The sequence below is a fragment of the Lemur catta genome, chromosome X, assembly GCF_020740605.2.
Source record: "Lemur catta isolate mLemCat1 chromosome X, mLemCat1.pri, whole genome shotgun sequence".
NCBI classification, from domain to species: Eukaryota; Metazoa; Chordata; class Mammalia; order Primates; family Lemuridae; genus Lemur; species Lemur catta.
This window is the reverse complement of record NC_059155.1, coordinates 5994317-6055264: the sequence shown is the minus strand read 5'-3', so window position 1 is coordinate 6055264 and position 60948 is coordinate 5994317. Positions and strand designations below refer to the sequence as shown.

The window sequence follows — 60948 nt, the reverse complement described above, 5'->3', positions numbered from 1 at the left end:
AGGGCAGGGGAGAAGCCAAGTCCACAGACAGCTCTAGTGCAAGGCTGAGCATAGTGAGTGCCATAAAACAGACAAGGGAGATGGGGAGGAACAAGAAAAGAGCGCCAACAACCGAATACACTTGGGGCGGGACTTAGCTACTGTTCTCAGAGATACGCAGATCACATTGAGGGCCAAGTTTAAAGAGAAGTTTCTATTTTTGAAAGTAAACACCCAAACAGATGCAATGAGAACTACAGAAAGTACGTATACTAGTAAGAGAGAAGTTACCACTACCCCACCTGGCGGTGTGCTTGGGATGGTGAAACCCTTCCGAAACAGAGCACAGGGTGGGCGGGCTGTGATTGAACTCACTTTATAGGCCCGACGTGGGTTGAGTAAAGGAACAACACCCAGACAGAAAAGCACTGGTGAAACTCACTGAGACTAGAAGGCATAGATTTCACCCATCTTAGCGAACAGAATACGGTACCACATTTACAGGTGTTCACGACGGCCAGGGAGACAACGAGGAAAGGCGGCATCGGGATTCTTCTCTGGAAGCGGCCAAACGGTAAAATGCGAGGTGGGCACACGTGTGGACTGATGAGGGCAGTGGCCAGGAGCCCACGGCGTTCACCTCCTCTCAGTTCCATGTGGCGCCCTCCATCTTCCAACACCAACGAAGCTGCTGTTCCCTCGTTTGCGCTGCACAGGCCTGAAAGGCCCAGTTTGTCTCTTGCCAGCTCCGATGACTGGCTGATGCCCTTGGGTCTGGTGTTCCATTCTGGTTTCATTAATGTGGCCTAGAAGAGGGGTGGCAAGTCACATAGTACACAACAGGGCCACAGCCCGGGTGGTGGGCAGGGCAGGTGCTGTGCCACTTCTAGCACAAAATCAAGCACATGGACTGCGATACTATGCGAGGAAGATGCCACTGCGACTGGGCAGGGGATTATTCTGGAAATGCAAGAGTGGGGATGACACAACTAATCGACACAGTTATTAATAATCATAATAAGCAGCAAAAATGGTAAACAATTACTTTCTTTTGAAAATTTCAGCAAGTATTCAAAACTCTAATAAAATCAACGGAGGCTTTGTTAATTCGGTAAGACAAGAACCCATCTCAGGTGGGAGCCAGGGTCGCGACAGGAATATGTGTGATTAGAAGGAAAAACGCAATGAGGTAGATACACAAATGCACACATGAGTACACACGACAGGAAGCTGGGTCACATTTTGCACCTGCCGTACCAGTATACCTAGAGAATCCAAGGAAATCCACCCCAAGTTACCAGAGGCAACAAATGAACATGGCAAAACTACAGTACACACGTTAAAGCCACAGACTGTGTTTGAAAAGAGCAGATTCCACTGCAAACACCACGAGCAGCTGTTCGTCGACCATGACAAAAAAGACGCGATCTTTAGTGTTAACTCTAAAAGAGGATCCGTTTGAAAGAAAATCATAAAACCAGAAATGGGGAAAGGTCAGGGAGGGCAGGAAGGGATGCCAAGACATCGCATCCTAGATGGAAGCAGTGATGAATGTGCCACGTTCCGAGTTAATGCTGTACCTAGACTTCAACGGGATCCTTCGTAAAACCCGAGAAACGATGAGTGAACGGGCAAGAAATGGCAGAGATCTTCTAGGTAAAGGTGTTGACGTGCCCCTGGTAGATGCCAACATTCACTGCCAAATGACAGCTGTACAAAACACATCAGAACAGTTTGAAAAGAGAAGACTGATCAGAGAAGAAAGTAGTGACTTCAGACAGATTCACGACTACCGCAAGAACTGAGGCCCAAGGAGCAAAACGAATAGCTATGTAACAAGTGCTGTTGGATTCTCTCCAGCCTGGAGGTCAGGATGGAGATGTTGCACAGGGCCACTGTGGTGGCCTGGGGGCCATTTGTGAGGACCTCCTGGCCGAGGTCACAAGGGTCATTATCAGACCTTGCTTCCAAGGAAAGGAGCCTGAGAAGCCCTTCTGGGTTGTGGCTGGCGCTGAGCCTGGTGGGCCCATGAGGAGGGCACACTTCCTCTCTAGGCCCCTACAGACTCCCTGCACAGGTGCTGGGAAGTCACAACACAGCCCTGGTGTGGCCAGCTTCTATCTGTAGCCTCTGTAGGCCACTGAAGGGACCAGGTTCCTTGCCAGCGCTTGCAGCTGTTCCTCCTGGGGAAGGATGCTGGAAATGACAGCCCAGCCCCGGGATGACCAGCTCCTATTCTATGCTACACATACTTTCAGAAGGGCATTGCTGCCCTCCAAACCTTTGCTTTAGTGCCCCTCCTGGGCACGGCTGCTGCAAATCGAAGCCCAGGCCTAGTACAGCCAGCTTCTATCAGCATGACACATAGGCCACCAGAGGGGCGTGGCTCCTCTCTGAGCCTCTGCTCTGTTGCCCCTCTTAGGTTTGGCTGCAGGAAGTGACTCCAGAACACGTTGGTGAATTGCCCCCTAGTTGCCCAAAGCAGAAGCCACCAAATGGATCTCTTTCTAGTTGTAGAGTCACTGGCTGGGAGGAGGATGTGGTCCACGTGACGTAAGTCAGGCGTGTCTTCTGTGTCCAAGATGTCTCTTGGGTGCATTTGCTGCTCAGTCACTGAATCCACACTGGGCACTGCCAAGGCTCCCAGGAGCTTGAAGGATGGCCAGGCTGCTGCCAGATCAAGTTTGGACCACCCCACTGAGCTAGATGAGGCCAAGCCCTGCTCCTGGCCGCTGAGGCTATACTGATGGACAGTCAGAGTGCTCTGGCCAATCTGTGATGGACACATCTCCGGCGTACCTGAGCGGCCAGGTTGGATAGTCAAGTGCTGCCCACAGATTACACGGAGTCTGCATCTTGGATGAGGGAAGAGCCTGCTTCTCCGGCCCATTCCCATCTGGCCTGCCCATCTGGTGCATCCACCCTCCGATGGGCAGGGGTCTCAACTTTTCATTTGTAATTAAAATTCTAGAAGAAAATGTCATATCTAACTATGGAAGCAATGAAAATTAAGACTTAGTGGACAAAAATGAATGCTTGGATATGTAAAAATTAAAAACTTGTACAACAAAAATGTAATAAAACTGCTACAAAGAGCAAAGCAATAAAATTGGAAAAGAGAACATCACAATCAATATAGAAAGAACTGCTATATAACGTCAATATATCCAAAGGTAACTTGATAACTAGTCAAAGGAGATGAACTTGCAATCTGCATGCAACAAAACAGAGACAGTATTAAAGTCATCACATGAGAGAAAGAGGATGAGACTAGCAGTCAGGAGGCCTGGTACTAATGAGCCATAGAATGACAGCAATGGTTGTGACAATGACAGCAGATGGCCTTTGCTGAGTGTGTGTACCTCCATGCTCTGCAGGCAGGATGCAGTCTTCGTGATTGCCTTAGGAGGTAGGTACTGTGACCGCCCCATTTTATAGAGCTGGAAACGGAGGGTTGGAGAAGTGCCATCTAGGCCTGATTTGAGAGGCTCTTGTTTCCAAAAAGGATCAGTCGCCTTAAACTCCAGTCCTTGAGACTTATCTCTTATCAGGGGGGTGGTCTCAACCACTTTATCTAGAACAAAATGGTGCTGCTTGAGGACAAGACCCATTAGCCCAAGGCAACCCCAATTGATGCTAGTTTTGGATATGTACAGGGGTCACCAGATTGAACTGGTTTAAGAAAAAGGACACAAGACATTAAGCCAAGATTCAGTAATTATTACTAGGAGTATGACCTCACAATAACATTTCTTAAAAAGCCTTTGAAAGGTCATTTGAAAAAGAACTACCTCAAGTGATTATGTTGTAGAGTTATAGGGCAAGTTAAAAATTGTCCTAATGTTATGCAAATATGTCCTTATGGCTCAGGAGGAAATCTGTAATGAGAGCCTCATGCAGGGATTGTCACAGCGCTACTGTGCACAGCTTGGATGGAAGTCACTGGATGTGCTTTGATACTGTCTGATGACTCAATGGTCTCCCATGCTGGTGAAGACGGTGAGGTCAAAAATGCACGTGAGGAGTTAGAATAAAATGATTTCATGAAACAGTGTGGCAAAAAGGAGTATCTTCTAAATTAATATATTATTCTATATAATATGTGATTTATAATATGTATGTATGACTAAATTAATAAATTAAATATTACAAGACATTTGAATGTTCTATTTGCATCCCTAAAAATTTATAAATTCAAGTCGGCCAAAATACTTTGGGGCAATCTTCTCTTGGGGAAAGCTGGGATCACATTATATTGACGCCATCGTTGTTTCCTTGGGGGTGGGGGAGCTTGGGTAGATGACCTTCCAGCCCCTCCGCACCTCCACATCCGGCTTTCTCTTCTCTCCATCCGGGATTCAAGGCGGGCGGATTTCAATACCCTGACGGTACTTTCTGCCAGTTAAACTAGCCAAACTAAGTTAAAATGGAAAAAGCTACTCTCGATGGCCTCAATGGGAAACATGTACACTTAGAAATTGCTGGTGGCAGTATAAATTGGTCTCAATCTTTCAGACGACAAAATATATAAGCGCTACAAAACTGTTCATCTCCTTTGACTGTGCCATGCCCTCCGGGACCCCCCGGCTGGCCGCGGGCTGGGCTCCCCTACTCGTGGTGGCTCGGCTGGTGCTTCTGCAGCGCCGAGCGCCTCTTGAAGACTCGGTTGCACTCGCCGCACTCGCAGCGCCTGGCCCCGCTGTGGATGCGCCGGTGGCGGCTCAGGCCCGAGCTCCTGCGGAATGCCTTGCCGCACTTGTCGCACGCGTAGGGCTTCAGTCCGCTGTGGATGCGCCGGTGCTTGATGAGGTCGGAGGGCCCACGGAAGGCCTTGCCACACTCGCCGCATGCGTAGGGCCGCTCGCCGCTGTGGATGCGCGCGTGCTCCAGCAGGCTGGAGCTCTGGCGGAATGCCTTGCCGCACTGGCCGCACGCGTACGGCTTCTCGCCTGTGTGGATGCGCCGGTGCTTGGTGAGCTCCGAGCTCCGCCGGAACAGCTTGCCGCAGTGCGGACACCCGTACGGCTTGGCCCCGCTGTGGATGCGCAGGTGCTCGGCCAGCCCGTTGACCCCTCGGAAGGACTTGCCGCAGTCGTCGCAGTCGAAGGGCAGGTGGCCGGTGTGCATCCGCTGGTGCTTGAGCAGTTCCTGGCGATCCAGGAAATCCCTGCCGCACACCTTGCAGGCAAAAGGCTTTTCTGCAGTGTGAAGCTTCTGATGGCGGAAGAGGTGGGTGTTGACTTTGAAGGACCGGCCGCAGTCGTCGCAGACAAAGGGCTTCTCACGGCTGTGCACCCTCAGGTGCTGACTAAGGCCCGCGTTCTTCTTAAACCGCTTCCCGCACTCCTTGCACTCGAAGGGCTTCGCCTCCCTCTCCATTTGCTCCCTCTTCTCCCCTGCATCTTCCAGGGCCCAACTGGGGCCAGGCCGGGGCTCTGCGGCCACGTGGCTTTTCCTGTGCTCATTCAACTCCGACACGCCCCTGAAGACCCTCCCGCAATCGCTGCATTCCCAGCCCTTTTTCTCGCTGTGGACCCTCTGGTGCTGAACGAGGAGGACTTTAAGCCGAAAGGCGTCCCCACACTCTTTACATGCAAAATGATGTTCTATAGGCACATTCTGTGGGCTCCCTCCCTTCCCCTCAGAATCCCCATTCTGTTTGACCTCAGGGCTGGGGTCACCGGCCCTTGGGGAGCTTGTGGATGCCATCTCCTGTGGCTGGGTGTCTTCTCCCATCATCTGCTGCTGGGTCAACCAGGTGCTTTCTGAAATGACAAACACAAGACACCGCAGTCTGCACAGGAGGAAGGAAGGAAGGTTAATCTCCTCTGTCCAGAATGCTCTTCCTCCTGACATAGCAGCTGAGCACCGGGCCTGAGCTGAAAGCGACCGGAAGGACCGCAGAGGGGCCTGATTTCTGGACATGCCCCACCAAAGTGGTCCTGAGGAGGCCTCCCCACCTGGCATGGGCCTCCCAACCCTAACCCGAATCCCCTCAAAGCTCAGCTGGCTCTCTCGACTCTAACCTCAACCTCAAGAGCTCAGCTGCATCCCCCAACCCTAACCAAAACCCCATAGTGGCTCCATTATGCCTCTACCCCCATCCCGCCCCCCCCCTTTCCTCACATTTCTTTGGGTTTATTCCTCACTCACCAGAGCACTTAGCTGGGGCCGTGTGGATGGATGGGTCTGATACGAACAGCACTTGTCCTTGCGCCAGGTGAGAGACAAAGGCGGGATTCAAAACAGGAGCTCCTGCCCATGGAAAAGGCATGGGTGACAGGGACAGCCAGAGATGATGTGAGAATGGTACAGGAACAGGGAAACCCCTTTCAGTCCTCAAAGACGAGGCTAGCTGTGACCTTCGACAGGCATTCCTTCAGTCCAAACGCACTTCCCCAGGGCTACTCCCTCCAGGACCAGAGGAAGCCAGGCTCTGGGCCCACCCGGGGAGCTGGCCCCTGCCCCACCTCCTCCTTGTGTGCCCCTCGGTGCCCACACATCAGATTTCTTGCTCTTCTCAGACCCACAGACTTCCATGATTCCCAAGAGTTCCTCCTAAAAAAATCCTCCTCACCCCACACATGTAGACCCTGAGGGGTGAATAGGAGGAGCATGAGCCTGTCAGCCTCTCTCAAAAGAAACTAAGTCCAATGGCCATGCAATTTGTATAATTCGTGGGTTAAAAAGAGTATTCTACATTGGAGTGGCAAGTTTCTTACAATGTCTTTCCCAATAAAAGACCAAAGGAGGTTCTTTCTGTGCCACTCTGAGATGTCGGTTGTGGCAGACCCTTTGTATTTTCCCACACCCCAGGGACAAGGTGAGCTTGTATGGTGCTAGTCGTGTCCCCTCCCCCCCAACTCCCAGTAGATGGCGAATCTGGGGAAGGGCTGAGGCATCCTTACCCACGGAGGTCACGTTTCCATAATATGCCAGCGCCCTCTGCTCAGGGTCCAGCCTCAGCCACTCCCTTTTGGTGAGGTAGCACGCCACATCATCAAATGTCACCAAATCCTGAAAGAATTCCCAGGGATAATCAGTCTTTCCACCCATTCTAGAATGAGACAGGGGCAAGTGCCAGTGATGCCAGGGACGAGAGGTAAGGACCCGGAGCAGGTGTGTGTTGCTAACAAGGATATCTGACCACAAGCCCCAAGAAGTCCTGAGAAGAGAACCTGACCAGGTGCCAGGAGACCTGGGCTACGGCCCTGGCCTCCTACAGTCTTCTGAAGGGACCTCAGTTCAGTCACTTTCCTGGAATGGAAACTCAGCTTCCCCACCTGGACAATGGGAATGCCAAGCCCAGTGGGCTTCCATTCCTTGGCAGCCTCCAGAAGAGAAGCAGAGGGAGGGCACGAAGGCGGTAGCTGGGGTCACACTCTGCTGTGAGTCATGCTGGGGCAGGAGGCAGAGGCCAAGGCCAGAATCAGGGAGCAGTGGCGGAATCCCAAGCAGGTTAGAGGAAGCGCAGCTCACCTGGGCCTCCGGCGTCTCAAGAGGGACTGCCAGGACCTGGTTTCCTGGGGCTCCGTCCTGGGGAAGGGCAAGACCCTGGGGAGCAGGTGAAGCTAAGGAAAGTGAAAAAAGCCATGAGTGACAACAGTCCTGTCTCTAGGTCCCCGGAGATGAGACTGGCAACCTCCTTTTCCCTGGTTTTGGGTCTTGTGGAGGCTTTCTCTCACGTGCGGGCCGAGCACTGGCACACCTGAGAAAGCGCACCTTGCGCAGGGGAAGGGCCAGCAAAGAAGTCACGCAGCAGGCCAGAGGGAGCCATGACAAGGCCACTGGGTGCCAGCCCAGGCACAGCGGGAGCGGACAGACAGAGAGGCAAAGGCAGGGAGACTGGCTCTCAGAGACAGGCCGCCACAGGCCTCCTGACAGCAAGCCTCGAACAGTCCATGCTCACACCAGAAGGATTATCAGAAGAAATAACTAGCAATACATCCTTTCTGACTTCGTAGAGGCAACAACAAACTGGATCAGGCCACTGGAGGGAGGAGAGGCAGTGAGGAGCAGGAGCCAGGGCTTCCTGACCAGCGGCGAGGCCCTCAAAAGCCACACCCCACTGCAATAATTCCCCCGGTGGAAGCGAGACAACTGCAGGTAAGAACATTTCTCTAACGTACTTGACAAAATGAAAAGCTGAACAAAACAGCTGGAAAAATAAGCCTCAAAAGTAAGACCTTCAAAAGCTAAATAAAAGATCTGAATGATTTGTACAAGTTACCTCTCTCTTCCAAATTGCAAAACGTGTAAAATATCATAAAATTCTACCACGGACATCTGCACCATAGGCTCCCACTTGAGTGACTTCAAAGAGACAGTCACAGCTCCTGTTCTGGTGTCAATTCAATTCAACTCATAATTAAATGAAAAGGAAGCCTACTCGCTCAAGGAGAAAGACTTTTTCATAAAATTAAAGATGTTATGTTAAGAAGGACCGATGGGAATGTCCACTTGTGGCTGTGATGGAGTAACCAGGACCAGTTACACGTCCTGTCATAAACAAGTAGAAGACTGGAGACAATAGAAGTGAAACAATGAGCTTTCAGACCTCGGGTAGCAGGAAGCACAGGATCACGATCCCGGAAGAAGGGAAGCAACTGAGGTGAGCCCGATCACCACCCCAGCTCTCTGCCCAGAGGCAATTTCCAGATCATCAGCGTAGGGAGGGGGGCCGACAGCGCTTAGAGACCTCGTCAAGCTGAGGAGACACAGACCAGCATTGAGAGTGGCTGAGGCAGCTGGAAGTTGCAGAGCGGAGTTCCAGAAAGGAGTGAGTTATGCAGAAAAATGAGATTCAAAAGTCTACATAAGGATCCCCTTGAGTGTTTCCTGACTGCCAAGCCACGCATGCACTGAGTGAAACTCCAAAAGCCCGGGAAAAGAATGACCAGGAAGCTGTAAGCAGAACAATTCCGGGGACACACAAAGGTAGGGAGATGTCGAAGGTCTGACCAACCAGCATGGAGTGTCCTCTGTGGGCATCTGTGACATTCAGTAGAGAATCCAGAGGGGTCACGCCTTAGTAGTAAGGCTGACCTATCCATATAGCCAAAGCTACAGAAGACCTGCCTTTAAAAGGCTTAAAACTAGGCTTCAAAAGGATCAAACTGATCCACAAATAACTACTTCACCAAATCCAGACACTCAACAACATAATCTTCATGTCCAATATCCAACCAAAATTACTGAGATGCCAAGAGGCGCAAAGAGGTGACCCATGGCAAGGGTGACAGAACTCACAAGCAGGGATAACAGCCAGTTTAACTAGGTACAAGTATTGAAAGAAAAACAGCAATATAATGAGAGAAATACAAGATACAAAAAGAACCAAATGCAACTTTTGGAGGTGAAAACTATAATATTTAAGATGAAAATTTCACTGGATATTAATAGCATATTAGGCACAGCAAAAAAAAAAATTGGAGAACTTGAAGACATAGCAATAGAAACTATCTCAAATGAAGCTCAGAGAGGACAAAAGTTTTTAAAAACAAACAGTGTGTCAGTGGCCTGGGGATAATATGAAGTGGTCAAACACCCACGTAACTAGAATCTGAGAAGGTGAAGAAAATGGGGAGGGGATACAAAACACAGTTTAAGAAATAATGGCTTGAAAATTTTCCAAATTTGATGAAAACTGTAAATTCACAGATCCAAGAAGCCCAGCCAACCCCTAGCAAGATTTAAAAAGACACACCATAATCAAATTTCTGAAAACCAGTGATAAAGAGAAAATCCTAAAGTAGCAAGAGGAAAGAAACTGCTTTTTGTTCCTCTGGCTACTTTACAAAGATGAGAATGAAGAAAGAACAAAGGAACAAAGAGTAATTGTCTTCTTATCAGAAAATGGAAAAGCCAGAAAACAACCGAATGATATTTTTAAGGTGCTAAAAGAAAAAGAAAAAAAACCTGTTAAGCTAGAATTCTATATTCAAGGAAAATATTTTTCAAAAATGAAGGGAAAATAAAAGTGTTTTCAGACAAAAGCTTGGAGAATTCATCAGCAGCAGGTCTGTACTCTAAGAAATAATCGAAGGAAGTTTTTCAGGTGGAAGGCAAATGATACCAGTTGAAAACCTGGATCTACACAAAGGGAAGAAGAGCACCAGGAATATGAAAATGGAGGGAAAGAGAAAACACTGTACCCTCCGTCGTTACACTTGATCTTAGCCAAAAGGCCAAGAAGTGATTCCCCTCATTTTTATATCTTTAAAAAATAACTGGCCATTTAAAGCAAAAGTAACAACAAGGTATTGTGTTGGTTTATAACACACGTGGAGTAAAACATGACTGTGTGTCGTGGCAAGCCCTGTAAGACTCTACTCTAAGATGCATGCTACTAGGCCAACAGTAGAGATAAAATACATAGTAAAAATAATCCAAAAGAAGAAAGGTGAAGAAAAAGAGGAAAAAGAGCAGATGGGCAAACAGAAACAAACAGCAAGATGGCCGGACTAAACCATCAGAGGGCAGAGGGTGAAAAAACAGGCTCAACTATATGCTATCAAGAAACTTTAAATATAAAACCTTTAAATATTAATATAGAGACACAGATAGGTTGAAAGGAAAGGATGGAAAACACTATATTAATATTATAACCAACAGGAAGAGTCTAAATAATCCCAGTGTCATGAGCAAAAGGAGGGAGAGGATGAATGCAAAAGGTGGTTCAGCGCTCCGAAGACCCCACTGCAGATTCCGGACACTCAGAGCAGGAGGAAAGCCCACAGGTGGCCAACAGAAGATGACGTGCAGTGGCTTACAAAAATGTGACCCTTCAGAGAAGACACAGGCAGGCATAACTCTTGATTGAAAACCCAAAGAGGGGAAGGGAAGGGGACAAGATGGCTAAGCATATATTTGCATTTTAGGAGAAAAGAGGAAAACACTGAGAGTGACTTGTAGCTAGAATGAGCACACCTATACTTCAATGTGTGTGTGTGACCACATGGGGTCAAGGCCTAGAAAGGTCTGCTTCCTGTTTCTGTAATGTGGGAATTTTTAATAACCAACCTGAATTTCACTGGTATCAGAAAAGAGCAACAATTTTAAAAGATTTTGGTACACTTTGTTTTTCCTTCCTCTAATCCCAATACAGATTAGATTTTGGTAGACTTTGGATAACGAAGATGCACGAGGACGAGGGCGGAGGTCAAGGAGACGGGCTGGGTCAGAAGAACAGCACTTTCACGATTCCCACACAGGCAAAGGGCCGGCAGGACTCCACGAAGGGTGACGACCACCAAGTCCAAAGGCAGGACCGTGGGGCTGTAACTTCCTTGGCTCCTCCCCTGAGCCGTCAGCACCTTGGGCGTGCGTGGGCAGAAGGCTTCATCTAGCCCCAAAGCCCAAGGATGCCCATTGCCACCTTCAACGTGCTGCAGGCACACGTGCTTCCCCGGTGGGAGTTAATCCCAGGTGCTCAGCAGCCAAGCCTCTCTGTGTCCCACTGTCACCTGGGCAGGGCCCTGCTGGCCTATTGGATTCTTCCTGGAATCCTGATGTCTGGTTTGACTTTGGCTTCCAAAACAAAATGAACTGGTCATGAATTACTATTATAATTCATTTTTAAAAAAAAATTCATTTCCAATTGACACTGATGCTTGGTGGCCAAATGGAATGGGGAGGGGGGACATTGTGTATATGCACCTTCTGAGAAAGATGACCTGTTATAGATCACAGCCCTCAGGCCAGAGACCTAAGGCTTTAACCCCTCTACAAGGCCCCGGCCCAGCCCCTCAATCCCATTCCCTGCCCCCATCTCAGTTACATTCAGTCCTAGATAGGCCAAGGCTGTGACCCTCAAGGCCTCCAAACCTGCCCTGAATACCATCCCGATGGCTTGTCATAGGCAGCTCCTAAGAACTCAGGCCTCAACTCCAATGTCACCTCCTCAGAATGTCTTCACTCTCCAGCCCCATCACAGTCTACTCAAAACGCTCTCACTAACTAAAAGCTATCCTACGACTGGTGTTTCTACCTGACTCTCCCCAGGAGAAATGTCAGCTCCAACAAGCCAGGGGCTTTCTCCCTCTTGGTCATCCCCAAACCCCAGTGTCTGCAGCAGCTCTTGGCACGGAGAGGGCACATGGGAAGTTGTGGGGCGACTGAATGAATGTGCGCGGAGAGGGGTGTGTTAGAGGGAGTGCGCTTCCGCTTATGGAGCACTTGCCACACGTATCTGGAGCCAAGCGTCCCCCTTCACGGAACTCCATTATCACAGGCTACGGTTATCACTGCCTGCGTTTGACAGAGAAGGAAGCCGTGGCTGCAAGAGGCTAACTTGCTTAATGTCCAGCTCCCAAGATTTGAGACTTTTCCAACCACACCAGAGAAGAGAGAAATAACATGCAACTCTGTATCAGAAGGCAGACTGGCAGTGTCGGCTAAGCCTAGTGGTATATATGGGCGCTTGAGGGGCTGCCTTTAAATCACGCTATTAACATGCCCTCACTGCGTAATAGAGACACAGCATTCTCTCCCTCTCCCTCTCTCTCTCTCTCTCACACACAGTTCTTCTAAGCCACCCACGTTTAATTGAACAAATCCTCCTGAAGTATTCCATTTAATTGAGCAAATCCTACCAAAGTGTTTTTACTTAATTGGCATCATTAACTGTTGAAATCCCAGAGCTACAGCCCCCAAATGAGTTGTTAATTATCCTTTCCCAGGTAGTAAGAGGAGTGGCCCTTCCTGTACCTGATGGGGATAAGACCACCAGGGCTTAGGGACCCCATTTCTAGGCCATGGGAGGAGAGGAGGTGAAAGAATGCTGCCTGGGCAGGAGCCGGAGACAAGGGCAAAAGTTAACTGCCTAGTTGGGGGACATTCCAGCCATCTGGGAGCGCACCAAAGCAGACTCCCACCTTAAAGCCTGGGGGGCCTCATCATAAAAAGCCACCCATGGCTGTAGAGGAAGACTGCAAAATGTTAGCCCAGGAGAAGGGACGTCAGGCTCCAATTCTTAGAACACCAGGTTGAGTTCCTTCCCTCCCTCTCTCGGTAGAACCCCTCAGTTGATGGGAAGCTAACCCCCCAGTAAGAAGTACTGATCTCTTTGTTCCTCCACTGAATGGGCCACAGCTGCTGAGTTCGGTGATACTATCTAAGGCGTAGTTGTGCTTAGTAACAAGCTATGTATTCTTGCTTCTATAGATAAAAGGGATCTTGTGACTTTTAGGAGAGAATGATCAAAGGACGTCAGCCCAGCAGATAAGGGGAGTTTGCTATTCTAAGCCTGAGGCAATGTTCCCATCTCTCTCCTGAGTTCATGACTCAGTAAATGAGGAACTAGTAAAGTAGAAGTACATGGTCTCTTTTATTCCCGTTTAGATTATATGCTTTACTGGTAACCCACAAGCTTTTCACGTGAAATCACTGTAATCTATAACATGAAAAAGAGAATAAAAACGGGTGCTAGACTTCAGTCAGTAGCACCTGACTCACGGGAATGCTGGTGGTCCTCTGACCTCCCCACACCCTTTCACCTTACTGTTTGTGTCCGGGCCTTTGTCTCTCCCATCTCTTGCAGTGCACACTGCCCAGGGACCCGGTTATATTGGGGGTGTCATGAACCCCCAATATGTACCAGTTCACCTGGGGGACTTAGTGTGAGAGCGCCTCAGCTCTCAGTGGCTGAGTGATCACCATCCACAGTGATCAGATTAGAAGGTGATCATAAAAACGGAGGAAAAAAGCGGGCCGTGCTTTCACAAAAGGAAGCTAAATTCTGAGTAATTAACCAAGTGTATCAGGTGAAGAGCTTCAGGACCAGCACAGGAAGATCACTAAGGAAGATAATACACATGAATCCCTCCTGCAGTTAAAACTAAAATTATCATCAAGCCTAGAGGCCATCGGATTATTTAGGATCTATGTTGCACAACCGGTCCATTTTAAAATGGTGGAACTAATCAGGAAAAGAAGTTGGATGCTGTGACAGAAGGGACAAATGCAGGTGTCCACTGCCTTCCTAAAGTGGATCTTGGGGAATCGAGGTTGGAGCAATTTCAAACAGAACATGAAAATCATTGTGATGCACCTGATGGACACACAGGGTAATGGTGACCTTGAATGTAAGGCACAGCAGAAAAGCATGCCCCAAATCTCACAGGGTGCACATTCCACCTGCATACAACTGGGAAATAGAAGCTTGGAGAAATACTATGGGAAAACAAATCTTCAACTCTTAATGTAAACAGTACTATCTTCCTTCCTGAAATGAGATCTGAAGATAGTCTAAAGACTATAAACTCCCAGAGAGCAAAGGCTCTGTCAAGGTCAAATGCGGATTCCACACTGAACCTAGCCAAGCACCATGTACACCGCAGCTGTTTAACAAACATCTGATGCTAGAATACATGGAAAATAATGATGTCAATGTTAATCGAGTGCCTGGCAATTTGAAAAATTATGCGTTCTAAAACATGAGAGCTCACATGAATGAACAAATCTTCCTGTTATGTGCTTCAGATCACAATGTAAATTTTAACTGACTTATTTCAATCAAATTTATCGCATGGAATCAGAAACACTAAGAGGCCCAAAATAATCATTTCACTTTGATGTGAAAGAACAGAAATTAAGAGTTTAATTCAACAGAGACAAAAACCAACCCATGTCACAAAAAGTGGTGAATAATTGAGGGTCTTCAAGTTAACCTTTGAGGTTAGGACCCTTCTTCCCCACAAGGATCTGGTTACTAGTAAAGGTAGCCTCTGAGCCTAAAATATCGACATTCAACTGATTCTATCGCACAAATAGCCAAGCAATCTCCTCTGACAGGTGGCATCCCTCCCTGGGCCTTGGGGTTCGGAAGAGGCAGCAAAGCCACCCAAATAAGACCTATATGGCAGGTTACCGAAGCTTCCAAGGGCTGCAAAGTAACACCTGGACTCCCTCAAGCATCTAAATAAGAACCTGTAGAAGAATGTCCTCAAGCCCCAAAGTGTGGTTTACCCAGAAGACAACAGGAGACTTGTGGTGTTCACTTCGGTTCTGGGGCAGAGCTAATATGCTCTAAAGGTTTCCACTCCTAAGGGATCTCCTTCAGATGAGTGCCTCAGCTCTCTCTCCCATCCAAATGATCACCTGCACTCCCAATTCTCCCTTACTTGAGCTGCTTGGATTGAGAGAATTGTCTCTGGGCAGACAGTTCAGCAACATTGACATAAAGGAAAATATAAGTCCTTCTGGAACCAAAATGATACTCCTCAATGTCCTGTATCCCCACCCATGGGGTCTCTGGTGGGGCCATCAGACATGGTGGGTAAACACTCAGACTTACCCAAAAGAGACACACAGGGATGGCTCATCATGTCTCAGAACGATTCTCAGAGACTAGCTCAGCAGGTAAGGTCCCACCTGTTGGATTGAAATAATTCAGGTGAACCAAAGCAGACTCATGTGCACCTTCCAGGAACCTGTCCTCCTGTGTGGTGAGTGCTCAGCTGAAGATCCTGATGCACCCTAGCCAGGTGGGAAGTGACCCCCAGCCAGCCGCTGGGCCATGCTGACCTGGCCTCTGTGCTCCCCTTCCTGTCCAGCCAGGAGATGTAAGCAAAGGCCCCACTTGGCCCAACCCTGCACCGTGCAAACAGGCTGCTACTCGAAGTAGCAGAATCCTGAAGGGCCAAAAGAGTGGATGTCTCACCAGGAAAGTCTGTTTCTCTCGGGATATTTGTGTCTGTGTGTGTCTTTTTCTGTGTGCGTGGGTGGGAAGGCATCTGTTTCCTCTCTCACTTTGCTTGGGCACCTGTCTCTCTGTTTAGGTTTCCATCTTCTTTCCCTTCTATAAAAAGCCAGAAGGTAGACCAGAAGGGGATTTTGTACTTTGTTGTACTTAATTGAGGAAAGGTTTATGTTCCCATTTCCCCAAGAAAATGTATGGCATCTTACTAAAAATCAAAATAAATTGTAAGTATAGCTCTCTTCAGGTTACACTGCCTGGATAGAAAAGCTTCTGAACTGGGGGTTGGGTGGGATGCTGTGCAAATCCTGAGGAGGCTGGTTAGGCAAGGGCTGGATCCTTGGGTTCGAAACCTGGTTTGGAGTCCACTGAGAACTCAAGTGGCAGAGCAGCAGGTCTTGGTGGGGCCAAAGAACCTGCATTTTTTGTAAGCACTCCAAGAGATTATGTATGACGAGGGGCTGCACTTCCTTAACACTGGGTCTGTCTAGAATCTGGAGGTTCCCTCATCTCTAGCTCTCATCAGACAGGATTCCTGCCCAGGAGCCTCCCAAAATGGGAGCCCACTCTCTCCGAGTCTGTGCTGATGGTCAGAAGAGAATTCACACTTTCCAAGAGCTTTTCCAAGGGGTCTCTCACAAACAGAAGGCTGAAAATCACTGCTCAATTTGATTCTAAATAAAGATTCAATAACATTTTGGGGGAATGTTCTGAACTGTGCCAGACACTGTGCAAACTGCTGCTTCTTAAAGGCCTATGGGGGGAGGGTAAGGACAGAGGAAGGGGTGAGGCAGCATTAGTACCTAGGGGAGGTGCTGTTCCAGCAATCCCATCTGAAATCCTCTTGTAAAGGAAAAATGTTGGGATTGAGGTTGAAGAGGAAATGTTTCACTGACCAAGGAGACTGGAGGGGGCTGCCAGCCCAGCTAGGCCAAGGCTGGCTGGAGGGCATCAGTTGGAAGAGGGTGGGTCCTCCGGGAAGAGGGCCAGGAATGGGGGGGGGTGTTTGAAAGGGACCACGGGCTTTGGGCAGCAGGCGAGTGGGGGGTGTGTGTGGAAAAAGGCATGTAATTAATCACCCAAATATAGACTGGAGGAGCCAGCAAAGGAGTTTAATGGGGGGAGGCACTGGAGTGGGAGAAGGTGGCCCCCAGGAGGGCAAGAGAAAAAGCCCTGTTTAGACAGAGGGCCCTGAACTGCCCTTCACGCAGCCAGGGCTGCCCCCTTCCCCTCCCTCACCACAGGTCTCAGACTCTAGGCTACCTACCTGCCCCCAACCTCCCCGCCAGGCTGAGGCTTGACCCCCTCAACCCGAAAGCAAAGGAGGAACACCCCCAGCAGGAATCAACCCCAGCCCATCCACCCAGGGCCCCAGACATCGGCTCGATCCTGCCCCCTAGACTGGAGAAAAGTCTTTTAACCATCCTTCACCCCGTAACGCCCCCACCCCCTTGGCTTCCTTTGCGCTTGGGGCGGGGGTCCTCTCTCTCCGCTCCAGACCGGGTCCTAACCCCTAGCGTCCCCCAAAGAGCAGAGCAGGCCTCTGCATGTCCGTGATTCCCGCCCCTGACCGCCGCCCCCCGCCCGCCACGGGAAGGCCTTCGGGCCTCGTCGTACCAGTCATCTGGGACCCGTTTCCCTCTCTGGCTAGCTTCAAGGCCAAGCAGCTCGCCACAGGCCCAGGGACGCCCACCCCCCCATCGCACACTCTCCCGCGGTCCGCACACTCACCCCGGCCTCGCACACACTCCAGCGTCCCCCTGAACATCCTCCCGCGGCCCCACACGCTCACTTCGGCCCGCACATCCTTGTGCCGCCCTCGTGATCACTTCGGCCCGCACTCTCTCCCGCACTCCCCCCGCCCCCCGCAATCCTCCCGCGGCCCGCACGCTCACCCGCACCGGGAGGCGGCTGACACGGCGGACACGCGGCCTCGGCAGAGCGGCGTTGGTGCGGCCCAGGCAGGCCCGGCGTGGCAGGAAGCGCCACGGAGCCGCCAGCGCCCGGCAGAGCCCAGCAGCCCCGGGGCGCGTTTCCGGAGTCGCGAGAGCCGCCGGGGGTACTGGGGGAGCGAGGCCCCGCCCCGGGCCCGGCCCCGATTGGCCTGGGGAGGGGGCGGGGCAGAAAGGGGCGGGGATAGGGGCGGAGCGGAGCGGGGAGGTGTGTCTGGCCACACCGCTGGGGAGCGGCGCGAACCGGCTTGGTGCTGCTTGGGTGGAGGAGGGAGGAGTGCAATGAACGTGCGAAGAAAAGAGTGAACGAGCCAACAAATCGACCAACAGACTAAGGAGGGAACGAAGGGATGGAAAAGTCCCGTCCCCCTTGGGCGCCTTCAGGATGGTGGTGGGAGTGGAGGGTTGAGAACAGAGGGTGAAGACAGAAAAGCAAGCGCCTCACTGGAGGGGTCAAACTCCTCGTAGTTTCATCAATCTATTTTATATCTTTACACCAATATCATACTGTTTTCATTAGTGTAGTTTTGTACAAGTTGAGTATTCTTTATCCAGAATGGTAGGGACCAGAAGTATTTCGAATTTTGAATTTTTTTTTCAGATTTTAGAATATTTGTATTATGCTTACTGGGTGAGCATCCCAAATCCAAAAATTTGAAATGCAAAATGCTCCAGGGAGCATTTTCTTTGAGCATCATGGCAGCACTCAAAAAGTTTCAGATTTTGGATCATTTCAGATTTTGTATTTTTGTATTTGAAATGCTCAACCTGTAATAATCTTTGAAATCAGGTAGTGTAAATTCTCCAACTTTGTTCTTCTTTTCAGTGTTGTTTTCACTATTTTAGGTTTTTTGAATTTCCATGTGAATTTTAGAATAATTTTGTTAGTTTCTAGAAAAAAAATCCTGCTGAGATTTTAATTGGGATTGAATGGAATCTGTAGATCAATTGTGGAGAACTGACATCTTGCCAATACTGAGTCTTTTGACCCATGAAAAAGGTCGCTCTCTCTCTCTCTCTCTCTCTCTCTCTCTCTCTCTCCGTTTACTTTGGTTTTTAATTTATTTTTGGCAATAATTTTTAGTTTTCAATGTATAGGTCTTTTACATCTTTTGCCAATTTTATTCCTAGATATTGAATATTTTCTTTTTTTCTTTTCTTTCTTTCTTTTTCTTTTTCCCCTTCCTTCCTTCCTTCCTTCCTTCCTTCCTTCCTTCCTTCCTTCCTTCCTTCCTTCCTTCCTTCCTTCCTTCCTTTCTTTCTCCTTTTTGAGACAGAGTCTCTTTCTGTTGTCCTGCATAGAGTGCAGTAGTGTCATTGTAGCTCACTGGAACCTCAAATTCCCGGGCTAATATCACATATTTTGGATTCTGTTGTAATCAGTATTGCTTTTCAAAATTTTAATTTCTAATTGTTCATTGCTAGTATATAGAAATACAATTGATTTTTGTATATTGATCTCATATCCTGAAACCTGCTAAACTCACATATTAGTTCTAGTAGCTTTTCTGTAGATTCTATCACTGAGTTTTCTACATAGATAATCATGCTGTGAAAACAGACAGTTTACTTTGAGCTTACTATTTCTTTTCCTCAGCTAATTTTTCTGACTATCACCTCCAGTGCAATGTTGAGTAGAAGGTATAAGAGTGGACATCTCTGTCTGTTCTTGATTTCAGGGAAAAAGCACTCAGTGTTCACCATTAAGCATGATGTTAGCTGTGGGTTTTTCATAGATGTCTTTTATCAGGTTGAGGAAGTTCCATTCTATTCCTAGTTTTCTGGGAGTTTCTTTTTTTTAATCATGAATGGATGTTGGATATTTGTCAAATGCTTTTCCTCCATCTATTGAATAGATTATACAGTTTTCCTTTTTTAGTTTGTTAATACCCTAGATTACATTGATTGATTTTCAAATATTTACACCAAACTTGCATTCTCGTGATAGATTCTATCCAGTTATGAGCTGTTGTCCTTTTATATGTTTTTGAAGCCACTTTGCTAAAATTTTGTTTAGAATTTTTTTCATGTATGTTCATGAAGCATATTGGTCTATAGTTTTCTTCTCATGTAATGTTTCTGTATGCTCTTTGGTATCAAGGTAATGCTGGCCTCATTGAATGAGTTGGGAGTATTCCTTTCTCCTTACTTTTATGGAAGAGTTTGTGCAATACTGGCATAATTTCTTCCCTAGATGGTTGGTAGAATTCACCAGTGAAGCCATCTGAGCCTAGAGTTTCCTTTGTGGAAAGGTTTTTAACTACAATCTCAATTACTCTAATACATATAAGGCCTGTCAGATTACAGGGGTACTCCATTTTATTGTATTTTATTGTGCTTCATGGATACTGCATTGTTTACAAGTTCAAGGTTTGTGGCAACCCTGTATTGGCACCATTTTTCCAACAGCATGTGCTCACTTCATGTCTCTGAGTCACATTTTGGTAATTCTCACAATATTGCAAACTTTTTCATCATGATTATATCTGTTATGGTGATCTGTGATCAGTGACCTTTGATGTTACTATTGTAATTGCAATAACAATAGAAATAGCATGGAAACTAGAATCAGAAGTGGAGCCTGAAGATGTGACCGACTTGCTGCAATCTCATAATAAAACTTGAATAGATGGGGAATTGCTTCTTATCGATGAGCAAAGACAGTGGTTTCTTCAAATGGAATCTACTCCTAGTGAAGATGCTATGAACATTGTTGAAATGACAACAAAGGATTTAGAATATTATGTAAGTTAGTGCAGTGGCAGGGTTTGAGAGGATCGACTCCAATTTTGAAAGAAGTTCTACTGCGAGTAAAATGCCTTCAAATAGCACTGCATGCTACAGAGAAACCTTTCGTGAAAGGCAGAGTCAATTGATATGGCCAACTTCATTATTGTCTTATTTTAAGAAGTTGCCACAGCCACCTCAACCTTCAGCAACCACCACTCTGGTCAGTCAGCACCATCAACATTGAGGCAAGACCCCGCACTAGTAAAATGATTACGACCTGCCGAAGGCTCAGATAATTGTTAGCATTTTTTAGCAATAAAGGATTTTAAATTAAGATATGCATATTGTTGTTTTAAACATAATGCTATTATACACTTAATAGATTACAGTATGGTGTAAACATAGCTTTTATATGCACTGGGAAATCAAAAAATATGACTCATTTCATTGTGAGATTAGCTTTGGAAGGGAAAGGAGCTCACATTATCTCCGAAGTATGCCCAAATCTATTTCTTTTTGAATGAACTTTGTTAATTTGTGTCTCAAAAGAATTTGTCCATTTCATGTAGGTTGTCAAATTAATTAACATTAAATTGTATACAATATTCCCTTGTTATCTGTGGTGATATCATCACCCTCATCCTGATACTGGTAATTTGTGTGTTTTATTTGTTTCTTCATCTGTCTCTCTTTTTCTCCCCTGTAGATTTCTTCCTTTTGCCCACGCAATAATATATAAATTAGACAATGACAATAGTTTTTTGGTTTTATTTTTTTTCAAATGCTAGAGTATATTTGGTGTCATCCTTACTCACTGCAACCTCAAACCCTTGGGCTCAAGTGATCCTCCTGCCTCAGCCTCCCGAATAGCTGGGACTACAGGTGCACCACCACCAGCTAATTCTTTTAAGTTTTTGTAGAGATGGGGTCTCACTGTGTTGCTCAGGCTGGTCTTGACTCCTGGCCTCAAGTGATCCTCCCACCTTGGCTCCCCAAAGTGCTAGTATTGCAGCCGTAAGCCACTGCACCTGGTCCAATAGTTTGATATTAACCATCCTTTCCTGTGTTTGGGGCACTGTCTCATCCTATGAGGTAGGATTTGATTCCCACTATAGATCCTGAAGATGGTAAAGATGCACTCTCCCAGCTTTCCTTGCAGCTAGGGTGCAGGCACGTGACCTGGGCTCCAGCAGTCAGATGCACTCCCTGCCAACTGAGTCTGAGGATGGGGTGGGAAGAAGCAGGGCCCCACAGATCCCACTCGGGCTGGGCTGCTGACAGCAGGGGTAGTGCCACCAGTTTCCCGAGGAGCGTTGGTAGGCATGGCTCTCGTGGCAGCACCCTGAGTCCTGCAGTGTCTGTGCCCAGTCATCGGTGGGAGCCTCCAGCCCAGCACTGTGGTGGGATTTGGAACCCTGCTCCTCTCTGCAAAGCCTCCAAGCCTGGTTCTCCAGCCCTCCCCAAATGCTTGTGGGATACCCACCAATCTTTGGGCTGCCCCCAGCCAGTCTGTTTCTGTTGTGTGCAACTACAGCCATGATGGACTGGGACTCTGCAGATGTTGTATGATTGCGCACTGCTTCAAGGGCTCCCCAGCCCAGGCTCATGGATGCCACTGGCCCTTGGTTTGCTTTTTAGAACTGGGGCTGCTCTGCACAGAGTCCTTTGCTGGCTCTTCTTATTCCACTCTTCCTGTATGGTTCGTGTCTGTTCATAGTTATGAATGTTTAGACACTTCATATGACTTGTGGGATAGATGACAGTCTCTCAAGCCCCACCAGATGATGCCTCACTGGGTGACTTTTGCTGCCATCTACGAAGATAACGCTTCTCAGAAGAGTAGGGAAACCTTGATCTTTGGATAGAAATGAAGAACACAGTCTTTATAATACTTATGAGAGTTTAAAGTAAAAATTATGATAGTGCATTATAGGGTTTATAACAGATATAATATATACAACAATCACAGCATAAAAAGATGGGGTGGAGAGGGAATGAACCAATATGGTGAAAAAAGATTCTTAAATTTATGTGAAGTGGTACAATGTAAGCCATAAGTAGACACTGAAAAGTAAAGAATATATATTGTAATCTCTAGAGCAATCACAAAAAATCAATTTAGAATGGTATTTCTAAAAAGGCAATAGATAAATAAAATGGAATTCTAAAAAATATTTGATGAACCCAGGCAAGAAAGGGTGAACATAAGAGCGAAAATGTATGAGACAGACAGTAAAAAAACAGACCTAAATCCAACCACATAAAAATTACATTTAATGTAAATGTCCTAAACTCCAATGAAAAAGCAGAGACTGTCAGAATGGATTAAAAAACCAAGGCTTTTGCTGCCTAGAAGAGACATAAGTTAAATTTAAAGACTCAGATGGCTTGATAGTAAGAGATGTGCTTATGTTTACTCATGCAAATTGTAAACATAAGAAAGTCAGGATGGCTATATTAAAAGCAGACAAAGTAGAGTTAAAGACAAAGAGTATCACCTAAAATAAAAGGTGATAATGATATAAAGGTCAATTAATTAGGAACACATAGAATTCGTAAATGTGTTTGCACCCAGTAACCGTTTCAAAATATATTTAAAAATTTAAAAAATTAAGAGAGAAATAGAAAATTTCACAATCATAGTTGGAGATTTTCACAATCCTGCCTCAGTAATTGATACTATTGAAGAAATCAGTAAACATATATAGCACCTTTTGGACATTATCAACTACAATGTAAAGCAAACAGTAGAGCAAATTGGAGCAATCTGACAAAATGAACTTCTCCTCCGCCAATTTACTTCCCCAACCCTACTTCCTTGTTGGTAGGCCATTTTGTGGGTGGAGAGCCAATAGGGAGGCTCCACGCCTTGCCGCACCAAGCCCCTGCCATTCAAGTAAGGTTGGTCATTGGCACCGCCTCCTGTGCTCGCATCACGTGCTTCCTCCACCCAATCATGTCCCCGCACCGAGGCGCCAAGAACTTTCTCCCTCACCTGGGGATTCTGGGAGAACAACGGTTCCCGGAGCCCGCGTGCCTGAGCACGGAGGAACTGGGAGCCCCTCAGAGCTCCAGGCATGCAGGTCTGACGGAGTCCTTCAGACCCTTCCAGGTGGGACTCCAGAGCAGCCCACGGAGTTGGAGAAGGTGAGCAAGCCGGGGCTTGGCTGGGACTTAGGCCCCACAGTTACCAGGAGGAAGTCCCGCACAGGGGCCTGTTAGCTGCCTGGGTGGGAGCGGAGCCGGCGTGGGGGGAGCGGGCAGAGGTGGGGGGAGGGAGTGGGGAGGGCCTCCCTGTGTGGTTGTGGGGAAGCGGATGGGGGTCCCGGCTCTCTGCGTGGGCATCACTGTAGTGGACGGCTCTAGGCTGCGGAAGCCTGTGAGGAAGGCGCCACTGTGAGGGGAGGCCGGAGAGGAGGGCAGAGGCTACTGTTCCCTACCGTGGGGCGGCCGGAGGGGTGAGGGAACGGGGGCTGGTGGGGGGTGCTCCGGTGTGGGGAGACGGGAGGACGGGCCCACTGGCTAAGCGTGGGCGGCATGAGAGGAGGGCTACAGAGGAGCATCACAGGGTGTGGGGGCCAGAGAGCAGGGCAACCGGCTGCCTCTGGGTGGGGACGGAGGGGAGGGTCCTGGCTGGGGGGCCTGAGAGGAAAGGGCTACCTGCAGCACAGGGGGGAGGGAGCCGGGGGTGGGGGAAGGGTGGCGGAGGTTGGGATTCGGTGGGGGGAGGGAGAGGGAGCGGGTGGGGGAGGGAGCCGGTGGTGGGGGGAAGGGTGGCGGAGGTTGGGATCGGGTGGGGGGAGGGAGAGGGAGAGGGTGGGGGACCGGTGGGGGAAGAGGAGGGAGCCGGGGGTCGGGGGAAGGGGTGGCGGAGGTTGGGATGCGGTGGGGGGAGGGAGAGGGAGAGGGTGGGGGACCGGTGGGGGAAGGGGAGGGAGCCGGGGGTCGGGGGAAGGGGTGGCGGAGGTTGGGATGCGGTGGGGGGAGGGAGAGGGAGAGGGTGGGGGACCGGTGGGGGAAGGGGAGGGAGCCGGGGGTCGGGGGAAGGGGTGGCGGAGGTTGGGATCGGGTGGGGGGAGGGAGAGGGAGAGGGTGGGGGACCGGTGGGGGAAAGGGGAGGAAGCCGGGGGTCGGGGGAAGGGGTGGCGGAGGTTGGGATGCGGTGGGGGGAGGGAGAGGGAGACGGTGGGGGAGCGGTGGGGGGAAGGGCAGGGAGCCGGGGGTGGGGGAAGGGGTGGCGGAGGTTGGGATCGGGTGGGGGACGGCGAGGGAGTCAGTGGGGGTACCGGCGGAGGTAGAGGGGGAGGGAGCAGGTTGGGGGGCAGGGAGCGCCCCCTGTGGGGGACTAGAAGAGACGGAGAGGGAAGGGAGGGCTCCTGGGCAGGCCCGCGTGAGCTGAGCGAGGCCGCACGCGTGTGGGGGGGTGATGGGAGGAGTGCGGTAGGACCGCCATGGGGGATGAGCTGGAGGGGAAGGCAGCCTGGCCACCTGCAGGAAGGGTGGCTGCCCGGTGTGGGCAGCCGGGAGGGGAGGGTTAGCTTCTACGCAGGCGGGCGCGCGGCAGTGCGGGCGCGTGGCCTCTGGGGCTGTGGGCTGCGGCTCCCGGCCGTGGGGAACGTGGGAGCAGAGGTGGGGGGAGGGAGCGGGTTGTGGGGCGCCCGGCTGCGGTGTGGAAGGGGCGGGCTCCGGGGGGCACGCATGAGGGGTGGGGGCAGGGGCGGAGGGCTCCCTGCTGTGGAGGCACCCTGCTTCCTGGGGCTAGAGGGGAGTGCCGCCAGCTGTGTGTTGGGGCGCCCGGTAGGGGAGGACGCCTTGCGGCCAGAAGGGGCTGGGCTGGAACGGATGGCTGCCAACCAGGGTGTAGGGGGCTCCGAAGGGGAGGCCCCCGGCTGCCTAGGGTGGAGGTGATGACGGGGGCCCCCTAGCGGTGGTTGTCCACCAAGGCGAGTCAGGGGGTGGGGGCGTTCGGTGAGCTGCTCTGGCCCTCTGCAGTTGGAACTGGAGATGCTTCAGGTTTCCTCTGTGGGTGGTGGCCACAGGCTTGCAGTGGTTTGGAGGGGGCAGGGCCGTGGCCTCTTCACAAAATACAGATCCATTACGAGGGAAAAGTAGACATTCACCTAGATAGGCCATGTTGGGCCATTAAAAAGTGTTAGTAAATTTAAAAGGACTGTGCTTTTTACGCTGAGTTCTCTAACCGTGGTGCATTCATATTTGAAGTCAATGATGATAAATATTTCTAAGTATTTTGAAATGTGTGGGTCAAAGAAGAAATCACAAAGGAACTTAGAAGATGTTTCAAAACGAATTTAAAAAAATACAACTTACCCAAACCACTGGGAGGCCACTAAAGAAGCAATCAGAGGAAAATTTCTTATTTTAAATGTTTATATTAGACAAAAGGAAAGGCAGAAAATCAGGGACCTAGTGGTCCATTTGAAGAAGCTGGACAAAGAAGAGCAAAAGTAAACTAACTGAGGCAAATGAAGAATAATAGAGATAAGAGGGGAAAGAAATGGTAAAATCAAACTATAGAGACAACTAATAAACCCAAATGTTGGCTCTTCTTAAACAGTAACAAAATTGATCAACCCTAGCAAGCCTAGTTAAAACAAAAGAGAATGAACACTAATCAATATCAGGAATGAGAGACAGGACGTTTCTACAGATCATGCAGGCATTACAAAGATGAGGGAATAATTGTGAACAAGTTTATGCCCAAAGTTTTGAAAATGTAGATAAACTTGCAAATACCTTTGGGGGGCAGAAAGCAACTTACTAGAACTGACACCACATAAAACAGAAAATATAACTGCCCTATATCTTGTAAATGAGTTTAATTTGTTATTTTAAAAGTTCCCTAAAATCAAAGAAACAAAATAAAACAAGTGGGGAGACGCTGCAGGCTCCTCCTCCCTTAGGTAGGGGAAGCTGAGCAGTAGGAGTGGGTGCGTGGGACAGACATGCTTCTCTCTCCTGCACACTCAGGCCTCCACAGAGATTGCGACAGACAGTCAGCAACCATCAGCACACACCTCTGTACCATGAACTCCCCCGAGTCCCTGGCCATGGCGCTGGCGATTCTGCAGGACTGGTGCCGCTGGCTGGGCGTGAACGCGCAGCGCTCCGTGCTCATCCTGGGCATCCCTGACAACTGCCGGGAGGACGAATTCCAGGAGGCCGTGCAGGCTGCGCTGTGGCCCCTGGGCAGGTACCGAGTGCTCGGCAAGTTCTTCAGAAAGGATTTGGGGACCAGGGCAGCCCTGGTCGAGTTTGCAGGTTATCTAAACCGAAGGGTGATCCCGCAACAGATAGCTGGCAAGGGGGGACCCTGGACTGTGATCTTCCTGCCCCAGGCCCATGATGCTGACTTACAGGACAGACCCGATTTCCCTGCAAGGCCCCGGGGTCAAGCAGTGGCCAGATGGGCAGGTGAGGCAGGAAACGTAGGCATGGTAGGAGCTGCAGCTGTGGCAGATATTTCAAGTGAGGCAGGAGCAGCAGGTGAGGCAGGAGCTGCAGGAGAGGCAGGAGCTGCAGGTGAGGCAGGAGAGGCAGGAGCTGCAGGTGAGGCAGGAGCTGCAGGTGAAGCAGGACCTGCAGGTGAGGCAGGAGAGGCAGGGGCTGCAGGTGAGGCAAGAGCTTCAGGAGAGGCAGGTGAGGCAGGAGCTGCAGGTGAGGTAGGAGCTTCAGGAGAGGCAGGTGAAGCAGGACTTGCAGGAGAGGCAGGAGCTGCAGATGAGGCACGAGCTGCAGGAAAGGCAGGTGAGGCAGGAGCTGCAGCAGCTTCAGGAGAGGCAGGAGCTGCAGGAGAGGCACGAGCTGCAGGTGAGGCAGGAGAGGCAGGAGCGGCAGGTGAGGCAGGAGCTGCGGGAGAGGCAGGAGAGGCAGGAGCTGCGGGTGAGGCAGGAGCTGCGGGTGAGGCAGGAGCTGCGGGTGAGGCAGGAGCTGCAGGAGAGGCAGGAGCTGCAGGTCAGGCAGGAGCTGCAGGAGAGGCAGGAGCTGCAGCAGCTTCAGGAGAGGCAGGAGCTGCAGGAGAGTCAGGAGCTACAGGAGAGGCAAGAGCTGCGGGTGAGGCAGGAGCTGCAGGAGAGGCAGGAGGTGCAGGTGAAGAAGCAGCAGCAGGAGAGGCAGGAGCTGCGGGTGAGGAGGGAGCTGCAGGTGTTACAGGAGTTGCAGGTGTGACAGGAGCTGTGGGTATGGCAGGGGCTGCAGGTGAGGCAGGAGCTCTAGGTCAGTTAGAAGTCTTGCACTTGGCAGAAGAAACAAAGGAGGCCAGAGGCTGGGCCGAGCACTTGAGGCAGGCTTTGCAGGCTATGTTGGAAAACTTGTCCTACCAGCCACTGAGAACCTTTACTGGAATGGAAGAGCCAGGCCGCAGGGAAGAGTTCTTTGAGAGCTGGTTGAGCCATGCCAAGAACATGCTGTACCTGTGGCGCAACATATCTGAAAGGGAGAGGAGGAGGCGGCTGATGGAGAGCCTGGGGGGCCCTGCCCTGGATCTCATGTGTGGCCTCCTGGCAGAGAATCCTGACACTCCCGTGCAGAAGTGCCTGGCCGAGCTCGTGCAGGTGTTCGGGAGCAAGGACACCCGGATAAGGGCACGTCTGAAGTTCCTGACCTGCGCGCAGCGTCCCGAGGAGAATCTGTTTGCCTACGTGGTGCGCCTGGAAGGCCTGCTGCATGAGGCCATAGAGAAGGGGGCCTTCCACCCGGCCATCGCAGACCAGGTGCGAGCCCGGCAGGTGCTGCTGCAGGCCCGGCCCAACGCGACGCTGCGGGACAAGCTGTGGAGGATGCAGCTGGAGAGGAGGCTGCCTGGCTTCCTGGGGCTGCTGCGACTCATTCGGCAGACCGAGGCCTGGGAGGCAGCTCTAACTATGAGGGAGCAGGAGCTATGCACAAAAGAGGAAGGGACCCCTGGGGACGGTGGAGACCCAGCTGTCGCCCAGGCCGCCCCTGCCACGGGAGGCGCAGCTGAGGCCTCCCCAGCCCGTGACGGTGCCAGCCAGGCTCTTCTTGTCCGTGCAGATGCTGCCCAGGTTACTGCCGGTAGGCCTGGAGCCGCCCAGGCCTCCCCTGCCCCTGAAGAGGTCGCCGAGGCCTCCCCTGCCGCTCAGGAAGACGACAGTGTCCCTGCCTCTGCGGGCCTGGGTCAGGCAGGACCCACTGAGGCCCCTGGGACCCCCCCCACAGCCCTGGTGTGCAGTGCTTCTGGGGCGATCCCAGGAGGTCCTGGCCGGGTGCCCGAGAGCCGGGCCCAGGCGGGAGACCAGGAGTCCGACGAGGCCCCCCTGGATGGGGAGGAGTAGGGAGAGGAGGACAGGGCAGGGGACATGAGCCGCCCCAAGTCCTCCTCAGGCAAACAGGCTCAGAAGGCCCAGGGGCCTCCCACCTCCCCCAGGGGCCCCAGCCACCATCCCCGGCCATCCCCCATTGTTCCTGGTGATCCCAAATGACAATTTTTGCCACCCAATGGGGAGGGGAGAGGTGCCCCTGCCGTGACACCACCGCACCTGGCCCCAGCCCCAAACCCTGCCAACTCGGGCAGGCGGCCTGGAAGCACCTGGGAGTGGCCTGGGTGAGGGCACCCGGAGACGTCTGCCACCCGCACTGGACCGGGAGACCTTAGAGGGACAGAGGCCGTCTCAAGGGTGCCGGCTGCCTGGGCCTCCCCAGAGGGGCCCCCCGTTTACCATCCCCGGGACAGGCCGAGCCCTGTTCTGGGAGGCCCACCCTTATCCGTGTAGGCCCCGTAGCGACCCACGTGTCAAGCACACGCGCCCCCCGGCCACCAGCCACCGTTCCTGTGCAAAGCCGCTGTGTGTGCGCCAGCCCCGGGGGCCACGTCCCGGCCTGCCCGGCCAGCCGCCTCTCGGCCCCGGGCACGTGCTGTGGGCTTCGGTGCCAGCCCGGGCTCTGCTCGCTGTCGTGCAGTGTCGTGAGCTCAGCCTCTGCTTTCTCCGAGTAGATTTAGGCCTACCGCAGCTTGTCCTCGCGGAGATGTGTGTGTTCTTACCCGAGCAGCTCCTCCCCGGAGACCCAGAGCACAGTCCCAGGAGGCAGCGGGAAGGATGACGACCAGGGCAGCAGGGACGCGCACCCCGTGACCTCGGGGAGAAGAGCTGGACCAGGGACGGACCGGGGACTGTGCTTTGTCATCCACCCCTGCTGTCCCTTGTGATTCAGTTTCCTCGATGTGGTGGGGTGTGTCCTGCTGTGTTTTCCAGTGTCCCGTGACTGTGCTTTGCCGGCCATAGGGCAGGGCCTCGCCCCAGCGGGTGGACTGGAGGGGGTCCCTGAAGGGAGTGGACGTTGCCAGAGTCCAGCCTCCCGGCCAGGGGCAGATGCGGGGGCCCTCAGGAGGGAAGCTCATGGCAGGAGGGCCACAGCGGGGACCTGGCAGAGGAGGCACCTGGCCAGGGAGCCCAGGACGAGGGCCCTGGGACCTGTGGCCTCCAGTGGCCGTCATCAGTTGCTGTCCCTGTTGTCATTCCCTTCTCTCCAGTGGTTGCAGTAATTGTTTCTGTTCAATAAATTTCATTGCATGTTCCAGCTGAGTCTTGCCTCTGCTCTGGGCCGTTGAGGGGGGCGTCCGCTGGAGATGGTTGGGGTGTGGAGGGGACAAGTAAGACCCCTGCTCAGCAACCATGGGAGGCATCTCCAGTGAGAGGGTGAACACTTTGACCACCAGGACATGACATGACATGATGAGGGCTTTTCTTTCTTTCTTTCTTTTTTTTTTTTTCAGTTTTTCTGAGACAGTCTCACTCTGTTCCCCCAGCTAGAGTGAAGCGGTGTGTTCATAGCTCACTGTATCCTAAGACTCCTGAGCTCACCTGATTCTCCTGCCTCAGCCTCCCAAGTAGCTGGGACTACAGGTGTGTGCCATGGCACTGGGCTAATTTTCCTATTTTTAGTAGAGACGGGGTCTGGCGCTTGGTCAGGCTGGTCTCGCACTCCTGAGCTCAAGCAATCGTCCTGCCTTGGCCTCCCAGAGTGCTAGGATTATAGGCATCAGCCACCATGTCTGACTGCATTTCTTATATTTTATAGGTGTGTTGTAATGTTTTGAGGTCTTAGTGGTCCTTAAACTTGGCTCATCTTGTTCCCTGGGGCTTTAAAACATTTGTGCAGATGATGCTGGCTGTCTCCCAGACTGGGGGAGGTGCCACCAGCACGCAGTGCCTGGGGTTCAGGGCTGCTGAGTGCGTGTGATGGATGCCGTGGGGCCATGCAACAAGGAACAGTCCTGTCCACAAGGCCAATAACACTCTGATGAGAAAGCCAATATTAGAGTGATAGGGTTTTTGTAAAACCCCAAATGTTTTTAAATTTGAGAAATCTTAGTCTTGAAAAATTTACCATGAAGTAATGAGAACAACTTCATGAGCAACTCAAAATCTCTTGACACCTGTGGGGCTTCTAGGAGGATGGGCACACACATGTCCATACATCCTCCACCTGTAAAGTGACACTTCTCTCAAAGAACAGAAGAGCAGGCCAGGGAGGGGGGCAACGAAAGGGGGCCTGTCATCACTGGGGTGTGTGGGGGGGGTGTGCTCTCCGAAGGGGTGACATCCAGGCTGCGAGTGGGAGTAGCAGCCTGTTCCAAGAAAAGCTTTCGACTAAATGGATTCGACAAGGTTTACCGAGCATTAAAGGGTTCATGCTTTGGGCATTGTGCAAAACGAAGAGGTTCGGAGAGCTCCACGGCAGCAGCCAGCAGCGGGCTTTCGGAGACTGAATGCAGAAGCAAGGTAAAGAAATACTCAGTTGGCTACAGCTAGGTGTTTGCCTTATTGGGTACGACTTGGTGGAAGGTCCTTAGGCAGAGGTGAGTTGGCAGTTTCTGATTGGTTAAGCTTACGTTTTGTTTTAGTGTTTACGTTGGACTTCAGTTTGCTTACGCAAGACTCCAAGGCAGTGGAGCTGTCTCATGCTAGTGATCTCCTAATGAATGTTTTTAAACAAGGCCAAGAGCATAGCATGTATCCTGGCCCTTGGAAGGGCTGGAGCTTGGCATGGTGGTACTGAAAACTGGGGACATAGGGTGCAGAAGATGAGACCTTTTGGGCCCTGCGGGGATGGGGAGGAGTTGGGTTTAATGCCAAGGGCAGCAGGATGCTGTTGGACCTGGCGGGCACCAATCAATCTTTCTGTTCCAGAAAGTTCCCACTTTATGAGGTTAAGTCCACCTGCCATGAAAGGGGCAGAACATGCCAGGTCTGAGCTCGCCCAGCCTCCCTTGCAGCTGGGGTAAAGTCACGTGACCTGAGCTCCAGCAGTCAGATGCACTCACTGCCAACTGAGTCTGAAGCCAAGGTGGGAAGCAAGGCCCACATGATGGACTGGGTCTCTGCAGATGATGTCTGATTGCGCGCTGCTTCAAGGGCTCCCCTGCCCAGGCTCAGGGACACCACTGGCCCTTGGTTTGCTTCTTAGAACTGGGGCTGCTCTGCACAGAGTCCTTTGCTGGCTCTTGTTACTGCATTCTTCCTCTATGGTTCGTGTCTGTTCATAGTTATGAGTGTTTAGAGGCTTTGTATGACTTGTGGGATAGATGACAGTCCTTCGAGGCCCATCATATGATGCCTCACTGGTTGGCTTTTGTTGCCATTTACTAAGATAATGCTTCTCAGAAGCTTGGAGGCTTGAAGGAAAATTCTTAGTGCTGCTGTATACTGTAGCCATCAAGAGGATATTATGGTATTAGTTATCTTTTGCTGCATAATAAATTACCCAAAGTGACTTAGCTGGGAGTTTGTAGCTTAGGGTCACTCATGAAGTGACAAACTGTCATCCAAGGCTACAGTCTTTGAAGACTTGACTGGGGCTGAGGGATGTACTTCCAAGATCACTCATGTGGCTGTTGGCAAGTAGCTCAGGCCCTCACCACGTCCCGCTGCCCAGTGATGCATGGGGGAGCTACAGAGGAGAGAAGATGGGCAGTGGGGTGTCAGAGAGGGGTGGGGAGGAGAGAGGAAGGGGGAGCAAGTGAAAAAATACCAGAGAGAGCACCCAAGACACAAGCTGCACTCTTTCATAACCTCTACTTGGAAGTTGCACCCCGTGGGTCCTGCCTTGCTCTACTTGTCGAAAGTGAGACACTGATCTCGATCCCACTCAAGAGGAGAGGGGATAAGCTACACCGTGAAATGGGCGGTATCAGAGAACTTTGAATATATTCTTGAAATCCTATTTTTTGACAACTATGATAACTCTGTATCAGGTACAAGGAGAAGATGTGTTGGAGAGAAGATGATGGGTTGGCCCAAGGGATCTTGTTAAAACTTAAGTCAGGTTCTGCCTTTGGCAATGGTGGAGTAGCACCTATCAGACCAACAGATAACAACTATGAACCCAGGATGAAATATTAAAGGCAGCACCTCCTCATGCCTTGAGGGACTGAGCAATGGAGGCTCATAACCACAGGGAAGTTAACACTTGGAAGGAGGGCCCAGCACCAGCTGAGTTTCTCAATTGTTTGCATGTGAAGGTGGGCCACAGAGGACTCCATGCTGATGGCCGAAACTCAGATACTCGGAGAGCAGACTTTGAGGTGACCACAGCAGAGAGAAAGCAGGAGGGGTAGTCCCCGAGAGGAGAGAACCACAGATAAGGTGCCCTGCGTTTGGTATGTAAACTCCGTCCAAATCTCTGGTTGACCCCAGAGCTATGCATGCAAAGGGCAGACTTCAACAAAAGAACTGAACAGGAATTTCAGTTGCTTCCCAATATAGAGGGAACAGAGTTTGGATATTTCCATTGGTGCCCAACACAGGGGAAATTTAGTTTGAATTTAGCAAGGTTAATTGTCTGCCAAAACAACAAACAGCATAAGAACAGCAATGTGTCTTTAGAGAAATATAATGGAAATTAAGAAGCCAAATCCACTGGAACTCATTATTGACAGTGTCTAGGATATCATGGTAAATTACTAGAAGAAACAAGAAAATGTCCTGATACTCAAGGAAAAAAGCATTCAAGGGAAACCGACCTTGAATTGCCTATGTTCAAGGACATAAAGCATGCCCAGAATGGTTTTTATGTTGACACATGTGCTCCTTCATTACCACAAATATAGCAGCATTTAAAAGTTCTCTCCCAACATCATATTTGTAGTAATGTTATTTCTAGTAAATACTTCCAGATATCTGCAGTAACTGCAATGTGATATGAAAATGTTTATTAGTATTGGTGACAAAGTCACATGTACTGCCAATACTATTGTGGTTTGTTGCCTGTGTTCATAACTGAAGGAAGTGCTCAATTTTAGTTAGTTGATTTCTCCCTGGTAACACCAAAAACCATGCCTGGCACATAGTAGGTGCTTAATAAATATTTCTTAAATGAATGAATACACATATGTTACAATTTTGTAGTTAACTGTTTAAAATTAGTTCTCTTGTCTTTCACATCCATTAAAACAATGAATTGATTATGAGGGCTACTATTTGATGATTGTTGGGTATGTGCCAGGCACTGGTTTATAAACATTATCTCATCTAATTCTTATAACAACCCTGAAGCAGGTACTATTATTGGTACTGCTTTATGGCCATGGAAACTGAACCAAACAGAGTCTAAGGAATCTGTTCAATGTCACACAGCTGGCATTAGAACTCAAATCGGTCTGAGTCCAGAGCCCATGTCCTTAAAGCATGAAGGTAAAACTTACTGTGGATGTCTTAGGCTTAGAGACGGGCCCTTACTTCCAACAAATCCTTCTTTGGTCTCCTTCATGGACTAAGGCCCAGAACAACTCTACTTCATCCTTATCTTCTTAGGCTACTTTTGGTGCCATCTGGGGGAGCTCAGCCACCTACCCAGCTTCAAACAATCACCCGAGAGCTAAATACCATCGGGTCTGAATCTGCAGGACCAACCTCTTCTGCTCTCTGAATCCCAATGTCTGCCTGCCCCCTGGACACCTCTCCCTGACTACTTCAAGCTCCTCTATGTCAATGCAAGGTTCACCTTCCCTTTGAGGACTTTCTGGGCCCTTTCCAGGCAGACCTGCCCACTTGATGTCCCCTCTGTACTTTGTACACATCCTGTAACCACCACCCATTGTATTACCCGGTTTATTTACAAGCCTGCCTCTCCTTACCATTCTGGCAGCTCCTTAAGAACAGGGACTATTTCTAATTTGTCTCTAAATTCCTAGGACTTATAATAATGTCTGAAACAGTAGGTGCACTGTAGATGCTTGTTGAATGGATGAATGTATAAATGAATGAATGAATTATATGCACCTACTTAACACTTTGGCTAGTGTGTTTATTATGATTTACACATAATTAAATGTGTGGTGTAGAAATGTAAATGTTAGGTGTAACATGTAAAATGTAAAAAGTAAAAGTGTAAAAATGTGAATGATTCAAAACATGATCCAAACGAACAACAATGGATTTTTAAAATAGGAAATTTTATTAGAGAAAAAGAAATTATTGCAAAGAAACAACTGTAAATTCTTGAACTGAAAAACACAATATCTAAAGTGAAAAATCCACTGGATGTTCTTAATAAGAGGTTGCTGATGACAGAAGAGTTGTGACCTTGAAGACAGAGCAATAGAAATGATCCATTCTGACAAACTAGGGGAAATAGCAGTAAAAAAGAACAGAGCCTCAGTGGCCTGTGGGACAATATAAAAAGGTCAAACGTATATTTCACATGCAGGACAGGATAGAGAAAATGGGGAAGGAAAACTATTTGAAGAAATAATGGCTGAAAAGCTCCAACATTTGGGGAAATATATAATTTACAGAGTTAATGAAGCTCTGTGAACTGCAAGGAGGATAAATAGAAAGGAAAACAAGACATAGGCACATTGCAATCAAACTACTGAAAAGAAAGGATGATAAGAAAAATGTTGACAGCAGTTGGAGCAAAGCGAAACACTATACATAGGGGCATGTTAACAAGAATTCCCATTGGATTCTCATCAGAAGCAATGGAAGGCAGGAGAGAGTGGAGCAATATCTTCAAAGTGCTGAAAGAAAAAGAGAAACAAACTTTCAATCCAGAACTCTATATCCAGGGAAAATATCCTTCAAGAATGAAGATGAAATAAGTGTATTTTGAGATACATGACAGCTAAGAGAATTCAACAGATCTGCACTAAAAGAAATGCTGAAGGAAGTCTTTCAGTGTGCACAGGATTGATACTGGAGGAAAGCCTGGATCTTTGGGTAGAAATGAAGAACACCAGAAATGGTAAATCTGCAGGTAAATATTAACGAATAGTTATTTGCTCTTAATTTCTTTATAATACTATGACTTTTTAAAGTAAAATTTTTAGTAGTATATTGTAGGGTTTGGCAACTATAGCATAAAGGATGTGGTGAAAGGGAAATGAATGTATATGGTGGAGAGTTTCTTGCATTTGTGTACAATATTAACTTTAACTAGACTGTGAAAAGTTAAAGATACATATCGTAATCTCTAGAGCAACCTCTAAGAATCAATCCGAAGAGGTATAGCTAAAAAGATAACATAATTGAAATTGAATTCTAAAAAATATTCGATTAATCCAGGCAGGAAAGGGGGAGCATGTGAACAAAGTCAGATGGGACAGATAGTATGAGGATAGACCTAAATCCAGCTTTATCAAACATTACATTCAACATAAATTGGCTGAACACTCTAATTAAAAGGCAGAGATTGTCAGAGTGGGTAAAAGGGCAAGGCATGTAAATATAGAGACGCAGATGGGTTGATAGTAAGAGGATGCAAAATGATACACCATGCAAAGGGTAAGCGTAGGAAAGCGGGGATGGATATGTTAATAGCAGACAAAGTAGAGTTAAAGACAAACAATAGCACTTGAGATAAAAGGTAATAATTATATAAGGGCCAATTAATCAGGAACACATAGAATTCATAAATATGTTTGCACCCAATAACAGAGCTTCCAAATATAGGAAATGAAAATTGACAGAATAAAGTTATAGTTGCAGATTTTAACATTTGTGCCTCAGCAATTGACATAGCAACTACACAAGAAATCAGTAAATATATAAGATCGATATGACATGATCAACCATTTTTACTTCATTGATATTTATAAACTACCTTAGTCAACAACTGCAGAATATAGATTCATTACAAGGGCACTGTGTGCATTCATCTAGATAGAGCAACTGCTGGGTCATAAACCAAGTCTCAGTGTATGTAAAAGTATGTGGTAATTTCTGAGTACACAGTAGAATTTCATTAGAAGTTAATAACAGGAATATATCTCCAAATATTTGGAAATTCAACATTGCACTTCTAAGAAAACCTATAGGCCAAAGAAGAAGTCACAAAAGAACTTAGAAAATATTTCAGATAGAATAGTAATACAATAAAACTTATCAAAATTAGTGGATCAAACAAAACAAGTCAAAACAAATAATCCAGGCCCAGATGATGTCGTGGGTGAACTCCAGAAAATATTTAAGGAACAAAAACGTTCAATTTTACACAACACTTTCAGAAAATAGAGGAGCAGGGAACAATTCCCAATTCATTTTATGAGACCAGCACAAACCTAGTGCTAAATCCTGATAAAACGATGATATAAATGAAGAAAATTACAGAAAAATATCCCTCATGAACAGTGGAGCAAAAATCTTTATTAGCAAATCATATCCAGCAATATATAAAAAGGAAAGTATTTTATTGCCATCTTACAGATGAGGGGCATGGATGTTCAGCGACATGCACAGGCCACTCAGCTGTTAGGTGACCTGCATTCCTGTGACTCAAAGCCCACACGCTTTCCGTGCAATGGCTTCACGGTGTCAGGAGCTGCGCGGAGGAATAGAGCCAGCCTGTGTCTGTCCTGGGGATTCCAGGCGTGATGAGGGCAGGCTGTGAGCACAGAGTGGCACTGGGGACCTGGTCTCAGGTTCCCCTGCCCCTGACTTTCAGTCCCAGCCCCACCACTTTGCCCAATTACTGATGGAGGCCATTCTGTCAGTGGACGTGCCTGTTGCTTCTGGAGGCTCCAGGCCTCACCGCATCCAGCCCTTACGACAACGCAGGTCCCGTTGCCACGGCAACACTGATGATGCCCCCCCCCCCCAGTCTAGCCATTTGCCTCCCACGGAGACTGCTAGATCTTCCTCCCTCATCTACCTGGGCTTCTGGGGAAGCAGGAAGCCCACCAGGCCTCAGCACACAGGCCCCGAGACCCCCGACTGGGCAGCACAGCGCGCGGCAGAGGTGCCCCCTGCACCCCCTGCCTCAGAGCTTGGGGGCGGCTTCCCAGGCGGCTCATCCCTGTCCCCGCGGGCCACACAGCTTCCGCAGAGTCGAGAAAGTGAGCAGGCTGCCGCTTTGCTCCTGCGGGACCCCGAAGTGGCCGCGGCCCGGCCCGGGCAGGCGGTGGGGGCGGGCCCGAGAGGGGTCGCGGTCCGCGGCGCGGGGAGGGGGGTGCAGGGGTGCGGGGTGGGGGGCCAGCGAGGGACTCGGGCTGTAGGGGGAGGGGCGCGGGAGAGGGTGGCCGGGTGCAGGGGGGCTCTGAGCAGGGAGCGGGGCTGGGGTCCGGCTCTGGGAGAGAGCAGGGGGCGGTGCAGGGGGGCTCTGGGCAGGGAGCGGGGCTGGGGTCCGGCTCTGGGAGAGAGCAGGGGGCGGTGCAGGGGGGCTCCGGGCAGGGAGCGGGGCTGGGGTCCGGCTCTGGGAGAGAGCAGGGGGCGCCGCGGCTGCTGCGGGCTTTCACGGGACGGTGGGAGGGACTCCGGCTGCTGTGATCCGCTCAGGGGGCGTCCTCCCAGGCCAAAGGGGTTCTTCCCTCCGCAGAGGGGAGGGGTGCAGTGAGGGGCTCTGAGCCGCAGCGCTGGGGGTAAGATTGGGCACACGCACTGGGACACTGGGCAGGGGAGACCCTTCAGGCCCCCGCTGTGGGGGTGGCTGGTGTCAGGCTGGGCGTTGGGGGTAGGGTGGGCTGTGTGGCAGCAACGTCCCTCTCCCCCCTTTGCACTCACAGGCTGCAGCAGAGACTGCGACAGTCAGGGCAGCCGCCCCTGTCCCATCAACTCCTCCCCCTGGTCCCTGGCCATGGCGATGGCGACACTGCAGGACTGGTGCCGCTGCCTGGGCGTGAACGCACAGCGCTCCCTGCTCATCCTGGGCATCCCTGACGACTGCCGGGAGGACGAATTCCAGGAGGCCGTGCAGGCTGTGCTGTGGCCCCTGGGCAGGTACCGAGTGCTCGGCAAGGTCTTCAGAAAGGAGCTGGGGGCCAGGGCAGCCCTGGTCGAGTTTGCAGACTATCTAAACCCAAGTGTGATCCCGCGACAGATACCAGGCAAGGGGGGACCCTGGACTGTGATCTTCCTGCCCCAGGCCCATGATGCTGACTTACAGGACAGACCCGATTTCCCTGCAAGGCCCCGGGGTCAAGCAGTGGCCAGATGGGCAGGTGAGGCAGGAGGTGCAGGAGAGGCAGGAGCTGCAGTTGAGGCAGGAACTTCAAGTGAAGAAGTTGCAGGTGAAGAAAAAGCTCCAGGTGAGGAAGAAGCCACAGGTGAGACAGGACCCACAGGTGAGGAAGGAGCAGCTGTGACAGGAGCTGCAAGTGAGACAGGAGGTGCAGTTGAAGAAGAAGCTCCAGGTGAGAAAGAAGCTGCAGGTGAAGAAGAAGCTGCACATGAGGCAGGAGCTGCAGGAGAGGAAGAAGCCACAGGTGAGGCAGGAGCCACAGGTGTTACAGGAGCTACAGGTGAAGAAGCTGGACATGAAGAAGTCACAGGTGAGGCAGGATCTGCAGGTGAGGCAGCAGTCACAGGTGAGGCAGCAGCTGAGGCTGAGGCAGGAGCTGCAGGTGAGGCAGGAGCTGCAGGTGAGGCAGCAGCTGAGGCTGAGGCAGGAGCTGAGGCTGAGGCAGGAGATGCAGATGAGGAAGAAGCTGCAGGTGAGGCAGACACCTGGGCCCAGCAGTGGAGTGAGGCCCTGTGGCCCCTTCTGAAAACTCAGGCCTACCAGGAACTGAGAACCTTTTCCGGGAGTGAGCAGCCAGGCTGCGGGGAAGAGTCCTTTGAGAGCTGGCTGGACCATGCCAAGGACATGCTGGGCCTGTGGTGCCACATGTCAGAAAGGGAGAGGAGGAGGCGGCTGATGGAGAGCCTGGGGGGCCCTGCCCTGGATCTCATGTGTGGCCTCCTGGCAGAGAATCCTGACACCCCAGTGCAGGACTGCCTGGCCGCACTCATGCAGGTGTTCGGGAACAAGGACACCCGGATGACCGCGCGGCTGAAGTTCCTGACCTGCGCGCAGCGTCCCGAGGAGAATCTGTTTGCCTACGTGCTGCGCCTGGAAGGCCTGCTGCACGAGGCCATGGAGAAGGGGGCCGTCCACCCGGCCATCGCAGACCAGGTGCGAGCCCGGCAGGTGCTGCTGCAGGGCCGGCCCAACGCGACGCTGCGGGACAAGCTGCGGAGGATGCGGCTGGAGGGGAGGCTTCCTGGCTTCCTGGGGCTGCTGCAGCTCCTTCGGGAAACCGAGGCCTGGGGGGCGGCTCTAACTATGAGGGAGCAGGAAGTGCGCACAGGGGAGGAAGGGACCCCTGGGGACAGTGGAGACCCATGTGCCGCCCAGGCCGCCCAGGTCGCCCCTGCCGCGGGAGTCGCAGCTGAGGCCTCCCCAGCCCGTGACGGTGCCAGCCAGGCTGTTCCTGTCCGTGCAGATGCTGCCCAGGTTACTGCCGGTACCCCGGGAGCCGCCCAGGCCTCCCCTGCCCCTGAAGAGGTCGCGGAGGCCTCCCCTGCCGCTCAGGAAGACGACAGTGTCCCTGCCCCTGCGGGCCTGGGTCAGGCAGGACCCACTGAGGCCCCTGGGGCCCCCCCCACAGCCCAGGTGTGCAGTGCTTCTGACGCGAGCCCAGGAGGCCCTGGCTGGGTGCCCGAGAGCCGGGCCCAGGCGGGAGACCAGGAGGCCGAGGAGGCCCCCCTGGATGGGGAGGAGTAGGGAGAGGAGGACAGGGCTGGGGACATGAGCCGCCCCAAGTCCTCCTCAGGCAAACAGGCTCAGAAGGCCCAGGGGCCTCCCACCTCCCCCAGGGGGCCCCAGCCACCATCCCCGGCCCATGCCCGGCCCCTTCCTACTGACCCAGATGACCATGTTTGCCACCCAATGGGGAGGGGAGAGGTGCCCCTGCCGTGAAACCACCGCACCTGGCCCCAGCCCCAAACCCTGCCAACTCGGGCAGCCGGCCTGGAAGCACCCGTGAGCGGCCTGGGTGAGGGCACCCGAAGACGTCTGCCACCCGCACTGGACCGGGAGACCTTAGAGGGACAGAGGCCATCTCAAGGGTGCCGGCTGCCTGGGCCTCCCCAGAGGGGCCCCCCGTTCACCATCCCCGGGACAGGCCGAGCCCTGTTCTGGGAGGCCCACCCGTACCCGTGTAGGCCCCGTAGCGACCCACGTGTCAAGCACACGCGCCCCCCGGCCACCAGCCACCGTTCCTGTGCAAAGCCGCTGTGTGTGCGCCAGCCCCGGGGGCCACGTCCCGGCCTGCCCGGCCAGCCGCCTCTCGGCCCCGGGCACGTGCTGTGGGCTTCGGTGCCAGCCCGGGCTCTGCTCGCTGTCGTGCAGTGTCGTGAGCTCAGCCTCTGCTTTCTCCGAGTAGATTTAGGCCTACCGCAGCTTGTCCTCGCGGAGATGTGTGTGTTCTTACCCGAGCAGCTCCTCCCCGGAGACCCGGAGCACAGTCCCAGGAGGCAGCGGGAAGGACGACGACCAGGGCAGCAGGGATGCCCACCCCGTGACCTCGGGGAGAAGAGCTGCACCAGGGAGGGACCAGGGGCTGTGCTTTGACGTCCACCCCTGCTGTCCCTTGTGACTCAGTTTCCTCGATGTGGTGGGGTGTGTCCTGCTGTGTTTTCCAGTGTCCCGTGACTGTGCTTTGCCGGCCATAGGGCAGGGCCTCGCCCCAGCGGGTGGACCGGAGGGGGTCCCTGAAGGGAGTGGACGTTGCCAGAGTCCAGCGTCCTGGCCAGGGGCAGATGCGGGGGCCCTCAGGAGGGAAGCTCATGGCAGGAGGGCCACAGCGGGGACCTGGCAGAGGAGGCACCTGGCCAGGGAGCCCAGGACGAGGGCCCTGGGACCTGTGGCCTCCAGTGGCCGTCATCAGTTGCTGTCCCTGTTGTCATTCCCTTCTCTCCAGTGGTTGCAGTAAATGTTTCTGTTCAATAAATTTCATTGCATGTTCCAGCTGAGTCTTGCCTCTGCTCTGGGCCGTTGAGGGGGGCGTCCGCTGGAGATGGTTGGGGTGTGGAGGGGAAAAGTAAGACCCCTGCTCAGCAACCATGGGAGGCATCTCCAGTGAGAGGGTGAACACTTTGACCACCAGGACATGACATGACATGATGAGGGCTTTTCTGTCTTTCTTTCTTTTTTTTTTTCAATTTTTCTGACACAGTCTCACTCTGTTCCCCCAGCTAGAGTGAAGCGGTATGTTCATAGCTCACTGTACCCTAACATTCCTGAGCTCACCTGATTCTCCTGCCTCAGCCTCCCAAGTAGCTGGGACTACAGGTGTGTGCCATGCCACTGGGCTAATTTTCCTATTTTTAGTAGAGACGGGATCTGGCGCTTGGTCAGGCTGGTCTCGCACTCCTGAGCTCAAGCAATCGTCCTGCCTTGGCCTCCCAGAGTGCTAGGATTATAGGCGTGAGCCACCATGCCTGACTGCATTTCTTATATTTTATAGGTGTGTTGTAATGTTTTGAGGTCTTAGTGGTCCTTAAACTTGGCTCATCTTGTTCCCTGGGGCTTTAAAACATTCGTGCAGATGATGCTGGCTGTCTCCCAGACTGGGGGAGGTGCCACCAGCACGCAGTGCCTGGGGTTCAGGGCTGCTGAGTGCGTGTGATGGATGCGGTGGGGCCATGCAACAAGGAACAGTCCTGTCCACAAGGCCAATAACACTCTGATGAGAAAGCCAATATTAGAGTGATAGGGTTTTTGTAAAACCCCAAATGTTTTTAAATTTGAGAAATCTTAGTCTTGAAAAATTTACCATGAAGTAATGAGAACAACTTCATGAGTAACTCAAAATCTCTTGACACCTGCGGGGCTTCTAGGAGGATGGGCACACACATGTCCATACAACCTCCACCTGTAAAGTGACACTTCTCTCAAAGAACAGAAGAGCAGGCCAGGGAGGGGGGCAACGAAAGGGGGCCTGTCATCACTGGGGTGTGTGTGGGGGGGTGTGCTCTCCGAAGGGGTGACATCCAGGCTGCGAGTGGGAGTAGCAGCCTGTTCCAAGAAAAGCTTTCGACTAAATGGATTCGACAAGGTTTAGCCGAGCCTTAAAGGGTTCATGCTTTGGGCATTGTGCAAAACGAAGAGGTTCGGAGAGCTCCATGGCAGCAGCGAGCAGCGGGCTTTCGGAGACTGAATGCAGAAGCAAGGTAAAGAAATACTCAGTTGGCTACAGCTAGGTGTTTGCCTTATTGGGTACGACTTGGTGGAAGGTCCTTAGGCAGAGGTGAGTTGGCAGTTTCTGATTGGTTAAGCTTACGTTTTGTTTTAGTGTTTACGTTGGACTTCAGTTTGCTTACGCAAGACTCCAAGGCAGTGGAGCTGTCTCATGCTAGTGATCTCCTAATGAATGTTTTTAAACAAGGCCAAGAGCATAGCATGTATCCTGGCCCTTGGAAGGGCTGGAGCTTGGCATGGTGGTACTGAAAACTGGGGACATAGGGTGCAGAAGATGAGACCTTTTGGGCCCTGCGGGGATGGGGAGGAGTTGGGTTTAATGCCAAGGGCAGCAGGATGCTGTTGGACCTGGCGGGCACCAATCAATCTTTCTGTTCCAGAAAGTTCCCACTTTATGAAGTTAAGTCCACCTGCCATGAAAGGGGCAGAACATGCCAGGTCTGAGCTCGCCCAGCCTCCCTTGCAGCTGGGGTACAGGCACGTGACCTGAGCTCCAGCAGTCAGATGCACCCACTGCCAACTGAGTCTGAAGCCAAGGTGGGAAGCAGGGCCCACCCGATGGACTGGGTCTCTGCAGATGATGTCTGATTGCGCGCTGCTTCAAGGGCTCCCCTGCCCAGGCTCAGGGACACCACTGGCCCTTGGTTTGCTTCTTAGAACTGGGGCTGCTCTGCACAGAGTCCTTTGCTAGCTCTTCTTACTGCATTCTTCCTCTATGGTTCGTGTCTGTTCACAGTTATGAATGTTTAGAGACTTCATATGACCTGTGGGATAGATGACAGTCTCTCAGGCCCCACCAGATGATGCCTCACTGGGTGACTTTTGGTGCCATTTACGAAGATAACGCTTCTCAGAAGAGTAGGGAAACCTTGATCTTTGGATAGAAATGAAGAACACAATCTTTATAATAGTTATGACAGTTTAAAGTAAAAATTATGATAGTGCATTATAGGGTTTATAACAGATATAATACATACAACAATCACAGCATAAAAAGATGGGGTGGAGAGGGAATGAATCAATATGCTGAAAAAAGATTCTTAAATTTATGTGAAGTGGTACAATATAAGTCATAAGTAGGCAGTGAAACGTAAAGAATATATATATTTTAATCTCTAGAGCAATCACAAAAAATCAATTTAGAATAGTATTTCTAAAAAGGCAAGAGATAAATAAAATGGAATTCTAAAAAATATTTGATGAACCCAGGCAAGAAAGGGTGAACATAAGAGCGAAAATGTATGAGACAGACAGTAAAAAAACAGACCTAAATCCAACCACATAAAAATTACATTTAATGTAAATGTCCTAAACTCCAATGAAAAAGCAGAGACTGTCAGAATGGATTAAAAAACCAAGGCTTTTGCTGCCTAGAAGAGACATAAGTTAAATTTAAAGACTCAGATGGCTTGATAGTAAGAGATGTGCTTATGTTTACTCATGCAAATTGTAAACATAAGAAAGTCAGGATGGCTATATTAAAAGCAGACAAAGTAGAGTTAAAGACAAAGAGTATCACCTAAAATAAAAGGTGATAATGATATAAAGGTCAATTAATTAGGAACACATAGAATTCGTAAATGTGTTTGCACCCAGTAACCGTTTCAAAATATATTTAAAAATTTAAAAAATTAAGAGAGAAATAGAAAATTTCACAATCATAGTTGGAGATTTTCACAATCCTGCCTCAGTAATTGATACTATTGAAGAAATCAGTAAACATATATAGCACCTTTTGGACATTATCAACTACAATGTAAAGCAAACAGTAGAGCAAATTGGAGCAATCTGACAAAATGAACTTCTCCTCCGCCAATTTACTTCCCCAACCCTACTTCCTTGTTGGTAGGCCATTTTGTGGGTGGAGAGCCAATAGGGAGGCTCCACGCCTTGCCGCACCAAGCCCCTGCCATTCAAGTAAGGTTGGTCATTGGCACCGCCTCCTGTGCTCGCATCACGTGCTTCCTCCACCCAATCATGTCCCCGCACCGAGGCGCCAAGAACTTTCTCCCTCACCTGGGGATTCTGGGAGAACAACGGTTCCCGGAGCCCGCGTGCCTGAGCACGGAGGAACTGGGAGCCCCTCAGAGCTCCAGGCATGCAGGTCTGACGGAGTCCTTCAGACCCTTCCAGGTGGGACTCCAGAGCAGCCCACGGAGTTGGAGAAGGTGACCAAGCCGGGGCTTGGCTGGGACTTAGGCCCCACAGTTACCAGGAGGAAGTCCCGCACAGGGGCCTGTTAGCTGCCTGGGTGGGAGCGGAGCCGGCGTGGGGGGAGCGGGCAGAGGTGGGGGGAGGGAGTGGGGAGGGCCTCCCTGTGTGGTTGTGGGGAAGCGGATGGGGGGTCCCGGCTCTCTGCGTGGGCATCACTGTAGTGGACGGCTCTAGGCTGCGGAAGCCTGTGAGGAAGGCGCCACTGTGAGGGGAGGCCGCAGAGGAGGGCAGAGGCTACTGTTCCCTACCGTGGGGCGGCCGGAGGGGTGAGGGAACGGGGGCTGGTGGGGGGTGCTCCGGTGTGGGGAGACGGGAGGACGGGCCCACTGGCTAAGCGTGGGCGGCATGAGAGGAGGGCTACAGAGGAGCATCACAGGGTGTGGGGGCCAGAGAGCAGGGCAACCGGCTGCCTCTGGGTGGGGACGGAGGGGAGGGTCCTGGCTGGGGGGCCTGAGAGGAAAGGGCTACCTGCAGCACAGGGGGGAGGGAGCCGGGGGTGGGGGAAGGGTGGCGGAGGTTGGGATGCGGTGGGGGGAGGGAGAGGGAGAGGGTGGGGGACCGGTGGGGGAAGGGGAGGGAGCCGGGGGTCGGGGGAAGGGGTGGCGGAGGTTGGGATGCGGTGGGGGGAGGGAGAGGGAGACGGTGGGGGAGCGGTGGGGGGAAGGGCAGGGAGCCGGGGGTGGGGGAAGGGTGGCGGAGGTTGGGATGCGGTGGGGGGAGGGAGAGGGAGAGGGTGGGGGACCGGTGGGGGAAGGGGAGGGAGCCGGGGGTCGGGGGAAGGGGTGGCGGAGGTTGGGATGCGGTGGGGGGAGGGAGAGGGAGACGGTGGGGGAGCGGTGGGGGGAAGGGCAGGGAGCCGGGGGTGGGGGAAGGGTGGAGGAGGTTGGGATCGGGTGGGGGGAGGGAGAGGGAGAGGGTGGGGGACCGGTGGGGAAAGGGGAGGAAGCCGGGGGTCGGGGGAAGGGGTGGCGGAGGTTGGGATGTGGTGGGGGGAGGGAGAGGGAGACGGTGGGGGAGCGGTGGGGGGAAGGGCAGGGAGCCGGGGGTGGGGGAAGGGGTGGCGGAGGTTGGGATCGGGTGGGGGACGGAGAGGGAGTCAGTGGGGTACCGGTGGAGGTAGAGGGGGAGGGAGCAGGTTGGGGGGCAGGGAGCGCCCCCTGTGGGGGACTAGAAGAGACGGAGAGGGAAGGGAGGGCTCCTGGGCAGGCCCGCGTGAGCTGAGCGAGGCCGCACGCGTGTGGGGGGGGTGATGGGAGGAGTGCGGTAGGACCGCCATGGGGGATGAGCTGGAGGGGAAGGCAGCCTGGCCACCTGCAGGAAGGGTGGCTGCCCGGTGTGGGCAGCCGGGAGGGGAGGGTTAGCTTCTACGCAGGCGGGCGCGCGGCAGTGCGGGCGCGTGGCCTCTGGGGCTGTGGGCTGCGGCTCCCGGCCGTGGGGAACGTGGGAGCAGAGGTGGGGGGAGGGAGCGGGTTGTGGGGCGCCCGGCTGCGGTGTGGAAGGGGCGGGCTCCGGGGGGCACGCATGAGGGGTGGGGGCAGGGGCGGAGGGCTCCCTGCTGTGGAGGCACCCTGCTTCCTGGGGCTAGAGGGGAGTGCCGCCAGCTGTGTGTTGGGGCGCCCGGTAGGGGAGGACGCCTTGCGGCCAGAAGGGGCTGGGCTGGAACGGATGGCTGCCAACCAGGGTGTAGGGGGCTCCGAAGGGGAGGCCCCCGGCTGCCTAGGGTGGAGGTGATGACGGGGGCCCCCTAGCGGTGGTTGTCCACCAAGGCGAGTCAGGGGGTGGGGGCGTTCGGTGAGCTGCTCTGGCCCTCTGCAGTTGGAACTGGAGATGCTTCAGGTTTCCTCTGTGGGTGGTGGCCACAGGCTTGCAGTGGTTTGGAGGGGGCAGGGCCGTGGCCTCTTCACAAAATACAGATCCATTACGAGGGAAAAGTAGACATTCACCTAGATAGGCCATGTTGGGCCATTAAAAAGTGTTAGTAAATTTAAAAGGACTGTGCTTTTTACGCTGAGTTCTCTAACCGTGGTGCATTCATATTTGAAGTCAATGATGATAAATATTTCTAAGTATTTTGAAATGTGTGGGTCAAAGAAGAAATCACAAAGGAACTTAGAAGATGTTTCAAAACGAATTTAAAAAAATACAACTTACCCAAACCACTGGGAGGCCACTAAAGAAGCAATCAGAGGAAAATTTCTTATTTTAAATGTTTATATTAGACAAAAAGAAAGGCAGAAAATCAGGGACCTAGTGGTCCATTTGAAGAAGCTGGACAAAGAAGAGCAAAAGTAAACTAACTGAGGCAAATGAAGAATAATAGAGATAAGAGGGGAAAGAAATGGTAAAATCAAACTATAGAGACAACTAATAAACCCAAATGTTGGCTCTTCTTAAACAGTAACAAAATTGATCAACCCTAGCAAGCCTAGTTAAGACAAAAGAGAATGAACACTAATCAATATCAGGAATGAGAGACAGGACGTTTCTACAGATCATGCAGGCATTACAAAGATGAGGGAATAATTGTGAACAAGTTTATGCCCAAACTTTTGAAAATGTAGATGAACTTGCAAATACCTTTGGGGGGCAGAAAGCAACTTACTAGAACTGACACCACATAAAACAGAAAATATAACTGCCCTGTATCTTGTAAATGAGTTTAATTTGTTATTTTAAAAGTTCCCTAAAATCAAAGAAACAAAATAAAACAAGTGGGGAGACGCTGCAGGCTCCTCCTCCCTTAGGTAGGGGAAGCTGAGCAGTAGGAGTGGGTGCGTGGGACAGACATGCTTCTCTCCCCTGCACACTCAGGCCTCCACAGAGATTGCGACAGACAGTCAGCAACCATCAGCACACACCTCTGTACCATGAACTCCCCCGAGTCCCTGGCCATGGCGCTGGCGACACTGCAGGACTGGTGCCGCTGCCTGGGCGTGAACGCGCAGCGCTCCCTGCTCATCCTGGGCATCCCTGACGACTGCCGGGAGGACGAATTCCAGGAGGCCGTGCAGGCTGCGCTGTGGCCCCTGGGCAGGTACCGAGTGCTCGGCAAGGTCTTCAGAAAGGAGCTGGGGGCCAGGGCAGCCCTGGTCGAGTTTGCAGACTATCTAAACCCAAGTGTGATCCCGCGACAGATACCAGGCAAGGGGGGACCCTGGACTGTGATCTTCCTGCCCCAGGCCCATGATGCTGACTTACAGGACAGACCCGATTTCCCTGCAAGGCCCCAGGGTCAAGCAGTGGCCAGATGGGCAGGTGAGGCAGGAACCACAGGCATGGCAGGGGCTTCAGTTGTGGCAGATATTTCAAGTGAGGCAGGAGCAGCAGGTGAGGCAGTTGAGGCAGGAGGTGCAGGAGAGGCAGGAGCTGCAGGAGGGACAGGAGAGGCAGGGTCTTCAGGAGAGGCAGGAGGTGCAGGAGAGGCAGGATCTTCAGGAGAGGCAGGAGCTGCAGGAGAGGCAGGAGCTGCAGGAGAGTCAGGAGCTGCAGGAGAGGCAGGAGCGGCAGGAGCTTCAGGTGAGGCAGGAGGTTCAGGTGAGGCAGGAGCTGCAGGAGAGGCAGGAGCTCCAGGTGAGGCAGGAGCTGCAGGAGAGGCAGGAGCTACAGGTGAGGCAGGAGCTACAGGTGAGGCAGGAGCTGCAGGTGAGGCAGGAGAGGCAGGAGCTGCAGGTGAGGCAGGAGAGGCAGGAGCTTCAGGTGAGGCAGGAGCTGCAGGAGAGGCAGGAGCTGCAGGTGAGGCAGGAGAGGCAGGAGCTGCAGGTGAAGAAGCAGCAGCTGGTGAGGCAGGAGCTACAGGAGAGTCAGGAGCTGCAGGAGAGGCAGGAGCGGCAGGAGGCTCAGGTGAGGCAGGAGGTTCAAGTGAGGCAGGAGCTGCAGGAGAGGCAGGAGCTGCAGGTGAGGCAGGAGCTGCAGGAGAAGAAGCAGCAGCAGGTGAAGAAGCAGCAGCAGGTGAGGCAGGAGGTGCAGGAGAGGCAGGAGCTGCAGGTGAGGCAGGAGCTGCAGGAGAGGCAGGAGCTGCAGGAGAGGCAGGAGCTGCGGGTGAGGCAGGAGCTGCGGATGAGGCAGGAGCTGCAGGAGAGGCAGGAGGTGCAGGTGCGGCAGGAGCTGCAGCAGCTTCAGGAGAGGCAGGAGCTGCAGGAGAGGCAGGAGCTACGGGTGAGGCAGGAGCTGCGGGTGAGGCAGGAGCTGCAGGAGAGGCAGGAGGTGCAGGTGAAGAAGCAGCAGCAGGAGAGGCAGGAGCTGCGGGTGAGGAGGGAGCTGCAGGTGTTACAGGAGTTGCAGGTGTGACAGGAGCTGTGGGTATGGCAGGGGCTGCAGGTGAGGCAGGAGCTCTAGGTGAGTTAGAAGTCTTGCACTTGGCAGAAGAAACAAATGGGGCCAGAAGATGGGCCGAGCACTTGAGGCAGGCTTTGGAGGCTATGTTGGAAAACTTGCCCTACCAGCCACTGAGAAACTTTACTGGAATGGAAGAGCCAGGCCGCAGGGAAGAGTTCTTTGAGAGCTGGCTGAGCCATGCCAAGAACATGCTGTACCTGTGGCGCAACATATCTGAAAGGGAGAGGAGGAGGCGGCTGATGGAGAGCCTGGGGGGCCCTGCCCTGGATCTCATGTCTGGCCTCCTGGCAGAGAATCCTGACACCCCAGTGCAGGACTGCCTGGCCGAGCTTGTGCAGGTGTTTGGGAACAAAGACACCCGGATAAGGGCACGGCTGAAGTTCCTGACCTGCTCGCAGCGTCTCGAGGAGAGTCTGGTTGCCTACGTGGTGCGCCTGGAAGGCCTGCTGCACGAAGCCATAGAGAAGGGGGCCTTCCACCCGGCCATCGCAGACCAGGTGAGAGCCCGGCAGGTGCTGATGCAGGGCCGGCCCAACGCTACGCTGCGGGACAAGCTGTGGAGGATGCAGCTGGAGAGGAGGCTGCCTGGCTTCCTGGGGCTGCTGCGACTCATTCGGGAGACCGAGGCCTGGGAGGCGGTTCCAGCTGTGAGGGAGCAGGAGCTGCGCACAGGAGAAGAAGGGACCCCTGGGGATGGTGGAGACCCAGGTGCCGCCCAGGCCGCCCCTGCCGCGGGAGTCGCAGCTGAGGCCTCCCCAGCCCGTGACGGTGCCAGCCAGGCTGTTCCTGTCCGTGCAGATGCTGCCCAGGTTACTGCCGGTACCCCGGGAGCCGCCCAGGCCTCCCCTGCCCCTGAAGAGGTCGCGGAGGCCTCCCCTGCCGCTCAGGAAGACGACAGTGTCCCTGCCCCTGCGGGCCTGGGTCAGGCAAGACCCACTGAGGCCCCTGGGGCCCCCCCCACAGCCCAGGTGTGCAGTGCTTCTGACGCGAGCCCAGGAGGCCCTGGCTGGGTGCCCGAGAGCCGGGCCCAGGCGGGAGACCAGGAGGCCGAGGAGGCCCCCCTGGATGGGGAGGAGTAGGGAGAGGAGGACAGGGCTGGGGACATGAGCCGCCCCAAGTCCTCCTCAGGCAAACAGGCTCAGAAGGCCCAGGGGCCTCCCACCTCGCCCAGGGGCCCCAGCCACCATCCCCGGCCCTTCCCCCACCCTTCTTGGTGATCCCAAATGACCATGTTTGCCACCCAACGGGGAGGGGAGAGGCGCCCCTGCCGTGACACCACCGCACCTGGCCCCAGCCCCAAACCCTGCCAACTCGGGCAGCCGGCCTGGAAGCACCCGTGAGCGGCCTGGGTGAGGGCACCCGAAGACGTCTGCCACCCGCACTGGACCGGGAGACCTTAGAGGGACAGAGGCCATCTCAAGGGTGCCGGCTGCCTGGGCCTCCCCAGAGGGGCCCCCCGTTCACCGTCCCCGGGACAGGCCGAGCCCTGTTCTGGGAGGCCCACCCTTATCCGTGTAGGCCCCGTAGCGACCCACGTGTCAAGCACACGCGCCCCCCGGCCACCAGCCACCGTTCCTGTGCAAAGCCGCTGTGTGTGCGCCAGCCCCGGGGGCCACGTCCCGGCCTGCCCGGCCAGCCGCCTCTCGGCCCCGGGCACGTGCTGTGGGCTTCGGTGCCAGCCCGGGCTCTGCTCGCTGTCGTGCAGTGTCGTGAGCTCAGCCTCTGCTTTCTCCGAGTAGATTTAGGCCTACCGCAGCTTGTCCTCGCGGAGATGTGTGTGTTCTTACCCGAGCAGCTCCTCCCCGGAGACCCGGAGCACAGTCCCAGGAGGCAGCGGGAAGGACGACGACCAGGGCAGCAGGGATGCCCACCCCGTGACCTCGGGGAGAAGAGCTGGACCAGGGACAGACCGGGGGCTGTGCTTTGACGTCCACCCCTGCTGTCCCTTGTGACTCAGTTTCCTCGATGTGGTGGGGTGTGTCCTGCTGTGTTTTCCAGTGTCCCGTGACTGTCCTGTGCCGGCCATAGGGCAGGGCCTCGCCCCAGTGGGTGGGCCGGGAGGGGGTCCCTGAAGGGAGTGGACGTTGCCAGAGTCCAGCCTCCCGGCCAGGGGCAGATGCGGGGGCTCTCAGGAGGGAAGCTCACAGCAGGAGGGCCACAGCGGGGACCTGGCAGAGGAGGCACCTGGCCAGGGAGCCCAGGAGGAGGGCCCTGGGACCTGTGGCGTCCAGTGGCCGTCATCAGTTGCTGTCCCTGTTGTCATTCCCTTCTCTCCAGTGGTTGCAGTAAATGTTTCTGTTCAATAAATTTCATTGCATGTTCCAGCTGAGTCTTGCCTCTGCTCTGGGCCGTTGAGGGGGGCGTCCGCTGGAGATGGTTGGGGTGTGGAGGGGACAAGTAAGACCCCTGCTCAGCAACCATGGGAGGCATCTCCAGTGAGAGGGTGAACACTTTGACCACCAGGACATGACATGACATGATGAGGGCTTTTCTGTCTTTCTTTCTTTTTTTTTTTTCAATTTTTCTGAGACAGCCTCACTCTGTTCCCCCAGCTAGAATGAAGCGGTGTGTTCATAGCTCACTGTATCCTAAGACTCCTGAGCTCACCTGATCCTCCTGCCTCAGCCTCCCAAGTAGCTAGGACTACAGGTGTGTGCCATGCCACTGGGCTAATTTTCCTATTTTTAGTAGAGACGGGGTCTGGCGCTTGGTCAGGCTGGTCTCGCACTCCTGAGCTCAAGCAATCGTCCTGCCTTGGCCTCCCAGAGTGCTAGGATTATAGGCGTGAGCCACCATGCCTGACTGCATTTCTTATATTTTATAGGTGTGTTGTAATGTTTTGAGGTCTTAGTGGTCCTTAAACTTGGCTCATCTTGTTCCCTGGGGCTTTAAAACATTCGTGCAGATGATGCTGGCTGTCTCCCAGACTGGGGGAGGTGCCACCAGCACGCAGTGCCTGGGGTTCAGGGCTGCTGAGTGCGTGTGATGGATGCGGTGGGGCCATGCAACAAGGAACAGTCCTGTCCACAAGGCCAATAACACTCTGATGAGAAAGCCAATATTAGAGTGATAGGGTTTTTGTAAAACCCCAAATGTTTTTAAATTTGAGAAATCTTAGTCTTGAAAAATTTACCATGAAGTAATGAGAACAACTTCATGAGCAACTCAAAATCTCTTGACACCTGCGGGGCTTCTAGGAGGATGGGCATACACATGTCCATACAACCTCCACCTGTAAAGTGACACTTCTCTCAAAGAACAGAAGAGCAGGCCAGGGAGGGGGGCAACGAAAGGGGGCTTGTCATCACTGGGGTGTGTGTGGAGGGGTGTGCTCTCCGAAGGGGTGACATCCAGGCTGCGAGTGGGAGTAGCAGCCTGTTCCAAGAAAAGCTTTCGACTAAATGGATTCGACAAGGTTTAGCCGAGCATTAAAGGGTTCATGCTTTGGGCAGTGTGCAAAACGAAGAGGTTCGGAGAGCTCCACGGCAGCAGCGAGCAGCGGGCTTTCGGAGACTGAATGCAGAAGCAAGGTAAAGAAATACTCAGTTGGCTACAGCTAGGTGTTTGCCTTATTGGGTACGACTTGGTGGAAGGTCCTTAGGCAGAGGTGAGTTGGCAGTTTCTGATTGGTTAAGCTTACGTTTTGTTTTAGTGTTTACGTTGGACTTCAGTTTGCTTACGCAAGACTCCAAGGCAGTGGAGCTGTCTCATGCTAGTGATCTCCTAATGAATGTTTTTAAACAAGGCCAAGAGCATAGCATGTATCCTGGCCCTTGGAAGGGCTGGAGCTTGGCATGGTGGTACTGAAAACTGGGGACATAGGGTGCAGAAGATGAGACCTTTTGGGCCCTGCGGGGATGGGGAGGAGTTGGGTTTAATGCCAAGGGCAGCAGGATGCTGTTGGACCTGGCGGGCACCAATCAATCTTTCTGTTCCAGAAAGTTCCCACTTTATGAGGTTAAGTCCACCTGCCATGAAAGGGGCAGAACGTGCCAGGTCTGAGCTCGCCCAGCCTCCCTTGCAGCTGGGGTACAGGCACGTGACCTGAGCTCCAGCAGTCAGATGCACCCACTGCCAACTGAGTCTGAAGCCAAGGTGGGAAGCAGGGCCCACCCGATGGACTGGGTCTCTGCAGATGATGTCTGATTGCGCGCTGCTTCAGGGGCTCCCCTGCCCAGGCTCAGGGACACCACTGGCCCTTGGTTTGCTTCTTAGAACTGGGGCTGCTCTGCACAGAGTCCTTTGCTGGCTCTTCTTACTCCATTCTTCCTCTATGGTTCTTGTCTGTTCACAGTTATGAATGTTTAGAGACTTCATATGACCTGTCGGATAGATGACAGTCTCTCAAACCCCACCAGATGATGCCTCACTGGGTGACTTTTGGTGCCATCTACGAAGATAACACTTCTCAGAAGAGTAGGGAAACCTTGATCTTTGGATAGAAATGAAGAACACAATCTTTATAATAGTTATGACAGTTTAAAGTAAAAATTATGATAGTGCATTATAGGGTTTATAACAGATATAATACGTATGTATAGTACATACAACAATCACAGTATAAAAATTGGGGTGGAGAGGGAATGAATCAATATGGCGAAAAAAGATTCTTAAATTTATGTGAAGTGGTACAATATAAGCCATAAGTAGCCAGCGAAAAGTAAAGAATATATATTGTAATCTCTAGAGCAATCACAAAAAATCAATGTAGAACGGTATTTGTAAAAAGGCAATAGATAAATAAAATGGAATTCTAAAAAATATTTGATTAACCCTGGTTAATGCATTGTTTCCAGCTGAGTCTCGCCAAGTGAGTGTAACTGAGCTGCGGGTGGGCCGGGGGTGGTGTGGGCTGGGGGTGAGGGCAATGGTGGCCGGCTTATCATCGGGGTATGCGCAGGGCAGAGTCTGTGAGTTCCAGTGGGGTCCCCCAGGCTGGTCGGACGCAGGCGACCGGGTGCCGGTGGGCGTGGGCGGCATCTGGTTGGGTCACTACGGCCCTCGAGGAGCCCCCAGGCACGAGCCAGTCAGACGTTGAAGGGACGGGCAGGCTGGCCCGGGGGCCCCAGGATCCCCACTGGGCAGCAGTGTGGGGGGCTCAGGGCATCCAGGTGGGTCACAGAGGCCACGTGTGTGATCCCAGGCTGGCAGTCAAGGTCAGGGAAGGGCCCCAGAAGGGCGTGGACATGAGGTCAGGTGCCCGGTCCGGAGCTGTGAGCTGGGCTCACACTCAGGGGACTTGTCTGCCCACCCACTCAGTTCAGCCCATCCCTGGGGGCCGTTCCTTTCCGCCTTGGGTCCCTGCAGCCCGACAAGCCCCCAGAGCTGCCTGAGGATGACCCTGCCTCGTGTGGGCGTGGACAGCCCTGTGGATCTGGGACACCCCTACCCTGAGCACTGTGTCCAGAGGGGCAGTTCTCAGAGGGGACCGTCCTCGTCAGCAATGAGGGGCCTGGAACCCGGCCTCCTTAACCTGCTGGGGTCTGGCCCTCTCCCCCACAGGCCGGCAAGCCCGCCCCAAATCGAGGGCAGCCCCGATCGGCAGTTCCTGGGATGCAATGTCTTCTGGAGACAGGACCAGGATGAGGGATTCGGCCACTCCCTGCATATGTGCCCGGAGGGGACAGGATTCTTGACCCAGAAATGGGGAGTGGCCCTTGGGCTCACTACATCTGTGCCCACGGGAGACCTCCAGCAGCTCTGAAGGGACAGAGCCTCTGACCATCCCCACGCTGCAGACGAACGACACAGTCCCCAAGGCCGCCAAAGAGCCAGGGCCAGGAACTGCGGCTGCCCGCCCGGCCTGCAGGACCCTGTGTCTGGGGGACGCGGCCGCGGGATGAGAGCTGCTGACAGCAGGGCTGGGGGGGCGGAGGGGCCTCCTTGCGTTTCCCTGGTTCAGAGTGGCCTGTGTGCTGGGATCCCGAAAGCGTGAGTGTGAGTGTGTGCGTGTGTGGGGCTGTGACTGTGGGACCGTGTGAGTGTGAGCAGATGGATGCAGGTGAACTTCTGAGGGCGAGTGGGGTGAATGTGTGCAGGAGTGTGTGAGTGTCATCGAACGGGTGTGCGTGTGACCGTGTTTGCGGGTGAGCATGTGTGTGAGTTTGTGCTGTCATAAGTATGTACGTCATTGTGGATGAGTGTCATTGCACGTGTGTGAGCATGTGAACGTGTCGCTGAACGTTGTCATTGTGTGCGAGTGTGTGAGTTTGTCATTGTGAGTGTATGTCGTTGAGTGCGTGTGTCAATAAATCTGCGTCAGTTAATGTGTCTGAGTGTGTTACTGAGTTGTCCGTATCAGTCAATGCGTGTGAATGTGTGTCAGCGAATGTGCCTGAACGTGCAGGTCATTGCATGTGTGTCCCCAAACATATGTGTGTCACTAAATTGTGTGACTGTGTATCATTGAACCTGTCTGTGATTAAATGTGTGTCTTGTTGAATGTATGTGTCATTGAATGTGAGTGTGTCATGGAACGTGTGTGGACATGTGTGTCGTTGACTGTGTATCATTGAGTATGTGTGAGTATCGTACTGAATTGAATGTGTGTCATTGAATGTGAGTGTGTCATGGAACGTGTGTGGACATGTGAGTTTGTCAGTGGATGTGTGTGGTGTGAGTGTGTCCCTGAATGTGTGTGAGCACCAGTCTTGGACTCGGTGGGCTGTGAATCCTCGAATGGATCAAGCGGGGGATGCAGGAGGAAGGTTCCAGGAGGCACAGCCGCCTCCCCACCTGTCGGGAGCAGGGAGACCCTTGATGGATCTGGCTGAGGGCTCCTACAGCGGGGGGCCCTGTCCCCTTAAGCCCTGCCCAGCCGTTGGCACATCCCAATTGCAGAGCTTCTATTATACTTTGGGTTCAGCTGCACAGTCCTCACCAAGTGCCTCTGGTGGCACCGTGTGTGGCCTGCCACACAGGCCCACCCAGGTGCTTTCCTGGACACCCAGGGACTGAGACAACCCCACCGGCTAGGCGGGGGCCTCCCAGGGTCACAGAAGGCTGGAGCAGCAGGTGGGGGACCCAATCAGGCAACATCCTGGTGGGTGAGGCCCCATCCTATGGCCTGTCCCTGAGCAGAGGGGACTGGGAGAGGTCCTTTCCATAGGCCTGTGTCGTGGCCTTCCCTGGATAGCGCCTCCAGGCCTGAGGAGGGCCTGCACGTTGTGTGTTTAATATTGGCCTCATTTGAAAAAGGGGGCAGACCACCCCCTTCTAAGAGTACCTTTACATCATGTCACAGATGGATAGGAATGGCACATGTCAGAGTCCTGGCACATGGCCACCTGTGCTCTGTCCCGGGTGATGGCCATGCTGCATGGCTGCCCTGCTGCACTTCCCATGCACTGCATATGGCCTTGCCTTTCATGCTGCCCCACACCTTGCTTCCAGTCCCCCATGGCAGTCTCACAGCCAGGATTCCACCTGGCCAAAGGACAGCAGAAACCTGGCACAATGGCCACACACCTACCAGCCATCCAACCTGAAGGTGCTGAAGCATTTGGAGGCTGTTGGACCAGTGAGCCCCTCCTTCTGTGAGCATTGCTGGGGTGGGCACTGGGCTGAGCAATCGAGGCTGTCTGTCTGAGTCCTTGCCCGGGAAGGTGGGCAGTGTCACCATCTCTCTTCTCCAGATGAAGACACCAGGCACAAGAGGTTTCAGGAACTCACTCAATGTCACACAGCTCTTCAGCATAGTCACTGGGATTCCAGCCCAGGCTGGCCATCCCCTCAGCTTGGGCCCTAGAAGGAGCTGAAGGACGTGGGGCTCGCCATTAGCGGTGATCAGTGCTCTCTGGATGGTGAATACATGTTGCTTCTGTAATCAGGGGAAAAACGCCGAGTCAACGTCAGTGTCTTTATAAGGCATCCAAGAAAGAGACTAGAAAGACATGTGTCACATGTTCACAGTGATAGCCTCTATGGGGACACGATGGCTGTGAGCAGCCAACTTCCTTCTGCGCTGCATCTGCAGTGTCCCCAGTGTGTGCAGGAACCTGTGCTCCTCAGGGTGGGGCCTGCAGTGCTCTGGGCCTGGTCTTCCGCTCCCACCTGCTCCCAGGCAGGGACCTGCAGCCAGCACCCTGCTGGGGCCGGGTTGGGGTATCTCTCTGGCGTTCCCTGAACAGACCCATAGAGAGAGATGGGGCGACAGACACCATTTCTCCACATGCATCACTGGCTCTCTCAGCCAGGGCTCTCGTCTCACACATGGCGCCACAGTCAAAGCTTGAGGACCAGCAAGGTGGCCACTGTCTACTGGCAGTGGAAAGAAAGACAGCAACAGAGCAACAGAGGGCTAAGGCAGAACCTGCCCCAGCACCCATTCTGGGAAGCCCAGCAGATGGGGGCGGGGAGGCACTGGAGACGTGGGCTCTGATCCCTGCCTGACCTTGGGGACCCCTTGCCCTCCCTGGGCCCACTGTCTAGTGCTGTGGCTGCCCTCAGGCCATGAGAGGTGGGGACCAACCCAGGGACACAAGGGTGGGGTCCTGACCAGGTATGCTGGGGGGGGTGCATATCAGGAAAGACTCATCCCCCACTCCGAGAGTCCAGCTCCCCCATAGAGGCTGAGGAGGGAGACTGAAGGGCGCCGGGCATAGTCCTGTAGTTGGGGAGGGGCCCAGGGCATGTGGGGAAGGACACAGGAGGGCGGGGAGCCCTCTGCAGGGCCAGGGACAGTGGGTACTGAGCCTGGCTCAAGGGAGGCCTTTGACCATGTTCCCCAGACCTTGCAGAGACCTTCACAGGGCAGATTGGGTCCTTGGGGAAGGCCTGGGGAAGGCCCCAGACGGGTGTCAGGGCCACTGCCCACATGAGCATTCTGGACTCAGGTGGCTGTGCCCAGCCTATGGGCTGCAGCCAGGCCTCCTGCCTCCCAGACTCAGCCAACAGCACCCACGTGCTTTGAAAGGAGGAGCTCCTGTGCCCCTGGGCCGTACTTGGTGTTCTAAGGATGACGCTTCCCCCACTCAGAGGTAAGCACATCGTCTGGTGTCAGATGCCCTCAACTTTGTGGGGTGACAGGAGTCCATGCCCTCTCGCCCACATCCAGGACTGCTCTGGGCCAGCCCCTCTCTCTCCCGGGCTCCGGCTGCGCAGCTTTGAGCTGGGGCCGTGCCCCTCGTCTCTCTAGGATTTCCCAAGGCACCGTACTTTATGAGTGGCTGTCCCCGGGCCAACCTGATGCACACCCACCCCTGACATGGGAGGAGGGTCTTCCATTTCTCTGCTATTCAAAGGGGGCGCTGGGATTCACTCCACCCCCGCTCAGAGGGCAGTGTCCCACAGAGCCCGTCCAGCCCTGGCCTGGGCTGAGGCTTCCCTTTCATGCTGCTGCCACCCTCTGAGAGGGCCCGAGTGCCACTCCTCTGCTGCAGGGGCTTGGGGATGCTGAGACCGCAGGGCAGCTCAGCCCATCCAGGAAGCCCTGCCACACATAGGAAGGGTGCCCCCTGCTTCCCCACACAGACTCAGGTTTCTCCCCCTTCATCTCCTCCTCCCCAGCCCCTTGTGGTTCCGCACAGAGACCCCGGCCTGGCCCTTCCCTCCAGCCTCCCTGCCTTTGTGGGAGACACTCCAGAGGGAAGGGAGGGGCCCTGAACCACATCCCCCAGGACAACCACTAAGAAAATAACTTCAAAAATATAGTAACAGGAATGACAAGGTGATTAAAACGGTACAGTAGGACATATCTATTTACCACAAAGGAAGGACACAATGGAGGAACAGTGGAACAAAAATTATATAAGACATATAGGAAAAAAAGCCAAATGGAAAACATAATCCTGCCATATCAGGATTTACATTAGATGTAAATAGATTAAAGATTAAAGCTGTTCAGCATCCTTAGTTCCTAGGGAAATGCAAATTAAAACCACAGTAAGACACCACCTCACACCCACCAGGGTGGCTAAAATAAAAATGTTGGACAATATCGAGTGGCAGTGAGGATGAGGAGAAGCTGGAGTCCTCCTACACTGCGGGTGGGAAGGTGAAAGTGCGCAGCTGCTGTGGCGAACAGTTTGGGGTTCCTCAGCAGTGTAACTGCAGAGTTACCAGCAATTCCACTCTGGCCATCCATGGGGTGATGGATGAATGGGGTAATGAGTTAAAGGGTTCGTAGGTTATTGTGGCAGTGGGACTGGTGTCTCTGTAAGAAGAGGAAGAGAGACCTGAGCTAGCGCGCTACGTGCTCAGCCCCTTACCTTGTGACTCCCTGCACTGCCTCAGGACACTGCAGAATGTCCCCACCTCCAGCCAGGCTCTGGCTGGCAACAGATGAGGCACCTCAACCTTGTACTTCTTAGCCTCCATAACTGTAAGAAATACATTCCTTTTCTTTATAAATCATCCAGTTTTGGGTACTCTGTGTTAACAGAAAAAAACAAACTCTGTAAAATAATTTAAAGAGGTTTATTCTGAGCAAATATGAGTGACGGCAGCCCAGGGAACATGGTCTCAAGAGGTCCTGAGAAGGTGTGCCTGAGGTGGCTGGGTTACAGTTCGCTTTTATACATTTTAGGGAGATATTTGTACATTTTAGGAATTGCAGGTAAAGTCATAAACCAATACATGGAAGGCATACATTGGTTTGGTCTGAAAAGGTGGGACATCTTGAAAAAGGGGCTTACAGGTTATAGGTGGATTTAGGGAATCTTTAATTGGCACTTGGTTAAAGGAATAAAGCATTGTCTAAAAGCTTGGAGTCAGTAGAAAGGAATGATTTAAGTCAATTACAGAGCAAGCCACAATATACTGACTCCCAGGGATCCCTTAAGCAAATTGATGGCCTGCAGGTGTAACTTAACCTTTGCCTCGCATGGCCTTAGGTACTGCTTATAGTTTAGTATCTTATTGCCAAAAGAGTCTGTTTTGTCACTCTTTTGATCGCTATATTAACATTTCAGTTGGTCAGTTGTGTCTCAACTCCAAAAGGGATGGGATGTGAGGAGGTGTGAGATCAATCTCCCTTCCTTTCATGGCTAGGAACTCAGTTTTAAGGTTTTTCTAGGGTCCTCTTGGCCAAGAGGAGTCCGTTTACTTTGAGGGGGGCTAAAGGGTTTTATTTTTAGTTTACATCTGTTATAAGCAACAGAAAACAGACAAACAGAAAATTGGTATCAAGAAGTGAGGTGTTGCTGGAAGCGGCTTTGGAACTGGGTAATGGGCAGAGGCTGGAGGAATTTTGAGGAGTGGGCTGGAAAAAGCCCAGATTCTGGTGAGGGTGTAGAAGACAAGAAGGCTAGGGAAAGTTTGGGATTCCCCAGAGATTGGTTAAGTGCTTGTGATCAGAATGCTGATGGAAATATGGACAGGAAAGGCCATTCTGCCAAAGTTTTAGATGGAACTGAGGAACAAGGTATTGAAGTCTACAGTAAAGGCCATCCTTGTAATAAATTGGCAAAGAACTTGGACTTGGCTGAACTGTGTCCATGCCTGAGAGCTTTGTGGAAAGCTCAGCTTGAGAATCATGACCCAGGGTACCTGGCAGAAGAAATTTTTAAGCAAAATATAGAAGGAACTGCATGGTTACTGTTGGACATTTACACTGAGATTGAGGAGCAAAGGAATCATTTAAAGACAGGACTTATAATTCAAAGGGAA

General features: G+C 52.4%; 1 protein-coding gene across 1 annotated transcript; it reads right to left on the bottom strand.

Moving 5' to 3' along the window:
* Positions 1–691: 691 nt before the first annotated feature.
* Positions 692–17696, bottom strand: ZNF275 (zinc finger protein 275). The gene is made up of 6 exons (XM_045538276.1): positions 17572–17696; positions 15275–15351; positions 7459–7550; positions 6888–6996; positions 6133–6234; positions 692–5744 (listed from the first exon to the last, which is right to left on the bottom strand). The coding sequence occupies exons 2-6, from the start codon at positions 15303–15305 to the stop codon at positions 4588–4590; spliced, it is 1491 nt and encodes a 496-aa protein (XP_045394232.1). The 5' UTR covers positions 15306–15351; positions 17572–17696; the 3' UTR covers positions 692–4587.
* Between the last annotated feature and the right edge of the window lie 43252 nt (positions 17697–60948).

Bases quoted from the DNA above. Each gene is read 5' to 3' on its own strand.
- ZNF275 (XM_045538276.1), bottom strand. From the start codon at position 15,305: ATGATGAGCCATCCCTGTGTGTCTCTTTTGG. The intron at 6,997-7,458 runs GTGAGCTGCGCT...GAATTCTTTCAG, and splicing joins TTGAGACGCCGGAGGCCCAG to GATTTGGTGACATTTGATGA. The intron at 5,745-6,132 runs GTGAGTGAGGAA...TTGTCATTTCAG, and splicing joins GGCCCCAGCTAAGTGCTCTG to AAAGCACCTGGTTGACCCAG.